Genomic DNA, 71689 nt, shown 5'->3' on the forward strand with positions numbered 1-71689 from the left:
CTCTGACCAATCTATAAATAATCAAGTTGTGACTGGTGGGGAAGGTGAGGAGGTAGGGAGGGATGGGTCAGGAATAACCTGGAACCTCTCCTCTCACCAGGGGCTGTGGGTAGGACAGCTTTGTTTGGAGAGGGCTGTGAGAAAGCCCAGCATAGACTGGCCTGGCCAGATGTGAGTTAATTCAGAAATTAAAGCAGCAGGACGTGCATGCAAAGGCCCTGTGAGGGCTAGAACCCAGGTCTGATTATCCCCTGAACTGTGCTCCAGATACAATTCAGCCAAAGCCACTCCACAAATAACAATAATGATAGATTCACTCTCACAACATATTTCTGTCACATCTAGCAACAAGCTGGCAGGAATTTAGGAGGGGAGAGAGAGAACGCAGAGGCAGATATGCAGGGGTAATACATGGAACACAAGCAAGTTGTCAAAGAGCCAGTCCCAGTGATGTCATACATCGCTGAGCAACCTTGGGCAAGATGCCTCAACCCCTCTGGCCTCAGTCTTTTCATCTTTACAGGTTAGAAAATGTCAGGGATTGCAAGGATTGGATAGAATGATACGCCGAATACACCCTCCGAAGGGCTCAAGTGATTGCAATGATTGGATGGAATGGTACATTGACTACACCCTCCAAAGGACTCAAGGGTTCTTTTGGTGAATACACCAAAAGGTCTATTTCTTCATCCTTATTAAAACTTTGGAAATGTTAACTCACAACTCTCATAGTCTACCAGCACTTATCTGTAGCTACAGCTTCACCTCAATACATCAAATTCTATCAGGCCAGCAGCCCTTTATGAGCTCCACAGTATGCATTTGAGAGAAATACAGTCAGTCAGTTCTGAGCTAATGACAATTGTCAATTTAATCTAATGGTAGCTTTTCCAATAACTGTCAGAATATTTAAGATTTACAACATACTCTAATGACCTACCATAGCATTTCTGTTTAAAAGATCCAAACAGTGAGAAGAACTGTAAAAGAAAATTTTGACTATCATGTGTTGGGCCCAGATTTATTTCCATGGAACATTTTGAGAAAACTAAATATAATAATTTTTTTTTTTTTTTTTTTGGAGACAGAGTCTCACTGTCGCCCAGGCTGGAGTGCAGTGGCTCAATCTCGGCTCACTGCGACCTCCGCCTCCTGGGTTCAAGCAATTCTCCTGCCTCAGCCTCCCGAGTAGGTGGGATTACAGGCGCCCACCACCATGCCCAGCTAATTTTTGTATTTTTAGTAGAGACAGGGTTTCATCATGTTGGCCAGGCTGGTCTCGAACTCCCGACCTCAGGTGATCCACCCACCTCAACCTCCTAAAGTGCTGGGATTACAGGCATGAGCCGCCATGCCTGGCAATTTTCTTTATGTTATGCCCCATTTCCTTTTCACAAAAATGGACTCCCCCTCCCCTCAAAGTGCTCAATTTTTACACGGAACCAGTAGAGGTTTTTGAAATTTTCCTTTCCTTCATGAAGAATCTGATATTTCTACTATACCAATAACAATAGGAGCAAAGAGTTTACCCTGTATTTGCATAATTAGTTAGAAAGATGAGAATTTCCGTGGCCTCTGAAAAAGGAGCTCTGCATCTTTAAGACTCTGCGAGGCTCCCTGCCTTCCGCGCAGACGGAGCAGACTCTGCCGCAGCGACTCATCCTATCGATAAGGTTCAGTTAGCCAAGGTGGAGGATGGGAAAAGAATGGAACTGTCCCAGCTACTCAATGAGATCAGGGCAAACTATGAAAAGATCCTCACCAGAAATCAGATAGAGACGGTGCTCTCAACAAGGATCCAGGTAATGATTTCATACAGACAGGCACCTTCCAGAATAAGGAGACAGTCCATGTCTACCCAATTCCTGTCCCGGCCTCTCTGAGGTACAGTATTTCCTTTTCGATGCAGCATCTATTGGGGAAGGAATTTAGCTTCTACTGCAATGTGACTGGGACTACAGGGGGAAATACTGTGATTATATTGTTAAATTGCCATTAAGTAAGTGTTGATTGATGCATTTGATTTTTATATAAATTGTGAGGTTCCTATCATTAACATGGGGTCAACATACAATAAAATGGTGCACTCTAACCTCTTACAGACAATCTTCAGGAAGGAAGCATTCCAAATACCCTTCAAAGATATTATGGAGTTATTTGCAGAGATAATTTAAATAACATCTTTAAAATGAAAAACCTTTAAGTAAGATTTATTAGCATGTACGCTTTCTAGAGATAAACATTTCTAAAAGGTTTCTATCATCTTTTTAACGAGTTCCGTTTTATACCAGATTGTTATAAATAGAAATCATCTGAGTGTGTGAATGTGGCATTCAGAAACAATGATATAAATTATGACCATTGAAATTCCCCAAATTGGTAATGATTCTCCACTAAGATTTTTGCTTCTGTACTATAAGATGAGAAACGTTTCTTTCCATTACAAAGCTTGTAATATTTAAGTATTTAAAAAAGAAAAAGAGAGCCTACTTAGATAAGGACTAAATCCTAACTTCATAGACTTAGTTTTAAAGTAACAATCACCTTCAGCAATTAATTACGTTCTCAAGTCTTTCTAAACAAATTTACAAACAAATATTTTAGAAACAAAGATTAAGAAATTTAGGAGATTTTTTAGTTTACCTATCACATATGGGTTCAAGTTACCTTCCAAACCCTGAAATACAGCAAAAAGTTTACTTAAGAATATCACCCAAAATTTAAAAAAAAATTGGTAGAAAAATGTCAGGCCTTTTATTCCATAAGCAACTTATTTTTAGTTCCATTGTAAATTTCACCTCTAGATAACATTTTCAGTCTTCATAAAGAATGATCAACATCTTAGATTAAGCAAAGTCGCTGGTACAGGTAAGCGTTGGGATAGTTCATTCACCTTTACAAAGAGAAGAAAAAAATCAATAGATGACAACTTCTAAAAATCGTAAACAAAACACTTAACTTTGCAGTAGTAGAAATATGAGTTTAGTTTACAAGTCACAGGGCCAAAATGAGTAAATTCAAATGAAAAAGCAAGACTACGGTGAGTTTTGTTTAAAGTGTCTTTTAATTTGAAACTACTTTAGAGGATTTTCTTCCAAATAACTCAGAAAGTCAGCTGAAATAAATTCAAGACAGCCTGATTAGTTATTTTTTTGAATTTCTAAATAAGCTATTTTAGTTACAGATTGTTGTGTAACACCCCAAAACTCATCTGGGACCTCAACTGTCTTGGGGCATGACTGGGCTCACTTATGTGTCTGGCACTTTGGCAGGGCATTGCGGAAAGGCTGGCTCTGCTGGGACTCTCTCTCACTCCACGTAGCCTCAGGGTCTCTCTCCATCTGGCCTTTCTACAAGATCTCTCCAGCAGGGTATCCAGACTTCTTGCATATTGGCCCAGGGCTCCCAAAAGCATAGAAGTGGAAGCTATCAGGCTTCCTAAGACTTAGGTCTAGAAGTGGCACAGCATTCCTTCTGCCTCATTCTACTGGTTAGAGCAAGATCCAGGTCAGCCCAGAGTCAATGTAGAAGGGGATCACCCTAGGATTCATCTTGGGAGATAGAGTTCTTTAGGGGCCGGCCATCTTGGGACTGTAGTTACCAAACAAGCTTAGCTGCCAGTTCCATATTCGAAAGCCACAAGACCAGCAGATACCAGCATTTTTCTGTTTTCTTCTTTCCAAAATTCTTTACTTTACCTTCTGTAGTTGCTCTAGTAGGTGTTGCTTGCTGTGTGACTTTGCCAAGTTAACACTAAGAACAGATTTTCAACAAACCAAAAGAAATGTACGAATTTTGTTCTCCGATACCTTGCCCTAAACTTTATTCATAAACTTTCATTTACTTCAATGTTTCCTTTAAAAAATCTAATGTATGATAAAATTAAACTTTTTAATGTTAAAATATATTTTTATAAGAATATTAAAAGTTATAAATTTTGCTTCAAAATACTACAATCAATTCTATACATTGTTCTCACTGTTCCTGGGGCCAAATGTTAAGAATTCTGTCAACAGATACTTTCTTTTAATTTCCACATCAACATAAAAACATTTAAAGCTAAATATAAAATATTCTACTTTTTTTAATAGGAGAATATTTAGAAAACAATCCTTAGAGAAGTCATTTTTATTATTTATTCATTTTATTACCCAGATACCCAAAATTAATATGCCTTTTAAAAAATCTTCTTGAAAAAGGTAAATCAACAGATTTTCTTAATATGGAAGTCTATTTGTGAGCCTTATTGCCTATAATAACTTAATTCTCTAAATTGCTAGTAATGTACTTCCTAGCAGTATTTACTCCCTGTCCCTATACCTGGTCCCAGGATTGATCAGTTTTGGGGGTACGGCTGTTTATTTGCCTCTGCAAAGCAGCCTACAAGAAAATGTGGGGGGAAATAGCTAATTTTCAATCCTTCCTCCTAAAGATCCATAAATAATGAAAAGTTAAGAATCAGAGATCACAAATCTTGGTCCTGCAAACTGTTTTCATTCATGTAAATGTATTTTTCCATATTTCATAGATTGTCATAGTTGGAAGGGATTTCTTGAAATCATTTAACAGGAGAAAACGGGCTAAGAACGCAATGGACTTACTCACATATTTAATTAGTTAACTAGGCACTAGAACACACATTATAATCTAACAAGTTAAGGAAAAATGTTTTGATTCCTATACAATTTTTCTATAATTGCTTTTACACATCTCATTTTCAGAAGCACTCCTTGTTTTTTGTTTGTTATTGTTGCTGTTGGCTTTCTTGTTAGCTAGAAGAAGACATAAGCAAAAAAATGGACAAAGATGAAGAGGCTTTGAAGGCAGCTCAAGCAGAACTCAAGGAGGCCCGACGCCAGTGGCACCACCTGCAAGTGGAAATTGAATCTCTCCATGCTGTGGTGAGAATGATCCCAAAAGTAACTGACCCATCGAGTCCTCAGATGTGATTTGATTAAGAGAAGGAAAGGATGCATGTCCGTTTATTTACTGTGAGAAACTGGAAATCAAGGCCACTGAATTCTAACCCTGATCCTAGTTTAATTACTCACCCCTCCCTCCATTGTGGCAGTGGCTGTTACCAGCTCACTCAAGGTTTAGTTCAGACCTGTAAAAATGAAGAAATCCTTTCTTATTACCTTGGGACTCTCTAGTTGCTGAAGTTGGGGAATAGAGCATTCATTATTATCCAAAGTCTTTTAACAGTGGGGATTCTTTTATCCATGCCATTGAGACATCGAATAAAAAATATTTAGGCCAACACTGTGGCTCACCCCTGTAATCCCAGCACTTTGGGAGGCTGAGGTGGGCTGATTGCCTGAGCTCAGGAGTTTGAGACCAGCCTGAGCAACATGGTGAAACCCCATCTCTATTAAATACAAAATATTAGCCGGGCATGGTGGCACGCGCCTGTAGTCCCAGCAACTGAGGAGACTGAGGCACAAGAATTACTTGAACCTGGGAGGCAGAGGTTGCAGTGAGCCGAGATCATGCCACTGCACTCCAGCCTGGGTGACAGAGTGAGACTCTGTCTCCAGAAAAGAAAAAGAAAAAAAAAAAGAAAAATATTTAAGCATGTTTGGAGCAAGGCACGGTTGCTCACGCCTATAATCCTAGCACTTTGGAAGGCCAAGGCAGCTGGATCACTTGAGGCCAGGAGTTTGAAACCAGCCTGGGCAACATGGTGGAAACATCTCTACTAAAAAGACAAAAAATTAGCTGGGTGTGGTGGCACACGCCTGTAATCCCAGCTACTCGGGAGGCTGAGGCATGAGAATCACTTGAACCCAGGAGGCAGAGGCTGCAGTAAGCTGAGATCAGTCAGTAAGCTGAGATCATGCCACTGCGCTCCAGCCTGAGCGACAAAGCGAGACTGTCTCAAACAAACAAACAAAAAGTATTTAAGCATGTTCCTAAATGCCTTTTATGAGCAGTCTGCTCTGGCTTTGATATTCAACATACTATATTTTCTTTTTTTCTTTTTTTTTTTTTTTACAAAGCTTACCTCTGAAGTATACTTTCGATAATTTAAAAATCAGATAATTCAGAGTGATAATAAGTTAATCACACTGCAGAGGATTTTTTTTTTTTTTTGCAGTAAGAATTATCACAGGATGTCTTTGAAATAGAGAAAGATCTCTAGTTACGTACATAAAATACAATTTTTTAAAAATTAGGGTTCACACACAAAGCTGTAAGGAAACACAGCTCTTGCATAGGTATAATAAAATTATTGCAATCTTTTTAAAGAAAAAAATAGAACATAAAAGAATGAAGACAGCCAGGAGCGGTGGCTCAAGCCTGTCATCCCAGCACCTCGGGAGGCCAAGGCGGGCGGATCACGAGGTCAGGAGTTTGAGACCAGCCTGGCCAACATGGTGAAACCTTGTCTCTACTAAAGATACAAAAAATTAGCCGGGTGTGGTAGCACACGCCTGTAATCCCAGCTACTTGGGAGGCTGATGGAGGAGAATCACTTGAGCCCGGGAGGTGGAGGTTCCAGTGAACCGAGATCATGCCATTGCACTACACCCTGGGCAACAGAGTGAGACTCCATCTCAAAAAAAAAAAAAAAAAAAGCCATGAAGATATTGCAAATCAGATTTCAGAAACACATTCTGTGTTACTGATTCACTGATGAAAATCTATATAAAACAGGAAAGGGGCCTTGAAAACTCCCTACATGCCAGCGAGCAGCATTACCAGATGCAGCTGCAAGACCTAGAGGCTGTGATTGAAGGACTAGAAAAAGAGCTACAGGAAGTAAGGCGCGGCATCGAAAAGCAGCTTCAAGAGCATGAGATGCTTCTCAACACGAAGATGAGGCTGGAACAAGAAATAGCAACTTATCGCCGCCTCCTAGAAAAAGAAGAAATCAGGTACCTAAATCCATTTAGTTAATGACAAGGGGCCAGAAATACAGAGCCACTTATGCCATTGTTGATGTAGTCAGAGAAATTAAATCCAAAAAACCCATCATCATCATGGTGTACTCACTGAGCTCATACAATAAGATATGCATTGCAAAGAATATATGAAAGAACAATCTCTAGTCTTCCAAAATTAGGAACCAAATAGCCAAAGTCAGCTAGAACAAAATGTAAACAATTCTAGATTACTACAAAAATGATCTTGTAGTCTTGGCCGGCTGCAGTGGCTCACTGCTGTAATCCCAGCACTTTGGGAGGCTGAGGCAGGAGGATTACTACAGTTCAGGAGCTCGACACCAGCTTGGGCAATATAGTGAGACCTCATCTCTACAAAAAATTTTAAAATTCGCTGAGCATGGTGGCACACACCTGTAGTCCCAGCTACTTGGGAGGCTAAGGTGGGAGGATTGCCTAAACCCAGGAGTTTGGGATTACAATGAGCTAATCATGAAAAAGACCTTTCCTGAGCTGGGTGCAGTGGCTCACGCCTATAATCTCAGCCCTTTGGGAGGCCGAGGTAGGCGGATCACCTGAGGTCAGGAGTTCAAGATCAGCCTGGCCAACATGGCAAAACCCTGTCTCTACTAAAAGAAAAAATAATAATAATAATACAAAAATTAGCCGGGCATGGTGGTGAATGCCTGTAATCCCAGCTACTCGGGAGGCTGAGACAGGAGGATCGATTGAATCCAGGAGAGGCAGGTTGCAGTGAGACGAGACCGTGCCACTGCACTCCAGCCCAGGCGACAGAGTGAGACTCCATCTCAAAAAAAAAAAAAAGAAAAAAGAAAAAAGAGAGAGACAGACCTTTCCTAACTTTCTCACTTTCCTTGCCATTCATCTCTTCTAGGATTAGTCTGTGCCTTCTAAGGATCACCCACAATGAAAGCCTGGAAAATCCACAATCACCACAATCCCCCTGACCAAGGGCTCACCCTATACCACACATCAAACCCCAAAACAATAATCATTACTATAATGTAATTATATTACAACCATGGAAAGCAATATTATTTTGAGTCATGATTTAAAAGACTACCAGATGTCCTGATAAGAAAAGATATCAGAAGAAGAATTCTTATTAATTCATACATCATAATCTGTAATGACTTATAAGGTCATATTGCTTTGAGCATGACATAACCTCCAATTCTCCAGGAAGAAATCTTTATTCTTGCTTGTTTCCAAACTCTAAGTCCTCTATAAAACTAGATGAAAATTAGGTGAAACAACTTTAGCCTATAATAAATCTTGACATTTATTAAATCTTTGAAAAAACATAAACTGAATTAAAAATATACCACTTACTAGCTGAGTGACCTTGGGCAAGTTACTTAACCTCTGTGTGCCTCAGTTTTCTCATCTGTAAAATGGGAATAATGCTACTACCTACCTCATAGGATTGCTGTGAGGATTAAATGAGTTAATGTTTGTAAAGTGCTTAAAACAACACCTGGCACATTGTAAGTTCTATGTAAATGTGTGTGTATACATATCATGTATATACATATATGTATATATGTAACTATATAGTTAAATGGTTATAAGTTTTAATTCCTAATCATTCCAGATCCTATATACATGTAACTATATAATTGTTAAATAAAATGAATGGTTGTGAATTTTATTTAATTCCTAATCATTTAAGATATTGATCAAATAGTCTTTAATATTTCCATAGTAAAACTTTAAAAAAATTAGGCTACACTTAAGATATACAAGAAAATTTCAAAAAAATATAATGACCACCTCTGTACCCACTTCCCCCAGTTTAAGAAGTAAAATAGTTCCAAAAAAAGAAAAAAAAAAGAGTAAAATGTTTCCAATGTTGTTGAAGTTCCCTGGACAGCTAAGCCACATCCCCCAATCTCATGCTCCTCCCTCTACCTGACCTGGCTTCTGAATTTGATGCTTATTAGTCTCATACATTTATTTATAGTAATATGTATGTATTTCTACAAAACATGAAATTGTTTTGCATATTATTCTAAACTTTATGAAACTATAAAACTTCTTTTTTCACTCAATATTATTCTTAGGAGATCCATCCATAAAAATACAGTGTAGCCTTAGTTCATTTCTTTTCAGTTAAATAGTGTTTCTATTGCATTAATATAATTTATCCATTCTCCTGTTTGTTTTAATTATTCGCTAATACAGTGTTGCTCTTAAAATATAATTCTTTCTGATTTCAGATATTATGGTTGTATCCAAGGTGGGAAAAAAGACAAAAAGCCTACCACAAGTAGAGTTGGTTTTGTTTTACCATCAGGTGAGTTTCTGACATAAATAAACTCATTTGAAAAGTGAAGTACTATTTACAGGGATTACTTTATAAGGAAATTAAATACTCTAAAGTAGCAAAAAAAACAAGCAATATTTGAATAAAAGTTTGAATATAATTTGTGAACAGTAATTCAATATTGTAATTTAATATATCATAAATAATATTTTTACAGCCATTATAAATGAAATATCTTTTACTACAAAAGTCCCACAAAAGTATGAGAATGAAAACGTAGAAACAGTAACCAAACAGGCAATCTTAAATGGGAGTATCGTTAAGGAGAGCACTGAAGCTCATGGCACTATTCAGTAAGTAAAGAAACTTTGACTAAGAAATAATAATAAATATATGTAAAGAAATTAACTTTGAGTAATCCAGTAATTACTCTTCTGTTTAAATGTTTCCAAACATAGTTTTAGTATACTGTGATTTTTCTTTTTTGTGACGGAGTCTCGCTCTGTCGCCAGGGTGGAGTGCAGTGTCGTGATCTTGGCCCACTGCAACCTCCACCTCCTGGGTTCAAACAATTCTTCTGCCTCAGCCTCCCACGTAGCTGGGACTACAGGTGCGCACCACCACACTCAGCTATTTTTTTATGTATTTTTAGTAGACATGGGGTTTTAACATGTTGGCCAGGTTGGTCTCATTCTCCTGACCTCATGATCTGCCCACCTCAGCCTCCCAAAGTGCTGGGATTACAGGCATGAGCCACCACACCCAGCCTATACTGTGATTTTTAATCTGACATATATACATAAAAACTCATGGAAGAGTACTCAATCCTTAATTTGCCATTTTTTTTTGCAAAAATACAATCCAAATATGAGAATTCCTAAAGAGAAATTCCATACAATTCCTTTGAAATTCTATTCATATGATTTTTAAAGTATGTACATTATAAATTCTATACACTATAAATTATACAAATTTCTTGATTTTTCCATAGATATGAAACATAATACATATTTTTAATAGACCCATACTGCTTCATTATTAAAAGGTTTATTTTATCATTTCAGGACAGAGAAAGTGGATGAAGTTATTAAAGAATGGGAAGGTTCTTTCTTTAAAGATAACCCTCGATTGAGGAAAAAATCTGTTTCTCTTCGATTTGATCTTCATTTAGCAGCCACTGATGAAGGATGTTTAGAGACTAAGCAGGATAATCTACCAGATATAGAAGTCAGGCTTATCATGAGAAGATCATGCAGTATTCCCTCTATCAAACCTCCATCAACAGCTAATTAATCCAAAGATAGTATTTGACTTGATTTGAAAATGTTAGGATGGACCAAGGTGGGCCATACCAACTCCCTGTGTCCCAAAATGTAAGTTATTACATATGTATGGAAAATGTTATGATCAATATGTGGTTCTCTTCAGAAGAAAAAAACAGTAAAGGACATTTCTCTGAATCTAATTATGGAGATATATATATTATATATATATATATATTAGAGAGAGAGAGATATATATATGAATGAGAGGGAGTAGCTTAAAAATAAAATCACAAATTCAGTACAGTCTCTTTCTTTATATTCTCCCAATAGTCTTCTTTTTCCCTTGAAACTTCATCAGAGACTGTAAGCATTAAGCTGGTTTAGTAAAGTCTTTGTCATTTTTTTCAATGGCTGAATATGCTAAGGAAAAAAGAATTGTTTGAATAGGATTGTATTATGTTAAGAGTCACACTGAGTTTTTCACCATTATTCCATGACTGGTTAAACCTACAATGTTTGTTCTATTTTTCAAAAAGAGCAATTATAAACAAGTTTTTAAAGGGGGACTCACTATTCACTTAACAAGGATTCTTCGTTTTGAGATAAATCATTTGTATACTGAGAAAAATAAGAGTTATTTTCCATGAGAAATTCTGAGCAAACTATAGAACATACCCCAAGGCTAATTTGAGATAGGGAATTTAAGTTAATCTACATATATCTAAAAGTTTTTTTTTTGTAATAAGTATCTGATTTCCGGAATATTTACTTTACTCAAGGAAGTTTAAAGGTTGTATCCCCCACCAAAAAAAGAAAAAAAAATCAGAAGGCCAACTGCGCAAACAAAACATGAAAAGCAAATTCAAAAGGTAGTTACTATAGTTATCAGAACAGTTACCCACCATCCCAGTTTTTCCATCTGTAAAGCTAAATGTGATTAGAGTGTTTGCTATGAGCCGTAGATAAGATACTATATGAAGTATTATAAATATTTCTTGCAATCATTTATGTGAACTAAGATAACGGTATTGTTATCTAAGCTAAGATTATTTGCAGGATTTGTTCTTAAATCGTTCAAATTGTAATAAATATGGGTAGAAAATATATTTGTGAATAAGTGAGGTATTGTTGCCAAGTTTTTAAAATAATCTAATTTGTTTAATACAGGTATATTTAAGATCTTAATAAATACCTGTTTTAAGATATTAGAAATTTATAAGCTCTTAATTCTTTTCTAAGCAGAAAAAGTAGTTGAGTACAACTCACCATACTTTTTCCCAGCTAAAGTATCATCTAAGGGCTATAGCTATGTTAGCATTTTAGTACAGCCTTTAAAATATTTCTCTCTCTCTCTCTCTGTCTCTCTCTCTCCTCTCTCTTCTCCTCTCTCTCTCTCTCTCTCCATATATACATATTATATATATATAATTTATATATATATATATATCAACCAGAAAAATGTATGTTTTAACCAGGAAAATATTATGTTAAATAATCTTTAACATAATACAGGGATATAAAATTTTTAATTTTCTTTCAATTACTTCAGATTCCTTTGAGTCTGGTTTATTCTGTTTAGTGAAAAGGGATGATTTTGTTTTGTCAAGGATATAACAGCATGTTAAATGCTTATTCTTGCATAAGCATCTGACCTAAAATACATCCTATACATAAAAAATGTTTCATTTGATATTGCTAAATGCTACTAACTTTATTAAAGCTTTAAAAATGCAATCATATGAGCTATTGTACTAAAGTTACTGTACTAAGCAACAGTGATCATAATAAAGCAATATATCTAGCATAATCTATTGCAGTGTTAAAAAAAACTTAGTACTGGTCGTCATGAATGTAACTGCTTGTTGTAGTAATTCCAGTATGCATCTATTGGGTATATAACATGTACATTTTAAAATACAGTACTTGAATTTATAATGAAGCTTTATTTGCTTTGGGGCATTTTAAATTGGGATACGAATTTACCAAAGTAATGATTCCACTACAATTTATAAAATGAAACATGGCCAGGCACGGTGGCTCATGCCTGTAATCTCAGCACTTTGGGAGGCCAATGTGGGAGGACTGCTTGAGCCCAGGAGTTCAAGGCCAGCCTGGGCAATATAGCGAGACCCCATCTCTCTAAAAAGTAAAAATAAATAAAAATTAAAAATTGAAAAAATTGAAATATGAATGCTAAAGCTGCATTGTATGTGAGTTTGAATGCAGTCCTTTTAGTTCAAAAATATGTCTGCATGGTTAAGTGAAACAAAGAACTAATTGCTCCAATACGGTTAGTTCATTTGGGGAATAAAGAAAACTGCAATCACAGTAGATAGATAATGGTTTTTAACTTGTTTTACAAAACAGTTAAGAATGGTATATCAATATTTTATTCTAGTTTTTTAAAAATCAAAATAATCACATAATCCCATAATTCTGGAAAAAGTTTAATAACGGCAGCACCATTTGCAAAGTACTTACTCAGCTCCAGGTGCTGTGTTTATCCCCAATAATCCCTAATCCTTCCTCACAACAATCCTACAAAATGAATAATATTATCCTTGCTTTATACATGAGTAGAAATTAATATTCTTCAATCTCTCTGAAATGTTTCAAATGCATGCGTCCATGACAAAATACAAAAATAAAGAGTAATTCCAATTACTAACAACTGCAGGATCCTAGCCCTGGCTCTGTCACTAATTAACCATGTAACCAGGAGGGACCACTTTAAGTTCCTAGGCCTCAAGTTTTACACTTGAAAACAAAGGAAAAGGTAATGCTGGGTAATAATTCCTACTCTACCTACCTTACAATTGTTTGAAATAATATACAAGCAAAAATATTTGGTAAAGCACTGCTCAGATATACAGTACTATTTGGAAGAAAATTGTCTTTAAAGAATTTGTGGGGGAAATTATACCTGACAATGATTAAGTAATACTTCAAAACACAACAGGTAAAGATAATATTTTTAATTTTTCAATTGCTGCCAGAAAAGTTATTCTTTCCCAGTAGTCACCCAATTTGAACTGTTCTGTCATGATAGCTTTTAAAGTACAAAAATGTTCTCTATGCCAGGCACAGTGGCTCATGCCTATAATCCCATCATTTTGGGAGGCCTGGGCAGAAGGATTGCTAGAGCTCAGGAGTACAAGCCTAGCCTGGGCAATATAGTGAGGCCTCGTCTCTATTAAAAAATTTTAAATTAACCGAATATGGTGACACACCAGTAGTCCCAGCTACTCAGGAGGCTCAAGTGGAAGAATTGCTTGAGCCCAGGAGATGGAAGGTACAGTGAGCCAAGATCATGCCATCAAACTGCAGCCTGGGTGACAGAGTGAGACCCTGTGTCTCAAAAAAAAGTTCTCTAAAGATAACAAGTGATTATTATTTTAAGCCACTAAATTTTGGGATAACTTGTTATGCAGAAATATATGACTAATACTGCACATAAGCATATTTCTTATTCATTTGCTAGAGATCTTTGTATTGTCAAAGTTCGGTTTGTCCTTCAATTTGTTTTCTTATGTTTTTAGAATTTTTAAAAAATCTCTTGGCCGGGCATGGTGGCTCACACCTGTAATCTCAACACAGGGAGGCTGAGGCAGGAGGATCGCTTGAGCCCAGGAGTTTGAGACCAGCCTGGGCAACACAGTGAGCCCTCGTCTCTACCAAAAAAAAAAAAAAAATCAAAAAATTAACCCAGTGTGGTAGTGTGCACCTGTAGTCTGAGCTACTCAGGAAGCTGAGGTGGGAGAATTGCCTGAACCCAGGAGGTCAAGACTGCAGTCAGCCTAGATTGCACCACTGCACTCCAGCCTTGGCAATAAGTGAGACCCTGTCTCAAAAATAAAAATCTCTGAAGTCAAAAAATGCTTACATTAATTTGAAAGTTTCCATTGGAAATGTATTATGATACATGAGCCGAAATTAAATTTTAGTTAAATAATATGCATACACATTACTCAAATTATCAACACACGAAATCAAAGGAAAGTTTGTCCACAGGGCAGAATTTGGTTCTATGTTTACAAGTTACGGCCAGCATGTACACACAGATTGCCAATATTTGTGGGCATATAACAAATAAAGGCTCTAAAATAAGGTATATGTGAAAATCAGTACAAGCCTTTCCAAGTTTCCCTCACATGCTTACACTCTAGACTAGGCTTGGCAACCTTTTCCATCGAAGCCCAGAGAGCAAGTATTTTAGGCTTTTCAGGCCATAGGATCCCTGTAACAACTATGCAACCCTTCCCTTGTAACCACAAGCAACGAAAGACAATATGTAAATAAATGGAGGTGCTTGTGTCCAAAAACAGGAGGCAGCCCAGATACGGCCTGCAACAATCTCGTTTGGCTACTGTGCCCTAGACTCCCAATATTATCAGTGGATAATAGACCCCACACCCCAGATTCTCCAGCTCTATCCCGTTTTCAGTGTTCATCCTTTTCCACACCATGTGGCAACACTCATGTCCCAAATCCTCCAGGTTACTTTGAGGGCAACATAGAGGGTTCTAAAAGCAAACTGTGCTTTTTAAATTCTGTAAAACAGCGTGAATCACTCTGTCCTGGAAAGCTGCTAAGCTTCAATATTTCACAACTATTTCCAGCTATAGAAAACAGAATACCCATAACTCCTTCTGCTTTCACAGAAACAGCTGAGAAAATTAGTTTGTTTCATCATTTTGTCTATAACCAGAATTTCATAGGCTATTTGGGTCAGGTAAAGCTTTGTTCTCGCTTTCCCTTGTTTAAGAAAAAAAAAATCCATTATAAAAGCTTCAAAAGAACATACTACAAACTCCACGGCTCAGTGGTTGGTTCATAATCTTTCTTGAGTCACGCACCTCTTTGAAAATCTCATGAAAGAATTAACCTATCAGGAAAAAAGCCATAAAAATTGAGTATAATTTTAAAGGGTTCATAGATCACTTAGAGCCTATTCATGGACTACTGGGTGTCCAAGGACTTCAGGTTTTTCCTTATTCTGTCTCATTTTCTCTTTTTTTCTTCTTTCTTCCCAGTCCTACCCCTAATTCTGTCTCCATCACCAGTTTCACAGAACAATGGAAAGAACTCAAAGAGACCTGGACTTGAACCTTAGCTTACTTAGTTTTGGCTTCCCTGTCTTGGGGAAAGAAGAAACCCAAAAAAGTATGAGCGGTGTCAGAAGGGAAAGCAGGCCATGTTTCTGGATCTTGCTACCAGAATGAAAACTAAGGCCTAAGTTAGGCCTTAATTGGGCCTAAAATTATCTCTGGGGTTAACCACTGAGCCCATGTGAGTGCTCCCAACTACCCTTATAGTTATATTTAGTTTAAATAGTCATATTGATGCTGTATCCCAAATTTTCTGGTAATAATCACAACTCCAAACATCTGTCCTGTAGTTACCATAAATATCCTTCTAAAGGCAAGATCATATGTTCTGATGTTTGCTTTGGGGGAAAAAACTCATAATAAGTAAAGCCCATCTTGCTGGATAATTCACTCTTCAGTTTTAGTTTCTTCAGGACTAGAGAACAGATTATTTTTCTATTATCTCTTGCCCATATCCTTCCTTCTTTTCTTTTTTTTCAGAAAGGGCCTCTGTCACCCAGGGTGGAGTGCAGTGGCATGATCATGGCTCACTGCAGCCTTGACCTCTCAGGCTCAAGCGATCCTCCCACCTCAGCGTCCCAAGTAACTGAGACCACAAATGTGCACCACCACACCTGGCCAATTTTTTTTTTTTTTAAGAGATGGGGTCTCCCTATGTTGCCAGGCTGGTGTTTCTTAATTTTTCAAATCTTTGGTAGAGAAAGAACCAAGGGAAGAAAATGAGTCATTCATTTATTTACTCCACAAGTATTGAGCATCTAAATGTGCTGTGTACTGTTCCAGATGTCAAAAGTCTCCACCCTGATGGGAAAAAAAAGACGGCTGGGCACGGTGGCTCACGCCTGTAATCCAGCACTTTGGGAGGCCGAGGCGGGTGGATCACTTGAGGTCAGGAGTCCAAGACCAGCCTGACCAACATGGTGAAACCTCGTCTCTACTAAAAATACAAAATTAGCAGGGTGTGGTGGCGCATGCCGTAATCCCAGCTACTTGCGAGGCTGAGGCAGGAGAATCACTTGAACCCGGGAGACGGAGGTCGTAGTGAGCCAAGATCGCGCCATTGCACTCCAGCCTGGGCAACAAGAGCGAAACTCCGTCTCAAAGAAAAAAAAAAAAGAAAGAAAATAAAGACAAAACAAAATAAATTCATAAAAAGTATAGTATGTTAGGTAGCGATAAGTGCTACAGAAAAAGTAAAGCACAGGCCATGAATAGACACTGGGGGTTAGGGAATGAGCTGCAATTTTTAAAAGGTCAGGAAACACCTACTAAGAAGGTGACATTTGAGCAGAAGCCCAGTGAGAAAGTGTTTCAGACAATGTCACTGCTCCACTTAGGTCCCCTCCTTTCCCTTTTTGCCGTTTTTGGGCCACGCCTTTCCTACTATAGGGTGCTTTATTCCTAACATCTAAAACCTGCAGTTTTTCTTCAGAGGACTGCTAGAGGCAACACACAGCGCCTCTCCAGCACTGCACTTGCCCAATCCTCCTACCATAATCCCAAAGGCAGGGAAGAAACCAGGCTGGAGTTGCTGGACAAAGCCAGAAAAAGAATGTACTGAAATCCCTTCTGAGGCCTTTGCGTATCGTACATTAATCCTTTACATGTCTCTGATGCATATATATATATATATATAATTTTTTTTTTTGAGACGGAGTCTCACTCTGTCGCCCAGGCTGGAGTGCAGTAGTGCCATCTCCGTTCACTGCAAGCTCCGCCTCCCGGGTTCACGCCATTCTCCTGCCTCAGTCTCCCCAATAGCTGGGACTACAGGCGCCCGCCGCCACGCCCAGCTAATTTTGTTTTTCTGTTTTTAGTAGAGACGGGGTTTCACCGTGTTAGCCAGGATGGTCTCGATCTCCTGACCTCGTGATCCGCCCGCCTCGGCCTCCCAAAAGAGCTGGGATTACAGGCGTGAATATTTTTAAAAAAGCAACTTCATGTACATTTTCTCAAGCACCACTCAAGCTGCCTGTCCACAGGGCAGACGACCTCTCCTTTAGTCTTTCCCTTGAATATGCTTTTCAATTTCATTAATCTCTATTCATGAGTATAACAATATTGGAAAAACTGGACAGAGTATCACTTGTTCCTGGCTTTGCAGACTAGAAATGCTTCTAGTCCCTGTTGGCACACTCAGGATGGGGGCTATGGGAAGCCCAAGAATTCAGCCTCTCTCTCTAAATGTCAACTGTTTTCAAGTAACCACAGGTCAGGGATCCCATCTGTTCATTCTCCCTCCACAGTGGCCCACAATATCCATCAGGTGTTTATGTATCCAAAGAAGAGGCTACTCACTCCATCTGGTAAACCAACATACTCATGATTTAGTGGAAAGAGCCCTGGAGTAGCACAGAGGGCTGCCTCAATACACACTTACTGAGCGTCTAACAATGAATGGGTCAAGCCCTTCGTAGGCACTGGCAATGGGAAGATGACCAATACAGACGGCTGAACCTTGCTTTCAAGGCCTTCATAAAGCACTGGAGATGACAAACACGGTCCGATACAAAGGGTCGGGTTCAGGACTCCAACCATTATTATCAAAGAGCCACGGGAATACAAAGGAAGGATTACTAGGGGGGACGTTCCAGGAGGGCATCACAAAGAGACCTCTGAGCTGGATCCGGAAGGACAGATGAATTTAAGCTGAAAGTGGGGACCGTCGTTCCCGCTGGCGGGAACCGAAGGAGCCGAGGCAGCGTTGGGGCGGAGACCAGGTGGCACCCGCGGCGCTGCAAGGACACGCAAGCTGTTGCGAGGGGGTCAACCTCTCCGGGTCTTGGCTTAGGAACCTGGGACGATTACACCCTAAAAGCGCTTGGAAAAACTGCAGAACTCGTGCTGCTTTTCGCCAAAGCTACTACCCCGTCGTGAGGGCAGGAAGCCCTGCGAGGCCCCTGCGAGGACGCAAACGCCGCGAAGCAAGTCCTCCACACCTCCATCCCTGGTTTGGTAAAATGTAGACTCTGACCCACAGCCGAAAGGAAAGAAAGACCGGGGTCGGGCAAGGCCCCTCCGGGGGCGGGCTCAGCCGGAGTCTGGCCGAGCTGCGCGCGGCTACAGTGGTTCCGCGGCCTCGCGATGAGCGCCTCCCGCCGTCTCCCACCGCGGTCCCCACCGCCCCTCCACAAGGCTCGGCACCTCCCGCCACCTCCTCGGTCGCTGCGGCAGCTCCCGCTCCTCACAGCCGCTAAACCCAGGCCTATCCCGCGGTCGGGCCTCCTCGGCCCTCTTCGCCGTGACGAATCGGCGCCCGGCTGGGAAAGTATCCAAATTCGGGGAGTTTTGAGGATCCAGTGGGGCCTGAAAAAAATCCCTGAGTGTGCTAAGCATCACCGCATCCTCACTAGAAGGTTCATTTTTTCTAAAGAGGGTCGGGTGGGGCCCGGAAAAAAAAAATTAAGAAGAGTGTGGAAAGTGCGAGTGCGGAAGCTCCGGACGCGAGGGGCGGGGCTTGCGCGGGACAAAGGGAAGCGAAGCCGGAGCTGCGGGCGTATTTTCTGCCCGCGGGTGAGTGTTTCCAAGTGGGCCGGACCGGGTCAGTGGGTGCAAGTCGTGGTGTCCCCGCTTGGCTGGACCCCGAGTTCCCGGGGGTTGCTGGGGTTCAGGCTTGGCCGTGGGGCCAGAGCCGGGAACCGGTTGCGGCCTCCTTGAGGCCTAGCAGAGCGAGGGTTGGGAGGGAGTCCCATCTGGGGCCCCCTCCTTGGAGGCAAGGCCAGTCCTCCGAAAATGGTCAAAGCACCTGTGAATACCCCGTTTTAGGGGAGTTGCTAGTAAAGTACCTTCTCCAAGACAAAGAGCGACCTTAGGAAGCCGCGGGCAAGGCAAGTCCGTGGTTCAGCCCCCGGGCAGAAGGTTCCCCCATTGGTTCAGGCAGCGACCTGAGGACTCATAGTGTGGCTTACAGAGACGAGCAGAGCTCTGAAATAGTTTGGCCTGGGTTTGAAACCCAGCTCTGGCACTTCCTGGCTGCATATGGCTTCAGACAAGTTGTTTAAACTCTCCGAGACTCCCTTGTTTCATCTGTAAAATGGGGATAGCTGTACGTGTAAAGTACTGTGACGGTTAAGCGAAATAGTGTCATAAGTTTACCCCGTATAAAGTATTTCTTGAACAAATATTTATCGGGTATTTATTTTTATGCCAGGCACCAAGGATGGATCCAACGGGTGGACAAATGTACAAGCCCACTCTTAAATTTTATATTCTAGCAAAAGAGAGCAGTAATTTTAAAGTATTAACAATGAAGTATAACGTACAGGGAGCTTATGTTGTCAGGGTCCCCTGCAGCAAGGCCTACTGGATGTTGACAGCTCCCTTAATGTGAGCAGAAAGGAAATCTACACCAGAGTCAAAGGTTTCTGACTGTTCTTTAAGAGGGAAAGACTCAGGTTGGACCATTGAGAAAATGAACTATTTCTTTCCACACCAGGACTCATTCCTTATGCTCCAGGGAATTTCCTTCAAATTAATAATAGAAGCGAAAAATTGGATCTATTCCACATAACTTTGGATGCAAATACCTCCAATAGTCATAGAAGTTTATTTGCCTTCTTTCTAAAGATGAATTTTTGTCTTTTTATACCTCACTATTTGTGATGTATGTTGATGTAAAGAACAAGTTCACATGTGCCTGGTTATGTTGTGAGCTGGTAATACTAGGAAAAAATTTCCTAAGAATTAAGCTAAGTCCTGACATGGTCCCTGTTTCCAAGTAGCATACAATCTGGCCATATTGACAAGTTAAAAAAAAGTTATCATAATATCATAGATCTGTGTAAACTGTATAGGAATACAGATGGGGGAGCAGTTAATTCTGCCCAGGTAATGTATCAAGAAAGTTCCATTGAGGAGAAAAATTTTGAAATGGGCTGTGAATGATGAATAAAAGTTTTTCAGGTAGACTCTCAAAATTTGTTCCCAGCATTTATGAAGCTATTTACCACTATAAGAGAACACGAAGTTCATTGTCATACCAATTACCTTTTGCACTGCTTCCAGGAATAAAATGCTGCCTGATTTTAATAAAAATTGTTATCCCAAAAGCATGATACAGTTGCTGATCAAGGAGCTGTCAGTATCTGGTAGGCCTTGTTGGGTTGGACCCTGATAATACGTCACTTTCTATTCTCATCCTTGTATCAGTCTGATGAAATGTTTAACATGGCATCAGCAAAATGTTTTCTATACAAGAGGTAGCTTAGTATCACAAGAAAAAACCTGAAAGTACATTTCTAAATATCCCCAGTACTTTATTTTAGTCATTTAATTCTAATCAACCAAATGACCTATAAGAACTAGCTAAAATATGCAAAAGGCTTAATTACTAGGAATTAAGGTGAAGTAATTTTACTCAGAAATACCAATTAAATCACCCTACTCATTAGGAAAACATTCTCGTATGCTTGCTGAGTTTTGATTCTCTTTTTTTTTCCTTTTTTTTTTATTTTAGTGTCTCAGATTCATTCTTAAGGAACTGAGAACTTAATCTTCCAAAATGTCAAGTAAGTTTCAATTTTTATATTTATCAATCTATGTTAATAAGAGACTAATGCCCTAGCAAGTGGGAATTCCAAAATACTCTCATTTTTTTTTCTTCAAAACAGGACCATTGGTAGTTTTGTTGCATAGTATTATATCTCAGTTGTTTACAAGAAGTTATTTATTTTCTTTCAAACAGAAAGACCATCTTATGCCCCACCTCCCACCCCAGCTCCTGCAACAGTAAGTTTTAATTTTCTTGTTAATGTAATAGCCAAGTCTGGCCTTGATACAAAAACCCAGATGTCTTCCAGTGACAGTCACTCAATCATCACAGCAACAGGATGAAATTCAGCTTAAAAGAAAAAAAAAAAAAAGCACTTCCTACTAAATAAAATAATTATTTGCATCTTTCCTTGAACCAACCCCAACATTTAAAGAAATAGTACTGTAAAACTCCAACCTCCTATGCTCAGTTTGTTTTGTTTTTTCTTTGTAAATGGGAAATAAGTGAAAGTTTTACCATTTCTTTCTTATTAATCTTCACTATTAAGAGTCTTTAAGTTGTTACTGAGTGAATCCTCATTCTGGCTATTTTGTTAAACCTAACCTTCAACTGGTTGTTTTTCTCTCCTTTCTTGTCTCTCTATAAAATTTTCATATTAAACAATAAAGCCTCTGAAACTACACTCATTGTAAGTATTTTCAAGCTGTTCAAGTAAAGATTTCATCATCTATGGGGCAGATCTTGCTATTGAATCTTACTCCACTCCATAAATTATATTTTATTGGTTTGGAAGTATATATGTTTTAAGTAGTTATGAACATGTTTTTTCACCCAGCAAGCTCTGGCCCAGCTTGGTCAGCATGTAAAATAATTTTCCAGCCCGCAAAACAGATTTAGCAGTAACCGTTCAGGTCTTGCTGAAATGGCTTCCTTGTTGGTTTTTTGGGAGGGGGGGTTTTGTTTGTTTTTTAAAAAACACTGTTAACATGACCAAATTCTACAAAATTAGTTCTTTAATATTAATCCTTCCTTCCATACCCCTTACCACCTAAATTTCAGGCTAGTCTACTTTTCACTACTAATTAGGTCCTTGTATAACTTTGTTTTCTCCACTAAAAAACTACTCATATTTACTAACCCTTAGATATATATTTTAGTTACATTTATCAACAATTTGTTTTTCTTTAGTGAGATACTTTTAAAAAGAGATATTGTGCCATATGTTCTCATTTCAATTTATGTCATATACAGGCTCTAAAGTTAATTCCAGTAGACTATAAAGTCCTGTGCTTGGTTTGTTTTCTTTCTTAAATCAAAGAACATTTGTTATGACCATCTCCATGGCATTCTGCTAGTGGCTATACAGGTGGAGCTGAACAGTTGAGATTCTGAACCATGTACTTCAGCTTTGGAAATGGTATAGTTACAATGTTTTGCTTTCCATTTTTTTTTTTTTTTTTAGTTCCCTTATTTTTATAACATTATTGCCTCATAATGTTGAACAGTGATTCTTATTATTTATGCTACCTTTGAAGGTGTCATTTTGACATAAATACTGCCTCTGACAATGTATCATATCTTGAGGACAAACTTGATTTTTTGAGATTAAAATATTTCAAAAACCAAGTGTCCCCTTATAATTTATTATGCGTACAAAGGAATTTTTTTTGCCTTTCTTTAGTTATGTTTTTGTGCCATTATAGTTTCACGTTAACACACAAAATATAGAAGACTAGGGATTAAAATATCCAACAGAATGGATACTAAATGAATTATTCTCCTTCCTTTTTTCTTTCCATTACTTCTACCACCACCACCATCACCACCACTACCAACACTATCACCACTATCACCTCCGCCACCCAAATGTACCACTCCAAGTAATATACACTTCTTTCATGCCTTTGATACTTCAACTGTGTTTTGCCTACTTAAATATGCTTAATTTGCGTCTTTTCTAACTGTATAGACTAGAAATTGATCAGCCATTCTCGTTTCTCCTAAAGAGTATCAAACGTAATATCTGCTTAAATGTCTTTCTTTTGTGTACTAAGGATATGTGCAGCGGCATGTTTTAGGAAATTGTGTTTATTTTGTAACAGCTACAGCTTAGTTGGAATGTGTTAAGTGTATTTTACATTATACAATTAAGGACCGATATTGTTAATTGCATGTAAAAATGAAATTGTTACATATTTTGATTGAGTTTTACAAGGTAAAATACCCTAATTCTGGTCTCTCTCTACTATATTCTTTCTATGCATTATGCCTTGGTTCTCATGAACATTGAGTGTCATTGTATTAGCCCCAAGGCTACTGCTATATAAGAGCCCATTTGTAATTACATCAACACATAATTCACAAAAACCAAGAGTTCTGTTGCTGAAATGAGCAGTTGTGTTTTGAAAGGGTGAGAGCTATCAGGAAGCTAGATGAAAAAAGTAAGTTCAAGTCTATAAGCTAGAAAAGTAGTTCACATTGAGACAAAATGCAGAAATGTTTTCATGATTGACCTGTGGAAGATGGATCAAAGAAGAAATGGAAGAGAAATCCTATAAAAGAACTGGGTTAAAAAGACCAGATAGTACCCCAGAATGAAATCCATGCATTTCTTACAAGTCTTTGTTTTAAATCATGTATGTGACATCCATCAAATCCAACATATGTTCTTTTCAATTGACAAATCCTGGCTTCCCGATTTGAGTCTCTTCTCATTTCTCACATTATGTAAAATGATTTAAAACTGTCTTTGAAATCAGATCCATTTCTTGTTTTTGTTTTTAGTAGATAAATACATTGGTGGCATCCACATGTCAAATAAGTTGTGTTTTGTTTTGCATGTAGTGTTTTCAGAGTTCTAGTTTATCACACTTCAAGCCCTCCTATCTCAGTCTTCATATATTGCTAAGTTGTTTTATCCTGTTGTTGACCATAAAGTAATCCTGAATGTTTTAAACACTTCAGTGTGTTGCTTACCTCAAAAAACAAAACACACATTCACAGTCACACAAATACCCCCAGCCCCTGCAAAAAAGAAAGAGAAAAACAACCGAAAGACACTGCAGACAGGTTTCTCAATGAAAGAAAAATATTTAATTTCCTCAGTGGAAAAAAAGAACAATTACAACACATCATTGCTTGTTTAAATTCAGGTTGCTTTTGCATGCCATATGCAGATCATTTTTCATTTCTGTGTTTTCCTCGTTTGAGCTCATTTCTCATTCGTGTTTTTGTCTCATTTGTTTCCATCAGCAAATGCCCAGCACACCAGGGTTTGTGGGATACAATCCATACAGTCATCTCGCCTACAACAACTACAGGCTGGGAGGGAACCCGGGCACCAACAGCCGGGTCACGGTAGGAGAATCAACTATTACAGCATCCGGCAAACAACTGGAATTGACCAGAAATGCCTTCAGAATTAGGTCTTTTTGAATCATAAGCACAGCCATTTTAAAAAAATTTTTTTAACCTAGCTTTTTGACTATTTTCAACATTCGTTGTAGCATCTCACACTGAAAAAATAAATAGTGAGATCTGGAATGTATGTGGAAGAAAAGAAAAATCCATTCTGTTTGGTGGTTGGTAGGGTTAAAGCCTTGAGCACTTGATGCTTATACTGTATGTAAACAAACAGAATTTCTTATGGTAAAAATACCCTTTTTGACATAAAGAGTATTTTTCATTTTTATAAGGTGATTGGCATTAGTCTCAAGGATTCAGTTTCTAGTAGAGGCTGGGCTTTCAGACCTGGCTTTTTCAGGGCTGGAAAGCTTTTGGCTGATATACCAGTTTGAATCGCTACCCATAGTTATTTGTCTTTTGGATTTAATAGTTGACCTTCTAACTGAGACTCATTTCTCTACAGTGAAAAAGAGAAAAACGTTTTAAAGTCACCTCAAAGAAATGCAGAATGAAGGTTGAATGAAATTAATTTGAAGTATCAGACTAGATATGTACAACGAGAAATGCATTTCTAATCCTTAGTTTAAGAGATAGGATTTCTGAAACTTAGGATGTTTCATTTAAGTGATCAGCCTAAGATATCAAAATTGGATGATATACTTCAAAGCTTTTAGTTTAGAATCATCTTAAATTTCATTCAAAAAAGTTTAAGCGCCAAAAAACGCCAATAATTAGAAAAATGACTTACTAAACATAAAAAAAATCCAAAAGTCAAATACTACATTGGAATGTAGTGTTGGTGAGAATTTATACTACCCAGAATGGCTGTAAAGTTTTTAATACCTGGTTTTTGTTTGCTGTATTCATAAATAACAAGTACCTTCTATTAATGTAACTTCAAAAAAGCCCTCTCACCCTGTAGTCAAGCTGGAACTGAAAGCTTGTAGCTATCAAATGAATGTCTATCTTGATAAGCATATTGCTTAGCTTGATAGGTTTTGTTTGTCTAAATTTTTCATTGTTTCTGCATAATTTGTACTTCATAAGCATATCAAGTTTTATGTGCCATGCATATTTCATGGTATCTGAAAAAGAATTCTGACAAAGTGTGTGTTTGTATGCATTTCACAATGCATACAATTTTTATGTGCATCAATACATGTTTTTCCTGGCCTAAACATGTTGTTTCACAAGTGTAATGGGTGGCAAGGTTTTCAAATGATAAAGAACATTTTAATTTAAACAATGAACAGAATCAATCATGGATCTTAATGTTAATGCAGCGTTTTTTCACGGGCAGTAAACAAGAATGATTGCATTTAATAGCTCTATACAGTCACCTCTTGATTATCTATGTTAATGGAATAGAAATGATAACTATAATATTACAATAATTTGTCTTTTGGTTTTGTATAAGCATTTTGCTCTTAACTTGGATGTAGCTGTGGGGGATTCTCTGTTAAAAAAGTGAGATTGTTTGATGGAGATTAGGAAGAGAAAGTGCACCCCCTATCTGAAGTCACTCATCTGTTTCTTCCCATTCCTTCTTGGCGAATGTTAAGAACTGAACATTTGGCGTGGACACTAGCTACATAGTAGACTAAGTATAGAGAGTTGTTGGGCATGGAAGATTTGGTGTTTTGGTCCTTTGTGGAGATTTACTTTGTATTATTGTCCTCTTAACACCAAATTGAAGTATAATCAAACTGCTATATGAAGAAGGGCCTAGAAAATGTGGAGGTTTTACACTACTTGCCCTGCTTTCTATATCTAGTTTAAGCTGTTAGGACTCAATGGCTCTGATTTTTACCATAATAAAAGCATTTTGATTTTAGTATGACCCTAGTTATGCATTACTTTTGGGGGTGAGGAGAAGCTCCTGTTTGGTATTGTTGTGTGCAGATTGCGTTAGTGGTTTTCAAGGAATGAATCTATGAAGCCCTGTCCAGTAGCTTCTGGTAGGCTGTAGAGAACATTGGGTTTCCCTGATGACTCCAGTATACTTGGATAGTTCTCAGACAATAAATACTTTATACAGCATGTTGAGACCTTTTGGAGTGCTTATGATACTACAAGATGGAATTCACTCCTAGTCAGTTCTTCATTCAGATGATGATTAGCATTCTCTTAAGTACAGGTGTGAAAACACATTGAGACAAAAATGTCTTTAAAAACAGCCTATTTCTGTACATTAATAGAAATTCTGTCCCAGAAGAAAGCTCTTAAATAAGTTCCTGCTAGAGAAACAGCTGAGAATTGCAAAAGAAACAACAACAAAAAACTGAGTAGCCAAGATAAATTTCACAGAATCATGAACTTTATTCATAGGAGATTTCCTATGGACCTTGCTCTTCTGTAAGCACAGTTCTACCCACCTCCCCATTGGAAATTGAAAGCAGAAAATTGGAGAGTTGCTGCTAGAGGTAGATTTCCTGATAGTAGCAAGGAAAGAAACAGTTCAAAAATAGAAACACATTCTCCAAAAGCATAGTCCCTAGGCCTGTTGAAAGAGCCAACAACAGATTTTGACATTTCACACATCTGACAGAGGGTTACAGCACAGCAAAACAGTGGTTGTTTCTAATTGAATCTTATCCAGAAAGGGTCTAAAGTATGTTCAACTTTTTTAAAAGAAATGTTTAAGACATTGTAGAAAGATGTCTGTCTGAGACATTAAATAAATTGGAGGTGTGTAATGATATAAATCTTTACTATCCTGAAAACCATCTGGAATTTAACTTTATTATTGTTTTGGGTTGTTTTTTTAGTTTGGGTTTTTTTGTTGTTGTTGTTGTTGTTGTTGTTGTTGTAAGTTGACTGGTCTCAATATATAGATGATTTGTGTACCTTTCTTTGGGAGATAGGAGGGGAAATAGCAATTCCATTAATATAAAATGTGATTCTTTGAAAAATACCAAAGAGCAAATACTACTATGTTTTTAAAGTGTTTTAATTCAGACTTAAAGCTCGGAAGCGTAGACATTTTAGAATTCCTTACCTCTTTAATTTCAAAAAATTTTGACAGTGGTCTTACCACCTCAGTTATGGGCACAATTCCAACTTTATTTGTAACCCATTTCATGGAATTCTGAAGGTTTGTGTTGGATACGAGTTGGAAATACTTTGTAGTAACTTTATGTGTGAAGAAGCAGACTTTTGTGTGTCTGTTCCTCTGAATCCATAAGCTTAGTCTTAACAGGAATTCCCTTTCCCCTTGAAAGAACTTCTACGGACTCTGATACAGGTTTCCCTTTATTGGCTGCCCATCCCACCACTTTTGACAGTTTCCATGCCCCCTGGCCATCTCACTCTCTTACCCACTGCTGGCCAAAAACAGTGTCTGTCTACCTGGGCACTAGCATGAGGTGTGATAAGAATGCATGGGAGGAATGGAAAGATAGGAAATACTGCTTCCAAGGTGAAATGCTTTCTAATAACTTCATATATTAAGAAGTAGAGTTACAGGGATGGAGGGAGACCCTTGTAGGAAGAGGAAACATTTCTTGATCATAGTGGAAAAGGACACAAACATGCTAATCCCTGAGCCCTCAAATGAAAAATAAGGTTATGATTAGTGTCCCAGCCCAGAATGGAGGAATATCTCTGGGGTTTTATCATAGCAACAACAGAAAGTGAAGCGAACAAAATGTTACTTTAGTTTTCTTGTAAGGATTTGCCAATCCTGTCTTTTGATAATTAGAATAAAGCCAACACTTCATCTCTCCAGCCTAGCAGGGAGAGTCAATATCAGAGATCTCCTGAAAATTCGCAAATTGTCTGAAATAGCAATGATTTTTCTTATTCTGGGTCTTTAATCAAATGCAGTCATGTATATTAAGAGGAGACTAAAAAGTTCAGAAATAGATACTTTTAGATGGGTGTTATCTGGGTGGTCTAACAGAAGCTGTCTGGAATCACACCTAGACTTTAAACTGTAGGAAAAACTGATCACTTTATCTTTCTCTTTCCTTCTTTTTTTACTTTTTCTCTCACCTATTTTTGCTTTACCTTTTTAAAAAATATTTTTTAGTCTTCCCTCCCCCTCCTTTTCTTCTCTCTCTCTTTTCCTGTACATCACATCTTTCCTCTTCCTCTCTTTCCCTTAAAACTGAACATTTTTAATGGAATGGAGCTTCTTGATACAAGACCTCAAAAACAACGTAATCAGGCCCCATATCTGCCACTTCTCTGTTCCTGATAAACTTGTTTGCTTTTACACTGTGATTAGGACTCAGGACAAAACAAGGTGTGACTTTAATTCACACTTCTCATTCCCCTTTACAAGAAAACCACTAGGTAACAGACAGAACCTTAAGAGAAATAAAATCTCTAGCCTGGCAAAGGAGGTAAGGTGGTTTGTTATTTCACTAATTGTTTTTGTTTTTGAACCTGGGAAGTTGTTTTTGTGGTGGTGTTGGGAGTACATTCCTAACAGAGTGCTAACAGGTTAAGGCCCCTGTAGACAGTGTGAGAATGGTAAGTGTTAAGAGTTCAGATCCTGCTGCAGATAATCAAGTGTTGACTGTATGTGTAATGGTAATTGAGCAGAATAAGAGGGTACCAGGTAATGTCCTGAATGTGAGACGGTTGATATATAACCATATATTTTCAATGTATGGGTTACTGTGTAATATTTTGTTTGTTCTTGCAGCCAGGTTGTCAAAGCATTGGCAATAAACTGCTAAGTAAAACATTTAAAAATTATGTGCTTAAAGTCATTTTCTTTTGAACATTTCTGAATTTGCAGTGATAGCTATTTTCAGTGGAGAAAATATTTGGACGAGTAGAAGAAAGGCGCATTAGAATTTTTTAAGGGACTCTCTTTTCAGTTTGCCGTTGAACTCCTTACAGTTGAATAATGAATGTATTTAACTCTTTTGTAGGCATCCTCTGGTATTACGATTCCAAAACCCCCAAAGCCACCAGATAAGCCGCTGATGCCCTACATGAGGTACAGCAGAAAGGTAGGCGCTTAGGACCTGGAAAGGAGTGAGGACACTGTCTTTGCTTCTTCTTTGCTTAACATCCAATTTTAGATTGGCTTAGCCAGCTTTTCTGTGCATATTCAGAGGAAAGGTCCAAAAAAATACAGTTTTTAAAGCAATTAGTTCTGATTTCAAAATTTCAGAACTAAAATCCAACAAGAGGAGCATGATTAAATAAACTGTTAAAATCCTTAAGATAGAATGTTCTATAGCCATTAAAGTCATGTCTTTTGGACAATATTTAATGACATGAGGAAAATGTTAAGTGAAGGAGGACTACAAGACTACATGAATTAATATCTCATTTTTATAAAAATAATAGCAACCACATGTTAGTTTGAAGGGGGAAAACACAGAAGACAATGATTATCTCTAAGCAGTAAGCTTATGGTAGTTTTTATTTTCTTTTCCTAAAGTTTTCCTTTTTCTTTTTTTTTTGGCGATGAGCTTACATTACTCTTAAAATAAAAAAATATAGCCAATATCTATTAAAAGGCAGAGCATTATAACCACTATCTAGAAATTTTAAACCTTTTCATCTTGACTATTATATTTGTATTTGATAATATGATGTATTGTGTTATGCAAATTAAGCACTTTTAAATTCACGTGAACTTTTAGAGACGTAGACTATGTTACTGAAGTAACTCATCTTAAGTGTTTATAGTGATTGGAGATATTCTTGCTTATCAAATTGAAGTATTTATAAGTGAGTGACATGATGTCTGAGATCTATCTTAAAATAATCCAGTAGGGCAAAGATAACTTGAGATTGGCCAGTTGTTGATAATTGTTGAAGTAGGCTGATGAGTACATAGAAATTTGATACTGTTTTCTCTGCTTTTTATGTTTAAAAGTTTCCATATTTAAAAAGTATTTTTAAAGGTCTATACATTTAAACATCAGTATTAACATTTCATCTGTTTTCTTTTTAAGGTCTGGGACCAAGTAAAGGCTTCCAACCCTGACCTAAAGTTGTGGGAGATTGGCAAGATTATTGGTGGCATGTGGCGAGATCTCACTGATGAAGAAAAACAAGAATATTTAAACGAATACGAAGCAGAAAAGGTAGGGTAGGGGCTCACAGTGGGATAGATAATGTGTAAAGTACATAAACATTGGCTTACTATTTATAAAAGAAACATAAGATTTGGTCAGAAGACTGATGCAGTACTGAGGCTCTGTCTGAGTCAAGTCAGTTTCTCAAGGCCTCAGATTTCTTGTCTGTAAAAAGGAGATAATTATCCCAACACCCTGTTTACATCATATCTTTTGATATTCAAATGAGATAACATAGGTCTGCATTATAACCTGCAAAATGTTAATTATAAAACCAAAAAACATTTGAATTTCAGATAGAGTACAATGAATCTATGAAGGCCTATCATAATTCCCCTGCGTACCTTGCTTACATAAATGCAAAAAGTCGTGCAGAAGCTGCTTTAGAGGAAGAAAGTCGACAGAGACAGTCTCGCATGGAGAAAGGAGAACCATACATGAGCATTCAGCCTGCTGAAGATCCAGATGGTAAAAGAAAAAAAGTGGGGTTTTGTTTATGCTTTCTCTGAGAGTTAAGATATGAGAAATCTCTTGTTTTTATTTCTTATCCTAAATGGAAAAGAAAGCATAATTTAAGTATCATCTTAGTATTTTGGTTATATTGAGTAAGATTTGTATGTGAATTTCCCACAAGAAAAAGAAAATATCCTTTTCAGTGCGGAAAAGGGCAAAAAATATTTATTGTTTATCAAAATCTTTGTACTCAAAATGCATAAAAGGTTTTTAAATCACAATCAGGATTTTGCCTCATCTGCTTTTAAAAAGCTAAATGCATTCTAGTTATATCCTGTTTTCTTATTGGTTCACTAAATTCACTGAATTAAAGGCTCTTAAGGGAGAAGCTAATGAGTATGTGGAAACATGAAGTTTCCTATCCATTTAATTGAGAAATCCAATAAGAATGTATAAATATAGCTCATGCTACTATTTGTATGGGTGTACATGAGGGTATACCCATACAAATTTTATACATGCACACGAATGGCAGAGCTTCCTAATTGCCATTCTGTAAGAGCAGTTAGCAGGTGTGCTGATTGTTCTGGTCTTATGCAGCCAAGCAGGGTCTGAAGCTGCAAGGAGACCCAGAGATAGCCACCTGCAGTGTGAACACACTCAACCACATATCTGGTGTGCTGTATAAACATTAATAGTTTCTCTGTGTACTGCTATGATGTGCAACAGTTTAGAAGCTCTAGCTGCAAGCGACAAGAACATCAGGAAAATGATTTAAGATCCCATCTTAAAGTAGCAGTAACAAAGAGGAAGGCTATAAGAACTTTAAAGACAATGTCAATGAGGGAGGAAGCAATAATAGCACCTGAAGACAAGAATAAGTTGATAAAGGTGGGGAAAAACAGAAGTCATTTTTTAAAGTAACGTACTGGAATATTGTCAAATGTTCTCATAAATACAGACAGCGGAATATAATACTATAGAGAATAGAATATGGAATAGAAACAGTATTGAATGTTAAGCAGAATCAGCAGTGCTAAAGACACACTAGCATCCTCACACTTTAATTACTCAAATGGGATGATTAATGCAAGAGAAACATACAGAACTAAAAAACAGAAGATGATCCAGTCTACAGATACTAGGAGGATGGGGGTCAGTACAAGAGGAAACAAAGGCTAGCAACATGAGTAGAAAATAACTAAATCTTTCATTAACACCATGAACATTGAGAAGGACTGAAGAGATTCACTCAGAAACAGTCTCAAACTTGGGCCTATTATGTTTTTAACTTTAAGATTGAGTCTTAAAGTTGCTAGTAAGTTCAGGTAGCAATTAAGATGCCAGTATGAGAATGTCTTTAGCATACCAGTACGAAAATGATTAGGAAGAGGAATACTTGGGAGGTGGAAATGTATGTCAAATGTACATAAGAGAAAGGTGGCATCTGCACAAAGTACAACAGCTACTACTTTAACAGAGAACTATCAAAAAATAGACATGGCCAGGCGCCATGGCTCATGCCTGTAATCCCAATACTTTGGGAAACTGAAGCAAGAGGATCGTTTGTGGCCAAGAGTTTGAGACCAGCCTGGGCAACACAGCAAGACCCTGTCTCTACAGAATACTTAAAAATTAGCTGGGCATGATGACTTGTGCCTGTAGTCCCAGCTACTCCGACTGAGGCTGAGGTGGGAGAATCAGTTGAGCCCAGGAGTTCGAGGCTGCAGTGAGCTATGATCATGCCACTGTCCTCCATCCTGGATGACAGAGCAATAACCAGTCTCGAAAAAAAAAAAGAGGGCATGTGCAATTATCCACACAAGACAATGAAGGCTTTTACTCAGTGAGAGCCTCTTCATCATAGGATAAATAGCTGTTCAAGTAGATCATAACTAGAGAAGCCATTCCCCCAAAAAAGGAAGCAGCCAACTAACATGCAAGGAAGAACAAGCCCAAATTGCTTAGACCTGATTTCCCCATCTGTGGTCAACACTGGGCCACGTAAATGAAAGAAGAAAACAAAAGCTAACAACAAAAACAGATAACTTAGATGTAACACAGATGTACCATATATAACCCTAAACTTGAAAAACTCTTAAAAAGTAGAAAGGCTACAGAGCTTTTAAAAAACTGTATCTTACCCAATAGTTTTAATTTCAGAAGTTTATTCCTAAAGAAATTACTCAAAAGGAAACAAAAGTAATTTTTTTAACTTTTTACAAAAACAACAGTTTTTAGCCTTAGTATTTATAATAATGAGAATTATAGGAACTACTTAAGTGCCAGACAGTAAGGGAGGTGCCAAACTGACATAGCAGCACAACATAGGCCTCTGTAACAGGGTTTCCTCTGTAACAGGGTTTTCTTAAGTGTGGTTCCTCCCTGTCTGGTGGGACAGTGAGGTGATTAAGTGGTTCAGAGAGGAGCATTTGTTTTAATATGTATTAATTACTAAAGAGAAAGCTCTTTTTTTTTTTCGAGTTAGTTTAAAGAAAAATATTAAGTAAACATAGTACAGGCTGTTAGTAGATACATGAAAAACTATGAAGGTGATAGAGCAAAGACTGAGATTAAGGAAACACTAGATAGCTATTAAAAATAAGCATATAGGGTGTGCGCAGTGGCTCACACCTGTAATCCCAGCGCTTTGTGAGGCCAGGATGGGCGGATCACATGAGGTCAGGAGTTCAAGACCACCCTGGCCAACATGGTGAAATCCTGTCTCTACTAAAAATACAAAAATTGGCTGAGCATGGTGTCATGCACCTGTAATTCCAGCTACTTGGAAGGCCAAGGCACAAGAATCGCTTGAACCCGGGAGGTGGAGGTTGCAGTGAGCCGAGATTGGGCAGCTGTACTCCAGCCTGGGTAACAGGGAGATTCTGTCTCAAAACAAAACGAAACAGAAGCATATAAACCAGACCCCTACTGTATGAACTTGGGTCATACCATTACACACTGACAACAGCTGGCTAAGTATAAATTGACAAAAATTAAATTTGGAATCAAACATTTATTTTTCTCCTATAAAATTACTTGAGGGCCTGGGAAACTGAATATTGTTAGAGGTGATGTTTTCTCTGCTGTCATAATTTTACAAATGGGCATTTTCATTCATTTTTAAAGTGCTACAGTGACAAAGTCACTGCAGTTCATATGTTGTTCGTTAGTTGTTAAATGCCTTAAGTTACTACCAAGAGAGTAAAACATTGGGCAGAATTTCAATTACTGCCATCACATGCAGCCTTCACATTGATTCCGAAGCCAGAAGAGACATGTTATATCTCGTTTATGTTTTACCCAAATCCTTCTCAGACACACATTATCACTTAAAGACTGTGAGATAAATTACTACCTTGGCCAATGAACACATTACATCCTCTGTATGGTTTTTATCAAGTAACTGCCCCAGTGCTCCCATGACGCTGGGCAGGTCCACTTGTTAGGCCAGCGAGGGCCATAGTTCCTTGGTAATTAAGTGTTAATTAACATTGTTACACTCCTTTTTATGGTTACTGGTGACCTAATTTCCACAATAATTTGTTCATTCCAGATTATGATGATGGCTTTTCAATGAAGCATACAGCCACCGCCCGTTTCCAGAGAAACCACCGCCTCATCAGTGAAATTCTTAGTGAGAGTGTGGTGCCAGACGTTCGGTCAGTTGTCACAACAGCTAGAATGCAGGTCCTCAAACGGCAGGTCCAGTCCTTAATGGTTCATCAGGTAAAGTCATAAAACATTCATTTCAATAATGAAGGTACATGCCTAAATGTACCTGTTAAATACGTCAATCTAACCTGTTCCTGATTTAGAGAAGAGGTTTAAGGAAGTAGACCTTTCCCAGATGTTTAATAAGTTTGTCATTAAAAACTATAATATAGAACCTTGTAATGGAAAGTATGTTTGTTAAGAAATACATGTGAACTTAAGAATTTTGAGGCATCCTATCAATCTTTAGTGTTCTACTAAATATTTTTTCCAAAGGAATTGCTCAGGCCTGAAACAGTATTCTTTAACATTTACCTATTGATCATAATCGTTTCTTTGTGCTGCATTTTGTATTTTTTAAATCTTAGCTAGACTCATGTAATAAATGATCTAAAATTCAAAACATTATTTGGTACACTGTTTGAAAGTATGGACCATTAAAAAATGAGACACAATTATGAAGCCTGATCCTGTCTTGCAGCGAAAACTAGAAGCTGAACTTCTTCAAATAGAAGAACGACACCAGGAGAAGAAGAGGAAATTCCTGGAAAGCACAGATTCATTTAACAATGAACTTAAAAGGGTATCTGTTTAATATGTTAACTATACTTTTATCACTATACCTGTTACTTTATTTTTCCTCACTCTTTTTTCCAAAATAGTGTTTTTATTGAATGTTGTTCACTTTGAAACAGGGCTAACTTCACTATATAACCTGTAAGATCTTTTTTTTATAAAATTGTTCCCATTCTCTGGCAAAATTGCAATAAATTTGAAATATGGAGTATATGCATATCAACGAGGCCTATAAATGCTAGAGCCCTCTGATATGTTAAACTCCCATACAGTCATTAATTACTTTTCATTTTATTGTGATTTATTCATCAAATGTCTTCATTAAATGTAATTTATAATTTGCACTTTGCATTCAGACAAGGAAATCTAGTTGGTAGCCCAAAATGTAAAACGGAAGCCTTATGTATACCCCATAACTTTCACTATTTTGCCTCACCAGCTGCTCTGGAATATCCTATATTATACTACTGCTAGAGCTGCTTTCTTTTCTTGTAGACCCAAGAGTTTCAGAGAAGACCTAGAACCACATTTTTTTTGCGCACACACACATACAGGTGTGTGTGTACATATATATATAGTTTATAGGCAAGAAAACCAACTTTTGAAAGAATATGTCTGGCTCAAACATTATAAGGAAAAAAACAATACTGAGTTCTGTTTTTTTCTGATTAGTTGTGCGGTCTGAAAGTAGAAGTGGATATGGAGAAAATTGCAGCTGAGATTGCACAGGCAGAGGAACAGGCCCGCAAAAGGCAGGAGGAAAGGGAGAAGGAGGCCGCAGAGCAAGCTGAGCGCAGTCAGAGCAGCATCGTTCCTGAGGAAGAACAAGCAGCCAACAAAGGCGAGGAGAAGAAAGACGATGAGAACATTCCAATGGAGACAGGTAACCCACTAGCAACAAACGCAAAGGAAGTGCCAAGACTTTGTACGGCTGTCTTTAATTTAGGTTTTTCTTTCTAAGTGCAAGTATTCTGGTACCTGCCACTGAGGGTGATTCCCAGTACTAAATTTGACATGATATTGACATTCAATATTTTAACCTTTAATGCTTACATTATTTATCAAGATGTGGTTATTACTGTTAAGATTAATTGTCTTTGGTGTCCTAGGACAGCATTCTGCAAAGTAATACCTGTAAGCCAATCCTGCCCACCACTTGTTTTTGTAAATAAAACTGGAACACAGCCACACTTGTTTGTTTACATACTGTCTGTGGCTGCTTTGGGGATAAAACAGTATAGTTGAGTAGTTGCAACAAAAACCTGCCTGGCCTGCGAAGTCTAAAATATTTTCTATCTGGCTCTTTACAGAAAAAAATTGCCAGCTCTGTCCTAGAAAAACCCTTACTTCTAGGTATACTGATTTTCCTGATTAAAAGCATCCCTCAAGGTAAAAAAAAATAAATAAAATTAAATATAACTTGTATAAATAAAACTTAAAGTACTGATTACATTGATCATCACTTGTAATTCTGAGATCACCTTACTTCATAGCACTGTTTTAACACTGCCTAGTACACTGTGTAAACAGGACTAAGCTAAAAGTAGTTATGGAAAACAAAACCAAAGGCTTCCTGGAGCATCGTTGCAAGAAGTGGGTGGGACAGTAGTCATACTTGGTACTCAGATGACAACCTCCGAGTGTCATACTTTGTACTCAAGTGACAACCATCTGGAAACATGTAATGGAATATAGATGTCTTTACCAGGTATTTCTGCAAAATTTAATCCAGCAGATTAACATTTGAAATAGTCATATTTTAAGTTTCACTATCTGAGTCTCTTTCTGTTTTGTATGAATGTGTTTTTTATCTTAATGAATTTGGAGCATGAGCATATTTTTGTGGTTAAAACGAGCTTGAAAATTAAAATACTGATTTTTGCTAATTTTGCAACTAGACGAACACTCAGTTCTTTGCCTCTGTTTTGGCATCTATGAATGGGGCATGTCTTATGCTTCAGGTTTGCAGGTCTTTACTCAGATCCTGTCCTCCTAGTTCAAGTAAAAAACCTGAAGAAAATCGTTTGAGACTATTAGAGCTAAAACCTCATGCTTTTAATTTCTTACAGGAAACAGCCCAGCATGACTTTAAACAAAGTGTCTAAAAGATCAACCTTATATTATTTCTACAACTGCTTTCTCCTCGTTTAATCCATAGCACTACAGACTAACTCTCATTCACTGTCCAACAGAAATAAAATGCAAGTCACATGTGAAATTTTATATTTTCTACTAATGACCTATTTTTAAAAGTTAAGCAAAACAAGTGTTTTAACAATATGTTTTATTTAGTTCAACATATCATAAATAAAATTATTTCAACACGGAAGGAACATTTTTAAAATCAGCTTTTGTTTTTTTAAACAGTCTTTAAAATATACATTGGATTTTTTAAATCCAATGTATATTTTATACTTTTATACACATCTCAATTCAGAAGCTAAATTTTCATCGGAAGTATTTGATCTGCATTTATTTAATACATTTCATTAATTTACAGCTAAAAAGTAGATTTTCATACCTAAATTGTTGCAACATTCTTAAAAGTTCTTTAGTCACACTAAATGACCCATTTCAGGGGTTTAATAACCACATGTGGCTAGTGGCTTCTATATTGGACAGCACAGCTGTATACTGTCAGCATAACTAGAGTAAAATTTCATCTTGGAACTGACAGTGACAAATGTGTGATTACAGAGGAGACACACCTTGAAGAAACGACAGAGAGCCAACAGAATGGTGAAGAAGGCACGTCTACTCCTGAGGACAAGGAGAGTGGGCAGGAGGGGGTCGACAGTATGGCAGAGGAAGGAACCAGTGATAGTAACACTGGCTCGGAGAGCAACAGTGCAACAGTAGAGGAGCCACCAACAGATCCCATACCAGAAGATGAGAAAAAAGAATAAGTGTTGCCTTGTTTTATGTGTTCTATATACTTTTTTAAATGAAAAAATGTTTTTTGGTTTTAATGGTGTTATGTGGTTTGTGTATTAATTTTTTTTCTTGTCCATATCACACCACCAAAGGCTTTTGGACCATTTAGCATCATGAGCCTAATGGCACAGTCAGTCACCTTTCTTAAGTGTTGTGAAGATGGCTCTTTTCTTTGGATCTTGTTTCTAGCCCTCAACTGCTGAAAGCCTCAGAATTTAGATTAATTGAGAAAACACCCACCTCTTTTAGAGAATTATCCTTTGATGCTGCAGAATCTACTCTTACAATGCCTTCCTACAGCTCACTGGGGTGCTTACCAAAGCCATAGCTTTAAACCTTCCCAATCCCCATCAACAGCTTCCTGAAAGTCTCCTCTCTTGTTTACTTCTGCAAAGGGTAGCTTCTTAAAAACGTGATCATGTATGAGTATGTATTTGTTCACTTACCCTTTTTTACTTTTAATCAATGTCAGATACCAAGAGTTGTGTTAAGAAGTTGAGTGTAGCCTGCAACTAACTACACTTGGATCTTACTGATCCAGAAATAGTCCCCATAGTTAGAGTAGTTACTTATGAAATGGTCATTAAAGTGAACACAGCACATATACATCATCTATACTGCTTTTTGTTATGATTAATATTGGGTGTGTTCTGGTAAATCCATCCTTATTGTATAGAAAAAAATTACTTTTTTACCAGGTTTTCCAAAGACAGAATAGATCACAAAGCTCAAGGAATTTAATATTCTTGTAATGGACTAGATAATTCAAACTGATTAGCCCATTCTAGAAGAAAAACAGCTGGGAATTAAGTTAATCCACTTGAAATTGTTTTACAATAATCAGAACATTCAAAACCTCAAGGCTCAGGATCCCATAGATCACAGCCCACCTTTTTGATAAACTCTTAGTAAAGTCTTGGAGACTAGAAGCAAGATAGTTTGTGACACACATGCTTCCCAAAAACTAGAATAGATTTTTACTGAATAGTGGTATATCTGATGGTATATGTTTCTTAAAGGTCCAGATGTAATAAAAAAAAAAAATGAAAAAAAGGTCTCAGTGTTTTTAATGCACTACGTACTTGTATGCAAGACAAGCATCCAGTTTTTTTCTGTAATGCAGTGACAGTGTGGAATGACCACTCAGCCATTATAAATTTGTGTACTCAGGGCCCTTGTCTCACCCAGCTATCTCTAAACTGCTGCAGTAGTTTATTTGTACAAGACACTTGGGAAAATCAGTTTTCTTACATTATAGTCTATGTCACATATGGGAAGTTGGTCTTTGACTCCAAAAGTAAAGGGAATATGTTTCTACATTAACAGGAATATGGAGAAATCTGTAACATTTGAATTATCTTTGAAAAAATGGCTAAATGATAAACGTAAGTCCTGTGCTTGTATGGAGAGAACTCTGTACCAGCAGGAGTTAATTTATAGTGGATTCACTGCTATTCAGTTCATAGCACATTAGTGACTAGGAATCTATGTTCAGCCTCCTGAGAAAGGAGGGGAGGAAGTTTGATGTTGGGTGGAAACAACTCTTGACATCTGTTCCCTTGTGTGTCAAAGAACGAATTTGTATCAAACATCTGTTTTGAGCTTTGGCCATTATATGGCTAAGAACTTCAGCCATCTCATCTCAGACAAATTGGACAGCCTCTTTGATACATTTTCTAGTAGTCAACATGGGGCAGATGTAGTTTAATATGGGTGGAAAACAGTGCTCCAGCAAGATACCAGGTTATTTACTGTGGTATCGAAAGCTCTAAGAGAATGGAAGTGGTTCTTTTGCCCAGCTGGAAATAGCACTGGGAAAACAAGTCTTTCCAGACCAAGCCTGCCCATGCAACACCGGCAATCGGTTGATGAGGGAATTAAGTCAGATGGGAGACGGGAATTTTTTTTTTTTTTTTCGAGTTGGAGTCAATCTGTCGCCCAGGCTGGAGTGCAGTGGTGGTGATCTTGGCTCACTGCAACCTCCACCTCCTGGGTTCAAGCAGTTCTCCCTGACAGCCTCCAGAGTAGCTGGGATTACAGGCTCTTGCCACCATGCCCGGCTGATTTTTGTATTTTTTAGTAGAGATGGGGTTTCACCATGTTGGCCAGGCTGATCTTGAACTCCTGACCTCAGGTGATCCACCCGCCTCAGCCTCCCAAAGTGCTGGGATTACAGGCGTGAGCCACCGTGCCCAGCCTCAGTTGGGATTTGACAGCTCTGAACCTCAGCAGGGGAAGATGGAAGTAAAAATCCACTTTTTCAGAGTGATATATGTAGACTTGATGTTTGAGGTGGTTTTTCAGTGTAGAGAATGTGGGGTGTGGTAGAGGTCTTTTGTTTTTTTCCCATGTCCCAAAAGGCGCTGGGCAAGCAGCTTGAACTCTTGAGCCTGTTTTAATTATAAAATAGATCAAACTGCTCTTTCTTGGTGCCCTTACTGCTCCTTGATTTTTAGTGCATTCATTTTGAGTATGAATGCATAAAGTCTGAGGGCCTAAATTTTATTAATTTTTAACAAATGGGAGAGGGGAATCCTCGATAGTCCCAATTTTCCTTTTTTTTTTTTTTTTTTTTGAGACAGTCTCACTCTGTTACCCAGGCTGGAGTGCAATGGCGCCATCTCGGCTCACTGCAACATCTGGCTCCTGGGTTCCAGCAATTCTCCTACCTCAGCCTCCTGAGTAGCTGGGATTACAGGCGCCTGCCACCATGCCCGGCTAATTTTTGTATTTTTAGTACAGACAAGGTTTTGCCATGTTGGCCAGGCTGGTCTCGAACTCTTGACCCTCTGATCCGCCCTCCTCTGCCTCCCAAAGTGCTGGGATTACAGGCTTGAGCCACCGCGCCCAGCCCCATAATCCCCTAATTTTCTAACAGGAATTTTAAATTCTGTAACTTCTCCTGTCTATAAACAAGGCTGTCTTTTTAAATGGCTCTCCTACAGGATGTGATAATTATGTATTCTGTAAAGCCGAGATTTGGAGAGGTAAACAGCTATTTCACATTAACACAATAACGTAAATGCCCTATGGAAAAGATAAAATACTTGGACTATATTTTAAAGGGGAATATGGGGTCATGCACATTGAAGTTTAACTAGATCCCTCCAGATTGTTGGTTTTGATCCTACACATTTAGATACTAGTTTTGGATTTTAGACAGTTGGTGCTGACAGTGTGAAACTCCTATTGCCTGCAGTTAAATTGAAGCTTTGGTTTCTCATGTGAACAGGCAGTGAAGCTGGGATTATACTTTGTTAAGTCCTCATTTCAGAAATAGTTTCCCTCCACCCCCAAGCACTACCACACATGGTCTCCCCACCTGGTTTCAGCTAGTGCATTAGTTTTATCTTGTTTTTTACCGCTGGGCAAACCTTGCTGGAACAACAACTGAGTTCATGATTTGCACATTTGGAGGGCTTAACGTCTTTGCAAATGAAAAATCCACTGTACAATAACAAGCTCAAAGGAACTCAGAGCCTTTTTAGAAGAAATCATGCTGAATTATAATGTGGCTTACTGCAATAATGTTTCTTTGATCAGGATGGAAAGGAAAATACCGAGTTTAGCAGAAAACGATGTCTAAATGTATTTGTAATGATACAATTGTTTATAAATGTTTTACTGTTAGGCTGAGCCATGAGAAATTGCCAGTGTACGATTTCATCTACAAAATGACAATTTCACCTGGCTTAACCTAAATTCTGCATTTTATACTCCGAGAATAAGTTCTTCGAGGCAGCTTTCTAGGTGTGAAATGATGGAACTTTCTATTTGCCAGAATGACCTACACTTCTCTAATAGTTTATCTCATATTGTTAGCCAAACGCTGATTAAAATGCAAATCTCAAACTATTGACTTTTTAAGAGCCTGATGTTTAAAATACGCTGTGGTGAACTTATAGTTAAACTAGCTCATTTATGTTCACACATTTTCTCACTTAGCACCAGAAAGTTTCTTACAGCTCTTGCATGCATTCAGGAGTAAAAAGTATTATATAGGGAGGGGAAATTCCCAAATGATAAATGCTTTTTACATAAAAATGAGACACTAACTGCAGATAATGGCTCCCTTTGAGGAACCACTTGAAAGAAAGGAAAGGCTGCCTTAAACTCCTTGACTTTAAGGGGCAGCAAGGACCCTCGTTCAGCCACCTCCACACCCGTCTAGCACTTGGTCCCAGGTCCCCTAAGGTCGTCATGGCTCTGCTTAAATAAATGCCTCTAGTCTTGGAGAGCCCATCATCTCTTAAGATAGCTCATTCCTTCTTTTTTTTTTTTTTTTTTTTTTTTGAGACGAGTCTCGCTCTGTCGCCCAGGCTGGAGTGCAGTGGCGCAGTCTCGGCTCACTGCAAGCTTCGGCTCACTGCAAGCTCCGCCTCCCAGGTTCACGCCATTCTCCTGCCTCAGCCTCTCCGAGTAGCTGGGACTACAGGCGCCCGCCACCACGCCCGGCTAATTTTTTGTATTTTTAGTAGAGACGGGGTTTCACCGTGGTCTCGATCTCCTGACCTCGTGATCCGCCCGCCTCGGCCTCCCAAAGTGCTGGGATTACAAGCTCATTCCTTCTTTAGTTCACTAAAGGTTTTCCCTCTCACCGAGCTAAAAATCTGTCTTCCTATAATTTCAGCCTCCCTCTTACACACCTTGAAGTCAATTAGAGTACATGTCATCACCTTCCAAGTAAAAGACCTTCAGGCCGGGCGTGGTGGCTCACACCTGTAATCCCAGCACTTTGGGAGGCCGAGGTGGGCAGATCACGAGGTCAGGAGATCGAGACCATCCTAGCTAACACAGTGAAACCCTGTCTCTACTAAAAATACAAAAAATTAGCGGGGCGAGGTGGCGGGTGCCTGTAGTCCCAGCTACTCGGGAGGCTGAGGCAGAAGAATGGCGTGAACCCCGGGGGGCGGAGCCGGCAGTGAGCCGAGATCGTGCCACTGCGCTCCAGCCTGGGCAACAGCGAGACTCTGTCTCCAAAAAAAAAAAAAAAAAAAAAAGACCTTCAAATATTTCAAGACGTGCTCCTTGAGATCCTTTCAGAAGACAATTGCCATTTTCTTTTTTAGAATTTTTAATTTTTTTAATGTACAGAAAAATTTGGAACGTAGATAGTTTACATTCTCATTGTCCTGTCGTCTCCTCTCCAGTGTGTCTCTCCTGGGATAGAAGAACTGTCTCTTTTCAAACACGGTTTTCTCTAATCTGGTCAAGTCATGTTTCCTCCCCAGTGTATTGCACTTGAGACACAACATCTCCAGATCATGGAAACCATCTGCCTAAAATACAGCAGTGGTCCTATGATGACCTCAAGGTCCTGTACAGCACAGAAGTTTTGTAACTGTACTACGGATTCAAGCTCCATGAAATGAGTGTTGACGAATGTTTTCAGATGTAGCCCAGCAGGGAGCACACAGGTTCAGTTCACTGATCTAGCACTTCTCAAACTCGGTCATTTGCATGCCACCATCACAATTTTTACCATTTCTGGGTACGACTTGTGCTATTATTACTTAGCAGCTTTCTTTGAATCAACTTCTTCCACTTGAATGATTTATTTTAAAGGGAAACTGTATATCAGCATAAATGTTAAAACCATTGTCTTTTGTCAAAAAAGAAAATAACCTTAACACAAATATTTTAGTAGTTCGGTTTAGACTTAAATATGTGCTATTTAAAAGAGTATTATTTAAGGCCAAGCCTCAGCACTTTGGGAGGCCGAGGCAGGAGGATCACTTGTGTTCAGAAGTTCAAGACCAGCCTGGGCAACATAGCAAGACCCTGTCTCTATTTTTTAAATAAAGTTTGTTTTTTTTTAAAGAACATTATTTAAATGGTCTGTGTACTACCCAAAATCATCCCAAGGATCCCACATGGTGGTCTGGATAACACGCCTGGGAGAAGACAGCACTAATGGGAAGGTCTATCTTCTGCTACCTGCAGTTGCAGGAGGTTTGTCTTTTTAGAAACTATCCCTGGGTCAACAGCAGCTTATAACTCAAGGGCAAATTAGTGAAAGTTAATTCCATGATCACCTAATAATAATAAAAGCCAACATTTGTTGAGCACTTACTATATGCTCAGGCACTTTTTATACTTTTTATTTTCTAATCCCTGAAGTTAATATTAGAGTAGATCACTTTACCAATGAAGTTTATATTTATGATCTTCGGCCTGAGTTGATCAATCAACTCTTACAAACCATTTTTCCAGGAGAGAGGAAAATTAGCCTCAGGCTGTTGTACGAGATATTAAATGACATCAAGATTGAACATCTGTGCTAGAGATTTCATCATTGTGGATCAATAATTCAAAAGATTCAAGACAAAGGAATCCACTCGGAGATCAGTGTTCTTGCAATGGGAGATGTATGTGGAAAAACTATTCCCTTTGGAATCCTTTCCTTCTTCCCTCCAAAGCTCTCCATACCACCAAAATGAAAAAGTACACACACACACACACAAACACACAGACTTAAATCATTTGTAAGTCTACAATAATACAAAATACTGTGCTATATAGAGAACTACCCTCATGTCTGATGTATGCTGTGTTATGTGTGCATTTTACCCCTGTCATGGTTTCCTGTCAATCTGTGAGCAGTGGGGAACCTTTTAAAAGACATCCTTGTTTGGGTGTCAAAAATTTCAGGAAGTACCAAATCAGATGGATGTTATGCAGAATAACTCTCTGACCTTTAACCACCTCTTCCTGACGTGTGCCGTGGATAGGTCTTCCTCCTCCTCAAAAAACACACCACGTATTCTGGGACAATAGCTTTAAAATACCTCCTTGAAGCCATCAAATGTCAGTCACAGTCTCGGTGGCTGTGGTCGCAGTTCTTAGATGGGTGGCTCTCAGATTGAGCACAGAATCTCCCAGGGAAGCTGTCTGAACCCCACCCAAGCCTACTGAATTAGAGGCTACCAAAGAGGAGCCTAGCAGACTAGCAAAGTTTGGAGAATCACTGATTTGGTTTAATCCTTTCATTTTACCAAAGGGGAAACTGAGGCCCCAAAAAAGAGAAGTGAATGACTCATCTAACACCCAGTTGTCTCAGTGCCAGGGCTGGAATTGTTCTTTACAGCTTCTTCTGGGGAGAGCAGAGCCTCAGGATGTTTTTAAAAACATGTTCAAGCCTAGTTGGACTGAACTTTGCCAAGAGTTGGACGTTCTTCAGTGTGCGACACTCTAATGTTATACTTTTTAATGACATATTATGAATATCATCTCTGTTTTAAAGATGGAGAAACTGAGGTTTAGAAAAGTTAAATAACTTGTCCAAGATCATACAGTTAATTTATGGTAGAGACAGGATTCCCACTCGGGTCTATCCGACTCCAGTTCTGTGAGTGATAGTACCCCATCTATGAGATAAAAACTCAAACTGACAGCCAAGTGACCTTTCCCCCTTCTGCAAATCTTTAAAAGCACCGGTGCTTTTCTCATAACCACTCCAGTTCTTACAATGATTTTTTTAAGAGAGCGAAGGGCTTAGGAGCAAGTGGCTTCTCTTAATAGAACGGTAATAAAGGCTGGTATCCTAATAGTCATTTTCCAGATATTTGTGCAGATGGAAACATTCACAATGATGACATTCCAAGTCGTAAATACTAGCTCTGTGGGTTTTGGAGGGTTTGTTTTGTTTTGTTTTGTTTTGTTCTGTTTGAGACAGTTTCGTTCTGTTGCCCAGGCTGGAGTGCAATGGAGTGATCTCAGCTCACTGCAACCTCCGCCTCCTGAGTTCAAGCAATTCTCCTACCTCAGCCTCCCAAGTAGCTGGGACTACGGCACATGTCATCATGCACAGCTAATTCTTGTATTTTTGGGATTTCGCCATGATGGCCAGACTGGTCTCCAACTCCTGGCCTCAAGTGATCCACCCTCCTCAGCCTCCCAAAGTGCTTGGATTACAGGTGTAAGCCACTCTGCCTGGCCTACCTTTGTGTTTTTAAATCATTTTGTGGGTGTTTTCAGCCAGGCACTCCTTACAAAACAGTGTTCACAGTATACCTAATAAACTGTAGTTATTACCCAAAGTATGTGGTTCAACAACAAAAGGCGGGCAAGTGAAAGAATTAATAAATGATCCGACTGTGATGTTATCTGTTCTAAACACTTTGCAACAGATCTGTGCAACAGGTCTGTGTGGGTCTCGTCTCTTATCAGAATCGTAGCAAGATTTTTTTTATTATCACCACCCACTTCGAAAGTAAATTTCGTGTTTCCCACTCAATTTCCCAAAGGAAGTGGATAGGTCTAAATAAACCAGGGGAAAATGGACAGTTGATAGACACACTTGAAAAAAAAATGGATGGGATTCAGGCCCAAAATATGGCACCTTGAAAATAGCGGATGTTTTAAGCTGAACCAATTTCTGAACTTCCCTTGAAGCAGGTCATAAGAACCTTAGGTGACAGGTGCCCTCCTTATACTCAGGGGAAAAGTGCATTTTTATCTGCGAAGAAGAGAAACCGGGCAAACAGGCCTTGCTGAGCTTCCCCCCGCTTTCCCACCCTCAGCTCATCCCCTCTGTCCTATCATATTCTTCCATGACTTTCCACTCTTCATCAAACCCCGTATAAAAACACTCAGGTTTAAACATTTCTTTGGGTCTTCATTTCCTTACACAAGCCCCTGTATCACATAAAACGTGTATTAAATAAATATATATGCTTCTCTTTTGCTAGCCTGACTTTTGTTACAGAGATCCTGCCAAGAACCTGGAAAGGCAGAATTAAAAAATGTGTCCTCCCCAACAAAATCAAAGCGATTTTTTTTTCTCTGTCCTAGATTGTTCTAGGTCAATGCAACTGGAGCATCCTGCTGTCAGGGTAGTTACAGCCAGAACACATTTGGAGTTTGACAGCCTGAAACAACCACAATTCATTTGTACATGATTTGCGTTCTCAGGATGAAGAAACAGACTTGTCTGACATGGTCACTCCCTCTTGGCCAATAAGCATCAGTTTCCTGACACAAGCGTTTCCTGGGGGAGGGTTAAGGAGATCGGTTGTTTTCTAACCCGCTCCTGAGTCTGATGGTGTCCGGGTGACGTGATATTGTCCGGGCTATGGTGTCCGGGTGACATGATATCTCCCACCTGGGACAGCAACTGCTCAATCCATCTGGCACCTGTCTCCTGAGCTTTGCCTCCAGCGCCCTCTACAGGAGCTTGTTAAGCACTGGATGCCGAGAACTAGGAGAACCCTGTCGCCGCTTACCTGGGACTGAGGAAGGACATTCAGTGATAAAACCAGGCAAGTCCCGGGAAAACGGAAACAAGCTGATCACCCTAATAAATAAAAAAGGGGGCCGGACGCGGTAGTTCACGACTGTAATCCCAGCACTTTGGGAGGCCAAGGCGGGCGGATCACGAGATCAGGAGTTCAAGACCAGCCTGACCAAGATGGTGAAACCCCGTCTCTACTAAAAAATACAAAAATTAGCTGGGCGCGGTGGCAGGTGCCTGTAATCTCAGCTACTCGGGACGCTGAGGCAGGAGAATTGCTTGAACCCGGGCGGCAGAGGGTGCAGTGAGCCGAGATTACGCCACTGCACTCCAGCCTGGGAGGCAGAGTGAGACTCCATCTCAAAAAAAAAAAAAAAAATAGACCTACGCTGGAGGGTCTGGTGGGGACCCTGCGCTATTAAACCTTCATAAATGTATGGTTGAAGTTGGGGGATGGGGAGGATATCTTAGTCAAAGTCCCCAAGGCCTGTGAAGCAGCACAGTGATTCTGCAGCCCAAGCTGGGCAAGAGCCTGGTGACTCACAGGATTCCTCGTGAGTTGTCAATCACTCTTAACTTTCATTCACTCAACAAACAACTGCTGAGCACTTTTTATATGCCGGGAACCCTCCTTGGCACCAGTAATAAAAGATGCAGTATGGCATGGTCCCTGCTAGAGGAGGTGTCCACACAAGTGGCAAGTGTCCAGTGGGCAAGTGCTCCATGAATGAAAGGCCTTGACAGATGTGCCCTGGAAATGCCCTTACGCTGCTGACAGGTGGGAGTGCCTTTCCGCAGGCACCTGAACACAGCAGGGGCCATTTGGCAGGGGTCGGGCCAAGGGCCGGGCTGAGGGGCAGGACGTGAAGACGAGTTAGGTCTAACTAACCCTGTTTCACAGCTCCACCTCCTCTCTGCCGGGGCGCCAGGGCAGAGTCCAGAAAAGACAAGCAAACATGTTGGTTTGAAAGGTAAAAGAAATAATTAAATTTTCAGCTGCAGGAAGTTGGCTGAGTAAATTATGATCCGAAAGGTATTTTGTGCTTTAACAATGATGAGAAAAATTTTGTAGCCACATGGGACCGTGCATATGTTACCAAACTAGGTTTCTTCAAAAAGTAAAAGTATATTAGGATCATGCAATTAAATATGCAATCAGATGAAGACTGGTTGGGAAAACAAATTGGATCCGGTGTGTTCAGTGTTAAGATTATGGGTGATCTCTTATTCTTCTCTTTTCAAAACCAGGTTTACTACAATTAAATCATTTTTATAATAAGCAAGGATAAATGTCCTAAATGTTATAAAAGTCATATGTACAAAATTCTAATGAAAAATACAGTTTTTTAAAAAAATTACTGCCATAAATTATACCTGTTAGAAATGGAAAAGAGAACAGCCCTGAATTATATACTGCTAGGTACTCATAAAGCAATTTTTTTTGAGACAGTCTCTGTTGCCCAGGCTGAAGTGCAGTGGCGTGATCTCGGCTCCCTGAACTTCCACCTCCTGGGTTCAAGCAATTCTCCTGCCTCATTCTCCCTAGTAGCTGGGATTACAGGCATGCGCCACCATACCCAGCTAATTTTTGTATTTTTTAGTAGAGAGAGTGTTTTGCCATGTTGGCCAGGCTGGTCTCGAACTCCTGGCCTCAAGTGATCCACCCGTCTCAGCCTCCCAAAGTGCTGGGATTATAGGCGTGAGCCACCACACCTGGCAAAAAAAAAAAAAAAAATTGTTACCCAGGAAGAGAAAAAAAAGAAAAAAGGCTACACAAGGGAATTCATTTTAATTCTTTCAACTCATGGGGTGTAATTATTTTGTCCATCTTCCCACCCTACTGGTGCCAGAGGTGGCGTCAGAACACGAGGCCAGAAGGGAATCCACCACCCAAATCATGTCGGATTAGCTTAGCTGCCTCCAGGCAGGCTGGGAAACGTAATCAGAGGCTGGTGTCCTTCCAAGAGACAATCTTTGAAGGATAACAAACCCAGGCTGCCATCAAAATGAAGAGATGGAGACTGATTAACAGCAGTGCCAGGCAAGCAGCAGCGTCTCACAGCACTGGTTGTGCACGACGGCTAAGGAGGGAGAGCGGCTGCAGGGCGGGTTCTCAGCTGCAGAGGGCCCAGCTCTCGGGATCAGAGACAGGTGCAGGGCTACCTCACAGCACCTCACACCACGGGCCCCCGCGACCCCCATTCCTTGATATTTCACAAAAGGCTTGAGACTGACTGTGCAAGTGTTAAAGACAGGACACTTCCTGTTTGTCCAGTTTCGAACCTCTACAGATGTCAGTAAAATGACAGCACATTAAATTCCCCACCCAGGGCCCATCCCAGCACCCAAGGCTTCTCCCCAGGGATGACTGGGCCTTGATTGAGGAGAAGGAAGTAGGTATTAACTTGTAGGATATTTGAATGGTTGTTAAATCAACTCTGTCCATTTGGAAACATGGTTCTTGGGTCAGAGGTGGCTGCTCTTGGAGGTGGTTCCATCCCTTCACTCTTTATGGCTCACCCTACTCTGTACCCCTAGAAAGAAGGAGCTGGAATACATCTGTGTAGAATTTCTTCTGGCCTCACCTGGAAAACCAACCCTCTCCCAAGCTGGTAGGCTGGGTAGATTTCTACACTGCCAGAAATTACCAATTTCTACCCGCTTTCTCCTGCCTAAACCAGCAAACTGGTCTGTCGTTCCCAAGTGCCCTGGCTAGGTGCCCCTGAGCCCACAGTCCTGATCCTGATGAGATTTCAGCTCTGCCAGATTCCTAGGAGAAATCTGCTATGGACACTCCTTCCAGCTCTCTCCCCGGCCTCTTCGTGGAAAGCAAACAGCCTCTTCTTCAGAAAATAAGACGGTAGACAGAGGCCATCCTCTGAGATCCAATGATAAATCTTTTCCTTGTATTCATGCAGTACTTACTGACAGCTTAATGAAGAGCCAAGTAATGGGGGAAACTCAGAGGTGAGGGAGACCTGGGTTCAGCCCCAAGGAGTCAGAACCTTGGAGACAGAACAAAGAAATGAACCAAAACCCTCTGGCAGGTGTCATATGCATGGGCCCCTGAACCAGGGGAGCTCAGAAAGGGAAGACAGGCACTCCTAAGGGAAGGCCTCATGGAAGCACAGCTTCTGAGCAGGGGAGAGGGCAGTGGAAGTGGAGAGAAGGGGATTGCATGAGGGAGTGAAGGCTCTGTGGGGAAAGTCCAGGGCAGGGATGGGAAGGAGCAGAGATCAACCAGAAGGACAGGAGGGGCTGGCCGGTGCAGGCCGGGGGATGCTCAGGGCTCTGATCCCCAGCCCAGACTGAATCAAGGATCAACTCACCACACTTGTCTGCGAGGCATAAGAATGGGCCTTGGCGTGCGTGAGGGGGAGAGGGGCCCTGTGTACCCAGGTCCTACAGCGGCTCATTTTCAGCCCTGCTGGCATGCCAAATGGCCCTGCGCTTGAGCTCTGCCAAACAAAGTGAAGACTGCCCCTTCTCTCCTGGCATCCCTGATCCCCAGCTTCTCTTCCAGTCCCAGTTTCCCAATCCCCAGCCAAAACTCCCAGGAGGCAGGAGAGGACCACCTAATCTCCCCTTCCCAGCAAGTCCCCTTTCTGTTCTCAGTTCAACTAAGCCACGCTACCGCCTTTCCTAAAGGGCGATGAGAACAGGGACCTGAATTCCTGGGACCATCTCTATTTCAAATACACTGGCCCCCTGGTGCCTTGGACCTTCACACTTGCCCGGTTGTGTGTTGCTGATTTTTAGTGCAGAGCATGAGGTCACCAGAGCAGGGGGCCCTGGATTGGGAGACTATGCCCTGGGACTGGGCATCAGGGCTCCAACGTGCAATGGTGAGGCTGCCTTGGTCCCGTCTAGCGCTCCCTCTCCTTCCCTCCCCACCACCCTTCCATTCCATCCTTACACCGTGTTTGTGTCCATGTCTGTCTGCATCAGGAGAACAGCCACCTCTTGGAGAACAAGGGCTCCATCTCATTTGCCTCCAGATTCTCCCTGCTTCCCACCAGCCAGCTGCATGTTTTGAATTGTCAATGAAATCTGTTAAACAACAAGAAAAGTTGGAAACATGCCTACTGGACTCTGGGGAAGACACCCCTTTCTTGGCAGCAGATACTGCAGTTGGGAGCTCTCAACTGGGAGGGCTTGGGCCTTGGAGTGGGAGATCTCCAATAGCCAAGAGAGTCCGGTGGTTGGGAGAGATCAGCGGATGCTGAATCGGTGCTGGGAAGTCCAGCTCCTCCGCCTTCCATGGCCGAAGGGCTCCACCCAGAGGACAGTCAGCTTGATCCCTGTTCACACAGACCTTTCTCCACCAGGTGTAGAGAAGCCTCTGCCCAGCTTTCATGAAGAAACTCAGAAACCCCCAGTGCCTCCCCAGAATGACTCTGTAAAATACCTCCTTCTGCCAGAAGAGCCAGTCCTCAGCCCTTCCCTCCAGCCCCAGGAATGCCCCCTGTCTGCAAATAAGAGTGGAATTGGGGCAATTCAGAATTCTGCCTCCCACCTGGGGGAGCTCTGAGAACCAAATGAGGCAGGCTGTAGATGGGAACAAGCTACAAAAAAAAAAAAAAAAGTACACAGCGCTGTTCAAACCCTAGGGGGTTTTTGGTTGTTGTCTGCAAGGCAAGAGGTGCTTCAAGAAAATTCTCCCATCCTGTTTTCACTTCCTCTTCTCTCTCTTAACCCTGGGAAGGGGAAAATCCTACAAAGATTAGCAGCTGATGTGTGAAAGAATCAAAACAACATTCTTCTAGTTGCATTTTAACAGTGTCTTCTGGCAGCCACCAGAGGACTGGGTTCTGATGTTCCCAGCTCAAGGCCAGAAAGAATCACTGGATCAGAATGAAGTGTGCAGTTGGAAGAGACCTCAAAGGCCCTCTAGTCCAATGCACCAACATGCTGCCCTGTTAAAGTGTGTCAAAGTGTGTCCTGGAGCACGGCCGCCTCCAGGTGAAGAGTGAGCACTACTATATCGGCAGCCCTGTGAAGGTCATTGGCTCTGGGTTATGCTAAACCACATGGGCCCACCATCCACTTGCCTGTGGCAGGGGCCGTGTTGTATTTCAATGGCACAGAGAACCCAGGGATGCCCTCATCCTGCCCAGCCTTGTTGTGATCCTCCTCTCACAACAAGTTCCCAGGGGAGCCAGGCCAAGGAGCTCATGAGAGGAAATGGGAGTCAAACTCCTGCTGCAGTCCCCAGCCGCATCCATACCAGGGATGTCGCTGAGCTCTGGGAACAGTTCCTAGACTAACTGGTATTGATCATAATGAATCTTTGTGCTACACATGGTGCAAGGCCCTGCGATGAGCAAAACTAGGAGCAACTAGTAAGAGAGAAGGACATGTTCAGAGGGTCTGGGAAGTAGGAAAACGAGGTGTGAAGAGTGTAGCTAAAAGGTGGCCCCAGCAGGCCTCCGGGGGAAACCAAGCCATGACACACGCTGACACTCTGCTCCGGTGTTGCCCCACCCCTCCCCAGCCTGACGAACGCCTGCCCTGCTGTCAGGATGCAGCCCAAATGTGCCTTTCCCAGCTTCTCCACTTCCAGATAGAGACCGACGCTCCCCCGTCTGTGGCTTGGACAGTGTGTGTCTTCTACCCAAGAAGGTGTTTTCAGCCTGAGGCACCATGGTATCCCCCAGAGCCTGGCTCATGATGGGTATTAAAGAAATATTTTTAATTAATTAATTTTTTAATAATAGGGTCTCACTCTGTCACCCAGGCTGGAGTGTAGTGGCACAATCATAGCTCACTGCAGCCTCCAACTCTTGGGCTCAAGCGATCCTCCCACCTCAGCCTCCCAAGTAGCTAAGACTACAGGTACACTGCTCTGTCTGGATTTATTTTTTAATTTTTTGTAGAGACAAGGTCTCGCTATGTCACCCAGGCTGGTCTTGAACTCCTGACCTCAAGAGATCCTCCTGCCTCAGCCTCCCAAAGTGCTGGGACTACAGGTGTGAGCCACTGCACCTGTCCTGAAGAAATATGTGTTGGCTTTCATATTTGTACCCTGAGTGACTAATACAATACATTACAGAATCGAAGCTGGGCAAATATTCCATGAATGAATGAATGAATGAATGAATACCAAATGGTTATAGGGCTCACATATGGCCAGCCCTAAAGACAGGTACCCTATCTCCCACCATTTATGTTTCCCACAGAGCTTCACAGAGAAGCAACCACTTCACTGGAAAGACCAACTCAACTCAATAAATATTTACTAATATGTACAATAAATATTACAACTCATCCAATAAATATTTGCTGAGCTCCTACAATGCATCAGGCTCTGTTCTAGGTGCTGGGGATGCAACAATGTACAAAACACAAAGCCCCCTGCCTTAGGGAGTTCCCATCCAGTGGAGAATGAGGCCGACTGTGCCGGTTGTGTCACGCACACTTGCTCTTTCCACTCACACCTTCCCCCTCTCCACCCCAGGACCCGCTTGTGATCCTGCCTCCTTCCAAGAGAACCTGCACCTTGATTTCCCCTTCCCAGCAAGTCCCTGTCTGTTCTCAGTTCAACTAAGCCATACTACGGCCTTTCCCAAAGGGCAATGGGAACAGGGACCTGAATTCCTGGTCTCATTGCCCTTTGGGCATCTCGATTTCAAATATGCTGGCCCCCTAGTGCCTTGGACCTTCACACTTGCCCGATAGTGTGTTGCTGATTTTTAGTGCAGAGCATGTGGTCACCAAAGCCGAGGGCCCTGGACTGGGAGACTCGGCCCTGGACAGTGTCTTCCCGAGGGGTAAGGGATGAGTGAGTCGCGAAGGGTAGCTGGAAGGGGGTAATGGGGTCATGGCAGTCATCCGTGGCAGATTTGAGGAAGGTGCTACTTTTGCTTCCTGGTCCTCAGATCTCACTCTGCATCCGCTGACAGCGTCTTCTGCCTTTGGGTGGAACCGGCCCTCCTGTTTTAATTAAAGTGAAGTGAACAGAATCAGCTTTCATAACTGGATGATGCGGAAATGTCCTGACAGTCACCCTCGCCTGGGGCACCTTGCCAGTACTGGGCCTTTGGAGTGTCCTGATCCCCGGTTTCCCCCTCAGGTGCGTCACTCGCTTCTCTGGCTACCTGGTTTTTGGCAAGGAGTCTGTTAGCGCTCACACTTGTTTTTTTGCAAGCGTTTGGAGAGGAGGTTGCCAGGCTCCGGTATGACAGTTTGGTGGAATGTGGGCACTGTTCTTAGGCAGCATTGCCCACTTTCCCGGGTGGCGTGACTACCTCACTAGGCACTGGAGGCGGGTGCTGAAAGGCTCTGAGAGACTCACGTGCACAGAATGAGGGGGTGGGCATCAGCTTTAGAGACTTGGCCAATATGGTTTTCCCACAAAGAAAGGTACCCAGCACACTCTCAATAAAGACTCATTAATTTGAAAAAAAAAAAAAAAGATACAAAATGCATGAGAAGAACTGTCTAAGTAATCATGTGGTGAATGGTTGCAAAACGATATTATAGCAAATGATCTTTTTTAAAAAAACTTGCTTCTTTTTATTTAATAATATACCTTCCAGCAAATGACCTTCTCTGAATTAGGTTTTCATGACATGGATTTGTTAAAAGGTTTGAAGTGAATTGCATCCTTCCCGAATTACCTTTTCCTGCATCCTCACTAAAGTTGAGAGGCTGGTGGCTCCTGAAAGTAGCAATCATCTTTACATAATCCTTTTCACAACCACAGCACGAGGGAGGGGTGTCAGTATGCTCCCACACCAGAAGAAAGCCTTATGATTCTGCAATCATGAGGAATTCAAAAGATAGTGTTGTGCTGTACGGTCCGCATTTCATCGTTAATAAGTAATATCCTCTTCACTCCTTTTCTTTTTCTGCCAGTAAATTGAGCTTGGCAGGCCTGCTATTTTCCTTATAATGCCAACTGATGAAATTGCCTCCCAAATGCAAGCCATCGTCATTAACACAAGTGTCTCAGAAGGAGATGCAGAAGATGGCCTCCCTCCCCTGCAGCTGGGGAGAGACAGCTGCCACTCTACATTAAAAAGCCAGTTCAAAGAATCAGATATGATAAAGTGTTAGGGTGAAAACTTTCACAAGAACATAAATCTTGCTCTTCTGGGCAACAAGCGGACTCGTGTGAATATTCATCACTGTTCCCAGTCGGTCTTGGGTAGAATAAATCTGTCCCTGGACTCAACTCATTCGTTCAACAAAAGGGATCTCGCAAGTCTCCTAAGACTTTATTTTTCATTTGTCCTAGTTAGTTAGTTAGAGTTAGGATTTCACTCTGTTGCCCAGGCTGGAGAGCACTGGCTCAATCATAGCTCACTGCAGCCGCCAACTCTTGGACTCAAGCGATCCTCCCGCCTTAGCCTCCCGAGTACCTCGTATTACAGGTACACACCACTATGCCTGGCTATTTTCTTTTCAATTTTTTGTAGAGATGGGGGCCTCACCATGTTGCTCAGGCTGGTCTCAAACTCCTGGCCTCAAGTGACCCACCTGCCTCAGCCTCCCAAAGTGCTGGAATTACAGGTGTGAGCCACCACACCCAGCCAAGACTCCTAAGACTTTAGATATAGTTGCCTTGTCCTCTAATAAGAAACCACCAAAGAGAGCTGTAATTCTGACTGGTTTTCTCACTTGGGAATGGTTGTCTTGGAAGTAGCGTTGCAGCTGACCTCTCTGTATTTCTAAACTGTTTTGTGGGCTTTCTCTATGAAATCAGGAGTCACCGCCACATTCCTCTTCTTCCACTTGCCCAATAGAGCAAATGAAATCTAAGTCTCTGCTGGCTTTATAAACACAACTTGAAAGGCTCAGTTGTTGAAATTAACAGGGATAAGCATTTTTTCCTTATTGAATCACCTATTGGATCATTCAAAATTCACAGTGGGGCCAGGCACAGTGGCTCATGCCTGTAATCTCAGCATTTAAGGAGGCCAGGGCTGGAGATCACTTGAGCTCAGGAGTTTGAGATCAGCCTGGGCAAAATAGTGAGACCCCATCTCTACAAAAAAAAAAATGATTAGCTGGGCATGGTGGCGAAAGCCTGTATTCCCAGCTGCTTGGGAGGCTGAGGTGGGAGGATCGCTTGAGCCCAGGAGGTCGAGGCTGCAGTGAGCTGAGATTGCACCACTGCACTCCAGCCGGGGACTTGTGCTGTCTCCCTGCTCTCTCTGCCTCTTCTCTCCCCTAGAAGCCCTCCTGGTCCAACCTGAACTTCTCCTTTAGATCCTTCAGTCTTCAGTGTGAAACAAGGAGTCTTTATCACTAAATCCCTTTCTCTTTGTTTTGTTTTACCAATGATTTCTCCTCATCTGGGATAAAGGATGGGGAAGGAAAGAGGGGAGTGAGGGAAGTGAGTGATGGAAAAAGCAATAATCACTCATCACTAACAGTCACTCATTAAAAAGCAGCATCTCAATTAAAACTATGAAACTATGTTCATCGAGTTCAGTCTCACCCTGCAGAGTCAAATTTTGACTTTCAGTTGCCCCCATAGGGTCTAGTTGAGACTGATTAGTCAGACGTAAATCATGGAGCTGGCTCATTCTTGGGACCCTTCAGGACTTCTCAGAAGCAGCAGCACTCTCACGTCCACAGTCTATTTCCCTGATTACCCCCAACACACACGAAAAATTACATCTTCTTATAAGTGTAATTGACCTGATTCTGAGAACTGTTCTCATTGGTTGCAGTTTGCTGAAGTGTAACCAACTACTGTGCCCTTGGAGCTCACACAGTTCCCTCGCATGACGCTGCTACTTCTCCACCCCAGTCTTGGCTAATCGAAACCCCACTCTCCACTGGTTAAACACATTCAATACACCCTTATCATGGACCACAAGGCAGGCATTAAAAGTGATGTTGTGGTAGAATATTTAATAGTTCATGATATATTTGTACTATAAAAACAGCGGTTTACCAAACCCCAAGTGTTATAAGTATAAACCCATTTTAAAGTGTTTTTTTCATGGACAGATACGGTCATCTCTAAAGGGTTTTTATTTTCCCTCTTGTGCTTTTCAACATTTCACAACACTTTACAATGAGTACTTTTGAGTTTTTTTATTTTTCATTTTTTGAGACAAACAGGGTCTCACTCTGTTGTCCAGTCTGGAGTGCAGTGGCACAATTACAGCTCACCGTAGCCTCAACCTTCTGGGTTGCTCAAGCAATCCTCCCACATCAGTCTCCCAAATAGCTGAGACCACAGGCATGCACTACTATGCCTGGTTAATTTATGTATTAATTTTTGTACAGACTGGGTCTTCCTATGTTGCCCAAGCTGGTCTCAAATTCCTAGGCTCAAGCAATCCTCCTGCCTCCGCCTCCCAAAGTGTTGGGATTACAGGCACGAACCACCGCACCTGGCCACAGTGAGTAGTTTTGTAATGGAACGAATGTGAAAAGAAAATATCCTATCTGTTATAGGCTTCATTGTGTCTCCCTGCTCAAATTCATATATTGAATTCCTAACCCCCAGTACCTCACAATGTGACTGTATTTGGAGACAAGGCCTTTCAGGAGATAAAGAACACCAGTCATATTGGATTGGGGCCCATGGATATGACCTCATTTTACCTTAATGAAGTCAATGGTGGGCTCTCATCCAATATGACTGGCATCCTTATAGAAAGAGGAGACCGGGGCCGGGTGTGGTGGCTCACGCCTGTAATCCCAGCATTTTGGGAGGCCAAGGCGGGTGGATCACCTGAGGTCAGGAGTTCGAGACCAGCCTGGCCAACAGGGTGAAACCCCCTCTCTACTAAAAATACAAAAAATTAGCCGGGCGTGGTGGCACACACCTGAAATCCCAGCTACTAGGGAGGCTGAGGCAGGAGAATCGCTTGAACCCAGGGGCAGAGGTTGCAGTGAGCCAAGATCTCGCCATTGCACTCCAGCCTGGACAATAGAGCAAGACTCCATCTTGGGGAAGAAAAAAAAAAAGGAAGAGGAGATAGGGACCCAGACAACACAGACCACCATGTGAGGACATAGCAAGAAGGTGGCCATCTGCAAACCACGGAGAGTGTCCTCAGGAGAAACAAGGCTGCAAACCCCTTGATCTTGGACTTCTGGCCTCTAGAACTATGAGAAAATAAATGTCTGTTTTTAAGCCTCTGAGTCTGTGGTATTTTTTACAGCAGCCCTAGGAGACTAAGACACCACCCATCTTTCAAAGACCAGCTCCAATGCCGGCCCTGCCACGAAACCGCCCATTCCCAAACTTCCCCTCCACCCAGCCTTTGGTCGTTATGGCTTTTGTGTCACTTGGCCTTGTTTAGAGTAAACTTTGCTCACTCTTCTCCCCTGCTAAGCTTCCTAAGAGTGAGGTCTGGGTCTCATTTGTCTTCTTTAATTCCACCACTACTTGTCTGCATGTCTGGGAGGGCTCATTAGAGGCTGTTGACAAAATGACAGGACAACTTCCCTGGGATGCCAGGGGTTGGGGTGGGGGGCTGGGCGGGGTCAGACCATGGAGATGTTTCATGGTGCTGATGCTGGTGGTGGTGTGTGTGCCTGTGCAAGTATATATATGTATGTATATATGTGTGTGCATATGTGAGAGTGTGTACGTGTGTGTGTGTGTGTGTTTTGGAGGAGGGCGTAGTCATTGCAGGAAAACGCCACCTCTTACCAATTGTGTGATTTTTGGGGTCAGTCATACTTCACACCCAAGCCTTAGGAGTTTACAAAGCATTCTCGTGTATATTCTCTCCTTTGGTTGCCATAACTATCTGCCAAGGTTACATATCATTTCCTCCCGTTCACGGGTGAGGTAACCATCCTCAGAGCAGGTGCAGAACAACACGTTTAATGATGAAAACTTCACAACGATAAGGGCGGGAATGTGCTGAGTGCCTGATGCCCCACCGAACGGCTGCATGCCTTGTCCCCATTCATCCTCATGACCAGCCCGTGGAGAAGGAATATTTCACACATAAGGAAATTGAGGCTCAGAGGGGTTGCCTGAGATCACACAGCTCAGAAAAGATAGAGCTGAGACTGAAACTCATGTTGGTAGATCCACTCAGAATCACAATGCATGCCGTCCTCTTCCCACGTAAATAAGTTTATAGAGGGGGCTAAATGTGGGGCACAAACAGATATTGCTCCAAAATTCAGAGGCTGAGTTGGTCTGGAAAGGCTCTGACAACAAGGTGAGAGTTGACACAGCTGAGTAGAGAGGATGCGGTGGGGCCAGCCTGCCCTCCCCCAACACCCCCGAGTGCTCTTCGCAGCAAAGAGTCTCGCAAGTCAGGTTTAACCATCCAATCCAACTCCCCACACCCCACACGACCCCCCAGCATGTACTGGCCACTGCACTGGGAGGTGCAGGGACACAGAGAGGATTAAGAGAAGGTCCCTGCCTCTCAGTCGCCATCTCCTAGGGAGGGCAGGTGGGTGCATAATAATTGATTCATGACCTAAGCAGACATGAATCAATTACACTGTCATTACTTTAATGTTCTATCCAGGGCTTCGAGGGAAAAGCTCTCATCCCGATTCTGCCACTATTTGCTAGGAGAGTTTAGGCAAATCACAGCCCATCTTGTGGCTTCAACTTCCCCACCTGGAAATGGAGTCACTGAATATGTACTGCAGAATGACTTCTGTGGGCCAGCTTCAATCATTTACATCCAATTTCCATTCTCCCAGGCCCACCTCCCAGTTCCACACCATCAAAACCTCTAACCCTGACAATTAAAAAATTTTTAAGGCAGCCTATGTCTTGAAGAAGGGGGTGGAAATAGCACTGATTGCCAGCTTATACCCCAAGCCATTCTTGGCCCCAGGGTAAAAGACCCAGCAAGGCCACAGCACACCCTCCTGGGCTGGATGAAGTTCGCAGAGGAGATGGTGTAAATGGATTAGCCACACGAGCTCCAGGAGAGCACCACCCCTCTGAATTCAGTGCCAGCACTCTGTGGGCCTCTCCTAGCTTTGGCTCCTCTTCTTGAACACTCTCCTCCTGGAAAAGGTCCCTAAGAGGCCGGGGAAAACCTCTCATTGGCTTATTTCTTGTAAGACTCAAGAGACAAGAGGGAGTCTTAAAGAATTGACTCAACAAGATTTTCTCACTTAAGGCAGGACACAGTGGCTCAAGCCTAAAATCTTAGTGTCAGAGGTGTTCGAATCAGAGCAACTCCGTTTTGAGTGAGGGCTAGGAAAATAAGGCTGAGACTTGCTGGGCTGCATTCCCAGAAAGTTAGGCATTCCTAGCCTCGAGATGGTTACGATTAAGGGAACAAACTAATAATGTTTACTAAAACAGACCCAGACTTGGGAGTGTCCAGATGTCCTGATACCTGGAGAACAAAGGCATTCCTAGTTTTACTTTAAAGATAATAATATCAACTCTTGCAAAATATAGTAATTAAGAAAATTAATCCTTTATCACAAACCCTTATAGCAGAGTACATCTTCCTGTATAGACAAGCATTGTACCCAGGGTGGATGCGTTCCTCTAACTTTCGGGAACATCCTACTCTCTCTATGGAGTAGCTGTTCTTTCGCCACTGTTCTTTCTTAATAAACTCGCTTTTGCTTTGCACTGCAGACTCGCCCTGAATTTTTTCTTGCACGAGATCCAAGAATCCTCTTCTGGGGTCTGGATCAGGACCCCTTTCCTGTAACACTAGCACTTTGGGAAGCCGAGGCAGATGGATTGCCTGGGCCCAGGAGTTTGAGACCAGCCTAGGCAATGTGGTGAAACCCCATCTCTACTAAAAATACAAAAATTAGGCAGGTGTGCTGGTGCACACCTGTAGTCCCTGCTACTAGGGAGGCTGAGATGGGAAGATCACTTGAGCCTGGGAAATTGAGACTGCAGTGAGCCATGACTGTGCCACTGCACTCCAGCCTGGGCAGCAGAGAGAGACCTTGTCTCAAAAAAAAAAAAAAAAAAACCTCTCTTAGGTACACAAGTTGAATAAGTGGAAATATTTCCCTGACTGGGTCTGGTTGATCAATGCAAAGTTGCTTTACATTCTAGAGCACATTTAGCACCTTGGTACGAATTTGGTTTCTTTTCTTCATATTTTTTTTTAATGACAGGAGAAAAACTAGATGCAGAGGAAAATTCTTTCTATGGACTAAGCTCTTCACTTTCTTAACCTCAGTTTTCAAGGTTAGATGTCCAAACAAAATTTTAAGAAACTTCTGCTACAATAAGATGATTCCCTTCTGTGAAAGGTAGGAAAGTGGGCGGGGGGGGTCTCCTCCTTCCATGGGTTCCCCATTCTACAATCCCAGGGCTGCCTAATCATTACAGGGTCTCTCTTAATGCTCTCGAAGTTGGCATTCTGCAACTCACCCAGCATCTCCAGGGGCTGGGGCTGTATAAGAAAACCTCATCTTCCTGAGCAGCTACAGAACCCAAAAAGATGCGGTGAAAGACAGATTTCCCAGTAGCTGCACCCACAGGGTTCCGGGGCCTACAAGCTGAAGCCTATAGCAGGTGAATCTCCTGTGTGAGAGCCAAGCCGAACACGCTACCAATGCTGCCATTCACCCCATGCACAAAGAAAATGCACCCAAGTCTCCATCATGCACTCGTCTGACAAGGCGGTGACACATCTGTCTGCCCAGCACTGTATTCTTCACTGGGAGTTCAAAAATGAGAAGACAAAGTTCGTGTCTCTAGGAACTCAAGTTCTAGTGGGGGAACACAGAGGTCTCCAATCCTTCTCACTCTTCACCTCCACCCCAACCCTGTAACACTGATATCAAAAGGTGAGACAAGCTGGGTTGCGTCAACTTGGAAAAACCATGGGGCTGGGCTGTTGGATACCATTTTAGCTAAGAACCCAGCAGAATCTGAGGAGTTTAGGATTTGCAGTCATCGTGGTAGCACTATTTGGGGTTATGTGCCTAAGAAGGGACAAGCCTACAAAAGGCTGGACACACAGCCTGCTCCCCGCCAAGGAAATAAAATGATACAAACAGACAAAGATGCAGGCAGCAGAGACCCATGCTGGGACAGGCAGCCAACTGGGGAAAAGTGTGAGTCCAAGCCCCAGGCTCTGTGTACAGGCCTGGAGGTCTGGGCCCAGAAACCAGAGGTGGAAACTGTTACCACCTGTCCTTTTCTGGCTGTGGGGGTATGGAAGGTGAGTGAGGGGTAGACTAAACTCATACAAACCTCATCCTAGCCCAGACGACTTGGTGCTAAAAGGCTGAGTCTGAGCGGGTCTGGTTGGGTCTGTTCAGGCATGCAGCTCAAACACCACTCATGCCCTAAGCAGACTAAAAGTCGGCACAGGCACGCGAGTTCAAGCTACAGCGCTGCACCTTGCTTGCTATGCCCCCTTCAAAAAACCTCTGCTTCTCTTTAAGCTTTAGCTTCCTCGTGTGTAAACTGGGGAACATTCCCAATGCTCACCTGTAGGGTTGTTGTGAGGATAAAATGAGACAACTGGTACAAAGCACTTGGACAGTGGTACACTGTTATTATCAGCCACGTAGACCCCTTCCAATCCTCTCAGCTAAAAATGACCTCTGCCCCATTTTGAACTCACATCACAGCCTGACTCTGTCTCTCATTTACTGCCCTTGAAGGGAAGATCCCTATTTGATTCAATCCACAGCATCTCGTTAGAATTCAAATGATGAGTAAGGATTTAAACAATTCTTGTGAGAGAGGGTGGGGGGAAAGAAAGAACTTAGAAACAATGATGTTATTGGCAGATTGGCAGAAATAGGCAACTACAGCCAGCTACCAAAACAAGAACAGTAGCAGACCGAGTTAATCGGAGCTTGGATCCAACTTGCAAGTTCAAGGGAAGGGGCTATTCAACACAGACTTGCTGCTACTCAAGGTGTGGTCCACGGACATCACCTGGGATCTTGTTGGAAACGTGGAATCTCAGACTCTATGCCGGACTTTCTGAATGCAACTCGAATTTTTACAAGATTCTTGTGCACTCTAAACTTTGAGAAGCATTAGGCAGACTAAAGGTTCTTTTTTTTTTTTTTCTTTTTTGAGATGGGATCTCGCTCTGTCACCCAGGCTGGAGTGCAGTGGCACAGTCTCCACTCACTGCAACCTCTGCTTCCTGGGTTCAAGTGATTCTCTTGCAGAGGCATATGCCACCAAACCCGGCTAATTTTAGTATTTTTAGTAGAGACAGGGTTTCACCATATTGGCCAGGCTGGTCTGGAACTGACCTCAGGTGATCCGCCCACCTCAGCCTCCCAAAATGCTGGGATTACAGGCGTGAGCCACCACACCTGGCCTGGAATCATCTGAAGAGCTTTTAAAAATGCTGATGCCCAGGGTGTATCCCAGAACAACTGGCATCATGTTGATTTTTGTAGCTCACCAGGTGATTCCAATATTCAGCCAGGGTTGAAAGCCATTCATCTAGACCAACCCTCCAATTTGCAAGTCAAGAAACTAAAGTCCAAAAGGGTAAACTGACCTGCCCAAGGTCATACAGCAAGGGAGTGATAGTGTCTGGGACCTGAGCTCTAGTGCTCCACCCCCAGGGCTCTCTTCACTGGACTTCACTGCAAAATGGGGCAAGGTGGAGTGGAGCACCAGCGTTTCCTTTCTGGCTTGGCTTCTTCACTGTTGGGTCCTCAGCTCAGATCCCAAAGGAGGAGCTTCCTAGATGCAGGTGACCTTATGCCTTTGAATTCCCAGATAGACTATGGCCATAGAGGCCTCACCCTCTCAGGCGGTAAGTGCCAGAAGCCTGGGGCCAGGTGGGACTCTGCTTCCTAACCGGTGGCCAGTCTCTAGGCTGGAACAGCCTCACACCCTCACCCAGCCAGCACGGGCCTGCCATTCTCGCCCACCCCCACCATCTTCCCTGAGAGACGGAGCCCTCAGGGACTGTCCCATCACGATTCTCAGAACTCAGGTGAAGTTTCTGAGCCCCCACAGCCCCAGCTCCCGACTCCTCTGAGAACTGCCGGGACAGGCCCGTTCTCAATCAGCAACCGCGACTGTCTTGAAACCATCAGAGGCTCCCTCATGACTTGTTTTTGCTCTCTTGTCAGGGTTTTGGGGGTGTGTGTGTCTCAAACCTCTGATTGTCTCTGCTTTGTGACTTTTTCTGGGGTGTTTTTGAAGTGGCTTTTTGTTATTCTGCCTCCACTCGCTCATCTTTCTCGGCAGCCGTGGAAAACACTCTCGGCCTGTTCTGCTCTCCACCGAGCACTTGGATTCCTTGTAAACAGCTTGCCTGGTGGCCTGGACCAGGCTGAACAGATAGGCAGGGCCTGGGCCTGTCAAGCCCTTGAAAATAAACATGCTGCACTGAGCTTCACCATGCTCAGGGAGGAGGATGGGGTAGACACGAGAAAGCAGAAAGAACTTTCTAGGCACAAGATTACTCTACTGATGGCCAAGTGAGGTCTTTTCCACTGCCCTAAAACAGGCAAGAACAAAGGCCTGCCCCTTCCCTGAGCCTCAGGCCTGCTAGAAGGAGGGCACCCACCTGCAGAAGCCTTTCCTGAAAAAAACAAGAAAAAAAATTTTTTGAAACAGAATCTCAACCTGGTTGCCCAGGCTGAAGTGCAAGTGGCATGATCGTGGTTCACTACAGCCTTGACCTCCCCAGCTCAAGCAAACCTCTCACCCTAGCCTCCCGAGTAGCTGGGACTACAGGTGTGTGCCACCACGCCTGACTAATTTACTTTTTTTTGTAGAGATGGGGGTCTCACCATGTTGCTCAGGCTGGTCTCAAATGCCTGTGCTCAAGCAACCCTCCTGCCTCAGCCTCCCAAAGTGATGGGACTGCAGGCATGAGCCACCGTGCCCAGCCCTCTCCTGAAATGTGAGAGGTAGATCTAAACTTGCGCTGCCCAATATAGTAGCCACTAACCACATATGTGACTAATGAGTGCTTAAAATGTGGCTACTTTGCGAGCATGGTGGCGGGTGCCTGTAGTCCCAGCTACTTGGGAGGCTGAGGCAGGAGAATTGCTTGAACCCAGGAGATAGAGGTTGTAGTGAGCCAAGATCGCACCATTGCACTCCAGCCTGAGTGACAGAGCGAAACTCTGTCTCAAAAAAAAAAGAAAGAAAGAAGAAAGAAAGAAAGGAAAGAAAGAAAGAAAGAAAGAAGGAAAGAAAGAAAGAAAGAGAAAGAAAGAAAGAAAAAGAAAGAAGGAAAGAAAGAAGTGGCTCCTTTGACTACGGAACTGAATTTTTTATTTAGTGTTGCATAATTTAAATAGCCACGTGTGGCTAGTGGCTACTGTTAGACAGCAGAGCTCAAAAGCAGGGTTCTCAAACTTGGCTGCATATTAGAATCACCTGGGAGCTTTAAACCACTCTGACGCCTGCAGCCATCCCTGGTGACTTTGATTTATTGCCACTGGGTGTGGGCAGAGCCAGAGTTCTGAAAGCCCCACATGTGATTCTCATGCACAGCCAGTTTTGCAAAACTCTGGCCCAAAGGACTTCCCACAGCTTTTCCACCTCTGACATCCTACATGTTGATCTGGTCTCTACAGTTTTCAGAATTTAAGGAGCAAGGAATTTACTTAGAGAATCAACTCAAGATGCTGGAAAACGTTTTTCTATGTTCTAAATGTAATGCATGTTCGTTGTAACACATGGGAGAAAATTCAGAGAAATGAATAGAAGAAAGTCAAAATCCCCTAAAATCCCACCACCTAGAGAAAAAGGGTTAAAACACTTAGACGTATATCCTTCAAGGCATTTTTCCATGGATAGAGCCTTATTTTCCTTCAAAATTGAAATCCTACTATGCTTCCTATTTTGTAATTGTTTTTGTCACTTTACTTATTTGATTAACAAATATATCATCAATTGTAATGGCTACATGACATTCTATTGCATATAAACCACTATTTATCCAAATTCATATTAATATTGGCCCCATTTTTGCTACAATTTTTTAAAACATTGCTATGAAAAAAACACTAATGATGTCTTTATGAAAAGCCATTCACTAACTCCTTAGGAGAAAAGAAAAAAAAAGAATTAGGTCAAAAGGCATAGAAAATTCTAAGACTTCTCCTAAATGTTTACCAAATGACTCTCCAGAAAAGTTGAACGAGTTCACATTCCCATCAACAGAGCATGAAAGTACCTATATTTATACGCATGTTGGCACTGGGGATTGAACTTTTCAAACTTAACAAGGTTTGAAAAAAAAAAAAAATGTTTTCAACCACCAACAGGCAACCCATTGTTTCAAAGTTCAGCACACCTTTAATGAGCACTGACTATGCGCCAGGTGTCACCTTAGATGTTGGTGATAAAGATGAATGGAATGCATCCCTGCCCTCTAAGAACTCAAGAAAGGGGAGAATTAACAACTTGGCTTTAAGTCAAGGGAGGACAATATAGATGCTAAATAAAGGTATCAAAGTCACACTGGGAGCAGGAAAGAAAAGCCCACGATTCTTCACAGCAATGCTGAGAAGTCTGAGGGGGTGGCATTTGAGCTGGCTCTAGAAAGGTTGAGTCCAGGCGCTGGCGAGAGGTAGGAGGTGATGATATTTGGCAAACACCAAAAAATGCTGGAAGGCTCAGGAGATTGGAAAGTTATCCACCCTCCAGTGGCTCCTATATTTATCAACTGTCTACGGTCAGGAAGCTTCTCCTTGAGTCTCTCCAACAGCCTCCTATTGCAGCTTAAACCCCTTCCTCTGGTTATCTATAGTGGGAATGGGAGGCAGCTTGAATGCATTCTCCATAAATTCACCTCCAGAGACTTCTAGACCAAGGCAAACACCAAGCATGGTATGACATGTTTTCGCTGATGAGTTGGTCCCTTTTGGATTATTTGCTCCTTCTATAAAAACAACATTGACTTGTAATGTCAATATGTCCATTTACCAGCCTGGGCAATATAATGAAACGCTGCCTCTACAAAAAATAAAAAAATTAGCCAGGTGTGGTGGCATGTGCCGGTAGTCCCAGCTACTTGGGAGGCTGAGGTGGGAGGATCAATTGAACATGGGATGTCAAGGCTGCAGTGAGCTGTGCTCGTGCCACTGCACTCCAGCCTAGGTGACAAAGCAAGACCTTGTCTTAAAAAAATAGAGATAGATAGATAATGTGTGTGTGTGTGTGTGTGTGTGTGTGTGTGTGTATATATATATATATATATGTATATATTCTTTTTTTTAAGTTGCAAAACTCAAGACCATAGGGCAAACATCAAGGCGACCTGAATTCCCCAGGCCACTGGTCATTAGCCCAACTTTTCCCCCATTATTAGGATGGCCAATGCCAGCCCCATAGAGAGAAAGAGGCAGCCGGTTCAAATCCTGGCTCTTCTACTTAGGCCCTTGTGAATTCCCTTGGGTAAATTCACTTTTTCATCTCCCTGGGCCTATAAGACATGGATGGTATGAATAGTGAAAAGTTAGGTTTGGGGAGGTAAGGGAAGCCTTTTGTTAATAATAATAATAATCACCTGTGATTCCCATCCATGTGGGCTCACGTCAAGCGTGCCCGCCCCTTGCCTTCTCTTTTCGTGAGTCTCTGTGACCCACAAACACACACACCCTTTCAACCGAGTCTGCCATGTATTTCAGGAATAACACGTGTTCCGGAAGATGGCCTTTCTTGGGAAACTCACTGAAAAATGAATTAAGGGACTTGCCCAACTGTGTCTCGGGGCAGGAGGTAAGAAGGGCATGACAGCCACGGGACCTTTTCCACCCATTGACCGACACTCCCTCTTTCCCCAATTCTGCCCTACAACGTCAGAGACCGGATCAAATTTCCCTACTTGCTCTGTCTTCACCTCCCCTTTCTACCCTGCTCTGTGACGCATGATGTCCCTGGAGAGTCCCCCACATCATCACAGAACAAAAACAAAAACAGCAGAGAAAAAATGCCAAACCACGCTCCCCCTGCCCCCTCTACTGTGAGTCGCCCACACGATGAGGGTTCTTGGTTTCAAATACTAGAAATGAGATGGCCTTTTTTTCTTTTCACTTCTGCTATTTACACAGAAGTGCCTCAGTGCTAAACCCACCATAATTCAAGTTTATTTTTGGATTTCTCAGCTGTAGAAATCTACAGAATGCCAAACTGGGCTGAAGCAACTCTGACAATAGGAGGAAGGAGAGGGTGGAAGGGAATGAATGTTGTCGAGAATCTGCTGCGGGCTGGGGCCTTACTGATGCGATTTCATTTCCTCCTTGCAGAGACTCTTAGAAGAAACCCTATTATCAATTATCTTTTGAAGATAGTGAAACCGAGATTCTGTGTAGTTAAGCAACTTGGTCTAAGTTGAACAATTTGTGAGTGGTAGGACCTAGATTTAAAACCGGGACTGACTCAAAAGCCAAACTTCTTGGTCTCAGCCCTCACTCCCACCCACGTCCGCGCCCACCACCTCTCTTGCTCCCACAGCGAAGTATCACGTGCCTTCTACACCCATGTGTTTGCACTCTCTCTGCCCCAGCCACCTCTGTACTTTGCCCTTTTCTGCTTTGGAACAAAAATAGGGCGAACCAGAGAAGGTTCTGGAAATTTATGATTTGGTTTTGTTTCGTTTCTCCCCAAAGCACAGTACATGTCTGATTTCAACCCATTTAAGTAACTGACTTCTGGCCCTCTGGGAATCCTGTTGGGGAGGAGAGCCAAGGTGGACAGAACTCTAATGGCAGCATGGAAGACGGCCAGACTTGAAGCCACAGAGATCTGCGCTGGAATCCCAGCTTGGGCACTTAAGGCTCTTAAATGTTGCTAAGCCTCCACTTCTTCATCTATAAATTGGCAATGACATACCCATCTGGCAAGTAGCTGGGAGACCCAAATGAGATGATGTGAGGGAAACAACCCAGGTCAGATTCCAGCACATAGTAGACATCCAAGAAATGTTTCCCTCTCTTCCTCTCCCACATCCTCAGGAAAAGGGTTCAGGGCTGCCACCAGGGAGCCTGGCCTGCAGAGAGCTTTGGTAACTCTCTGAGGAAGCACAGTTAGATTCATTTCGGCCTGTCTCAAATATTTGCAGGGCCCAGGCAAGAGTACAAACAGAGGCCTACGCACTACATGCCCAGATAGTTACATTATAAATAGAGCTAACAGACTTATAAAATAGGTTCCATTTCATAACGAAACTATATATTTTCATAATGACCTAAAGGGCCATGTTTAAATTTAGAATTCTCAGACTCCTTCGAGAACTCTCATACTCTTCCCTCAGCTCCCCTTTCTCTACTCCCCAGCCTGCATACCTAAGCGTCATCTACAGCCACCATAAACAGCCAGGACATGGTCATCAACAGAGTCTAGGGGTGCACACCAAGCTGTGCAGTCTACCCTGTGGAGGATTTTCCCTGGGAAGAGGCCCATGCAAGCCTGAAAGTGGCTGAGGACTCTTTGGGCCGGGAATACTGGGTCCTGAGACCTGGAGTGTGACATAGAAGGGGGGACATGGACCAGTCCTTCATCTGACAAGGGTACAGTCTGAGGAAGGCCAGAGAAAGACCTCTAAGGTGTGGGTTCTTCCACCTGAATCTGAGGGCAGGCTGCATTTGTTCAGGTGCTATTTACCTGTCACTCTAAACAGGAATTCATGCAGTGAGCCAAAGCCACAATAGTGAGCTCATCCATCTTCCTGAGTTAAGCCCTAAATCTGACATTGAAAAGAAATTATACTTTTGATCATTTCAATTTGTTTTCAATAATCTTTCTCTTTCTTCACCCCCAGGACAGGAGCCAAGGAGGGGGACATTCCAACATGCATACATTGGTATTTACACATAGACTGTCTTCTGCTCCATTTTTGTTCTTTGCTTAAAAAGTCTTTGTTCCAAAAACTACAGACAGAAACCAGTTCAGTGGTTGTGAAGAGCTGAGGGTAGAGGAAGGGGTTGACTACAAAGACACGAGGGAACAGTGGTGTGTGATGAAACTATTATATACCGTATCTTGTTTGTGGTAGTACATAACTGTATGAATTTACTTTTTAAAAAATCCTAGACCTGTACACTAGAATGGGTAATTTTTACTACGTGTAAAATTATACCTCAAAAAGCTATGTAATAAAAACTCTTTGCTCTAAATCATATTTTAAGAAAGGAGCAGGAATTTAAAAGGGGAATGTGTTCAGGCATCTAACTTCACTTCCTATGGTGTGACATTTAGGGTGAGTCAGTGTAATGGACACCTGTCACATTCATGGTGGCAGCTCATCATCTTATGGACAGCTTTTCTTTCTGGAGGAAATTCCTTTATTATTGTCCTGCCTCCCGAAATAGAAGTCAAGAACTCAAACTCCCGATATCCCCTGCAGCTGGGACACAGGCATGTGACCTATCCTCCACCAATCAGAAGGACTCATGTAGGCATTGATTCATGTAACCTACCCTCCAGCAGTCAGAAGCAGTCATGTAGGTGCTGAGTCATGTGACCTACTCTCCACCAATCAGAAGCACTCATGTAGGCATTGATTCATGTGACCTACCCTCCACCAATCAGAAGCACTCAGGTAACTGCTAATTCACAAGTGAGTACTGTATAGACACGAGGACTGCATGAGGCTTCTATTTTGCTGGTGTGCAGACAACAGAGGCATTTGACTTTGGGGCTTTTAAAAGAAAAACTTTAGGCAAATTAAATTTAACAGAGTTTAGTAGAGCAAAAACCAATATGTGAGTCAGGTATTCACCTGAGCCACAGTAGGCTCAGAGAGACACTAGCACAGCCACTAGGTGGGAGATTTACAGACAGAAAAAGGAAGTGAGGTACAGAAACAGCTGGATCGGTTACAGTTGGCATTTGCCTTATTTAAACACGCTTTGAACAGTTGACTGCCGTTGACTGGCTGAAACTCAGTGATTGGCACAAGAGTAGGTTACAGTCTGTTTACACATCCAGTTAGGTTGCAGTTTACAGTGTAGGAGAAACCTTTAGACAGAACTTAGAATATGTAAGGAAGCAGCTTTAAGCTAAACTTAATGTGATAATTCCCCCCTTTTGGTCATCCTCTCAATTTTGAGAGATAGACCAAAACTTTAGGCACTGCTGTCACTCTGTCGCCATGATAAAGGTACCTATTTGGTCTCAAATCCCATTGGGAAGTAGCAGAACAGTGGGTTTGTGAGGTGGAAACAAGGACTTCAGGTTATTTTCTTTTTAAGGATTAGAGTAGCAGGACCTCTTTGTACTGCGATCTCCTGTTTTTAAGAGAAAAGCAAAACTTGGTCTATTTCCTTAAAGTTTCAGATCGATTATGTCACATTTAATATGAGTGACTCTGTTTTGGTTTGGTCTGGTCTGCGGGGGCCTAATGCACAATCTCAGTCCAAAACAATTGCCTCCCATAATTTTGTTTAAAAATTTTCCCCTTCTGGTCAGGTTC

General features: G+C 41.5%; 2 protein-coding genes across 7 annotated transcripts; both read left to right on the forward strand.

The window, feature by feature from the left end:
- Window positions 1-1632: 1632 nt before the first annotated feature.
- Window positions 1633-12368, forward strand: KRT222 (keratin 222). Of its 2 annotated transcripts, none has more exons than XM_003278273.4 (6): window positions 1633-1884; window positions 4773-4901; window positions 6658-6878; window positions 9125-9201; window positions 9389-9524; window positions 10236-12368. In XM_003278273.4, the coding sequence occupies exons 2-6, from the start codon at window positions 4797-4799 to the stop codon at window positions 10462-10464; spliced, it is 768 nt and encodes a 255-aa protein (XP_003278321.1). In that variant the 5' UTR covers window positions 1633-1884; window positions 4773-4796; the 3' UTR covers window positions 10465-12368. The 2 variants fall into 2 exon arrangements, with proteins under 2 accessions (XP_003278321.1, XP_003278320.1); XM_003278272.3 differs by having other exon boundaries at window positions 1644-1802.
- A 5112-nt stretch (window positions 12369-17480) lies between these two features.
- Window positions 17481-42016, forward strand: SMARCE1 (SWI/SNF related, matrix associated, actin dependent regulator of chromatin, subfamily e, member 1). Of its 5 annotated transcripts, XM_030808093.1 has the most exons (12): window positions 17481-19057; window positions 21000-21051; window positions 21228-21271; window positions 24288-24392; window positions 29324-29404; window positions 30362-30493; window positions 30781-30952; window positions 34494-34666; window positions 35133-35234; window positions 35900-36110; window positions 36538-36616; window positions 37925-38201. In XM_030808093.1, exons 2-11 carry the CDS (start codon window positions 21045-21047, stop codon window positions 36600-36602), a joined length of 1092 nt encoding a protein of 363 aa, XP_030663953.1. In that variant the 5' UTR covers window positions 17481-19057; window positions 21000-21044; the 3' UTR covers window positions 36603-36616; window positions 37925-38201. The 5 variants fall into 5 exon arrangements, with proteins under 5 accessions (XP_030663953.1, XP_003278319.1, XP_012353167.1 ...); XM_003278271.4 differs by lacking the exon at window positions 36538-36616 and having other exon boundaries at window positions 17484-19057; window positions 37925-42016; XM_012497713.2 differs by lacking the exon at window positions 24288-24392 and having other exon boundaries at window positions 18976-19057.
- The last annotated feature ends 29673 nt before the right edge of the window (window positions 42017-71689 follow it).

The sequence above is a fragment of the Nomascus leucogenys genome, unplaced genomic scaffold (assembly GCF_006542625.1).
Source record: "Nomascus leucogenys isolate Asia unplaced genomic scaffold, Asia_NLE_v1 Super-Scaffold_285, whole genome shotgun sequence".
NCBI classification, from domain to species: domain Eukaryota; kingdom Metazoa; phylum Chordata; class Mammalia; order Primates; family Hylobatidae; genus Nomascus; species Nomascus leucogenys.

What these genes read in the sequence shown, in the direction of transcription:
- KRT222 (XM_003278272.3), top strand. Translation starts at nt 1,707, where the DNA reads ATGGAACTGTCCCAGCTACTCAATGAGATCAGGGCAAACTATGAAAAG. An exon ending in TGCTCTCAACAAGGATCCAG is followed by an intron (nt 1,803 to 4,772) that starts GTAATGATTTCA and finishes CTTTCTTGTTAG; the next exon opens with CTAGAAGAAGACATAAGCAA. An exon ending in GAAGCTCATGGCACTATTCA is followed by an intron (nt 9,525 to 10,235) that starts GTAAGTAAAGAA and finishes TTATCATTTCAG; the next exon opens with GACAGAGAAAGTGGATGAAG.
- SMARCE1 (XM_003278271.4), top strand. An exon ending in ACATGAGGTACAGCAGAAAG is followed by an intron (nt 29,405 to 30,361) that starts GTAGGCGCTTAG and finishes TTTCTTTTTAAG; the next exon opens with GTCTGGGACCAAGTAAAGGC. An exon ending in GCCTGCTGAAGATCCAGATG is followed by an intron (nt 30,953 to 34,493) that starts GTAAAAGAAAAA and finishes TGTTCATTCCAG; the next exon opens with ATTATGATGATGGCTTTTCA.